At 40.4% G+C, this 58,328-nt stretch overlaps 6 protein-coding genes across 7 annotated transcripts in view; 3 read left to right on the top strand and 3 right to left on the bottom strand.

Moving 5' to 3' along the window:
• The first annotated feature begins 6,194 nt into the window (after positions 1 to 6,194).
• On the top strand, positions 6,195 to 10,912 carry LOC139465237 (uncharacterized). Of its 2 annotated transcripts, none has more exons than XM_071246910.1 (5): positions 6,195 to 6,452; positions 7,351 to 7,455; positions 8,221 to 8,341; positions 10,081 to 10,163; positions 10,618 to 10,912. In XM_071246910.1, exons 1-5 carry the CDS (start codon positions 6,263 to 6,265, stop codon positions 10,806 to 10,808), a joined length of 690 nt encoding a protein of 229 aa, XP_071103011.1. In that variant the 5' UTR covers positions 6,195 to 6,262; the 3' UTR covers positions 10,809 to 10,912. The 2 variants fall into 2 exon arrangements, with proteins under 2 accessions (XP_071103011.1, XP_071103012.1); XM_071246911.1 differs by having other exon boundaries at positions 6,196 to 6,452; positions 8,224 to 8,341.
• A 3,674-nt stretch (positions 10,913 to 14,586) lies between these two features.
• LOC139465236 (uncharacterized) lies at positions 14,587 to 19,257 on the top strand. The gene is made up of 3 exons (XM_071246909.1): positions 14,587 to 14,835; positions 16,274 to 16,395; positions 17,895 to 19,257. The coding sequence occupies exons 1-3, from the start codon at positions 14,777 to 14,779 to the stop codon at positions 18,635 to 18,637; spliced, it is 924 nt and encodes a 307-aa protein (XP_071103010.1). The 5' UTR covers positions 14,587 to 14,776; the 3' UTR covers positions 18,638 to 19,257.
• A 2,103-nt stretch (positions 19,258 to 21,360) lies between these two features.
• On the top strand, positions 21,361 to 23,276 carry LOC139465235 (uncharacterized). Its single transcript, XM_071246908.1, has 3 exons — positions 21,361 to 21,431; positions 21,847 to 21,965; positions 22,440 to 23,276. The coding sequence occupies exons 1-3, from the start codon at positions 21,403 to 21,405 to the stop codon at positions 23,180 to 23,182; spliced, it is 891 nt and encodes a 296-aa protein (XP_071103009.1). The 5' UTR covers positions 21,361 to 21,402; the 3' UTR covers positions 23,183 to 23,276.
• Positions 23,277 to 24,740: 1,464 nt separating this feature from the next.
• LOC139465234 (uncharacterized) lies at positions 24,741 to 28,250 on the bottom strand. The gene is made up of 3 exons (XM_071246906.1): positions 28,020 to 28,250; positions 26,767 to 26,879; positions 24,741 to 25,697 (listed from the first exon to the last, which is right to left on the bottom strand). Exons 1-3 carry the CDS (start codon positions 28,181 to 28,183, stop codon positions 24,955 to 24,957), a joined length of 1,020 nt encoding a protein of 339 aa, XP_071103007.1. The 5' UTR covers positions 28,184 to 28,250; the 3' UTR covers positions 24,741 to 24,954.
• A 2,557-nt stretch (positions 28,251 to 30,807) lies between these two features.
• Positions 30,808 to 34,966, bottom strand: LOC139465752 (uncharacterized). The gene is made up of 3 exons (XM_071247607.1): positions 34,701 to 34,966; positions 33,603 to 33,712; positions 30,808 to 31,608 (listed from the first exon to the last, which is right to left on the bottom strand). The coding sequence occupies exons 1-3, from the start codon at positions 34,859 to 34,861 to the stop codon at positions 30,863 to 30,865; spliced, it is 1,017 nt and encodes a 338-aa protein (XP_071103708.1). The 5' UTR covers positions 34,862 to 34,966; the 3' UTR covers positions 30,808 to 30,862.
• A 7,359-nt stretch (positions 34,967 to 42,325) lies between these two features.
• The window catches only part of LOC139465753 (protocadherin Fat 4-like), a 19,261-nt gene continuing 3,258 nt past the window's right edge, over positions 42,326 to 58,328 (bottom strand). The window contains exons 2-23 of the mRNA XM_071247608.1: positions 58,107 to 58,328; positions 57,920 to 57,988; positions 56,540 to 57,792; positions 56,240 to 56,347; positions 55,502 to 55,624; positions 53,694 to 55,142; positions 53,112 to 53,298; positions 52,656 to 52,744; positions 52,371 to 52,508; positions 50,996 to 51,107; positions 50,338 to 50,643; positions 49,813 to 49,958; positions 49,105 to 49,270; positions 48,607 to 48,830; positions 47,728 to 47,889; positions 46,425 to 46,551; positions 45,567 to 45,691; positions 44,949 to 45,073; positions 44,327 to 44,494; positions 44,012 to 44,168; positions 43,310 to 43,353; positions 42,326 to 43,033 (exon numbers count right to left, since the gene is read on the bottom strand). The exon at positions 58,107 to 58,328 is cut by the window's right edge and continues 492 nt beyond it. Of these exons, the coding sequence (XP_071103709.1) occupies positions 42,967 to 43,033; positions 43,310 to 43,353; positions 44,012 to 44,168; positions 44,327 to 44,494; positions 44,949 to 45,073; positions 45,567 to 45,691; positions 46,425 to 46,551; positions 47,728 to 47,889; positions 48,607 to 48,830; positions 49,105 to 49,270; positions 49,813 to 49,958; positions 50,338 to 50,643; positions 50,996 to 51,107; positions 52,371 to 52,508; positions 52,656 to 52,744; positions 53,112 to 53,298; positions 53,694 to 55,142; positions 55,502 to 55,624; positions 56,240 to 56,347; positions 56,540 to 57,792; positions 57,920 to 57,988; positions 58,107 to 58,328 (5,567 nt within the window). The 3' untranslated portion in view covers positions 42,326 to 42,966. The remainder of the gene's footprint in view (positions 43,034 to 43,309; positions 43,354 to 44,011; positions 44,169 to 44,326; positions 44,495 to 44,948; positions 45,074 to 45,566; positions 45,692 to 46,424; positions 46,552 to 47,727; positions 47,890 to 48,606; positions 48,831 to 49,104; positions 49,271 to 49,812; positions 49,959 to 50,337; positions 50,644 to 50,995; positions 51,108 to 52,370; positions 52,509 to 52,655; positions 52,745 to 53,111; positions 53,299 to 53,693; positions 55,143 to 55,501; positions 55,625 to 56,239; positions 56,348 to 56,539; positions 57,793 to 57,919; positions 57,989 to 58,106) is intronic.

The following is a 58,328-nucleotide window of genomic DNA, read 5'->3' as shown; positions in this document are numbered from 1 at the left end:
CAACGTCTTATATTTAATTGTGAACCAAAACTACAATAAGTTATTTAATTTCCATAGTGATGCTTAAATATGTATTTGGTACATACTTATACGTCAGGTTATACAAAAAAAATCTGCAAGAGAAGCAAGGAGACTATACCAAATTACCTGAAGTTCAAGAGGTCCTTGTGAGGCTGGGCGTCTCTCTCTCACTCAATGGAGATTCAGCTGATGAGGTGAATGTAGATGTATCAAGACTGACGAACAAACAATTTAAACTTTGGCCCATTTTGTCTTTACAAAGACGTTTCACGAATGAATTTGTTGAACCCGCCGGGACCCTGCGCTCTGCGTCACCAGGAGTATCTGGATAAGGAGCAGCACCTCCTGGGGTCCTCTGAACCACTGTGTGAGACTGACGGGACGTTCAAGGCCAAGCAGGGCAGAGGATCGGGGTAGGTGCACGCATTACATCCTCGATTGTCCAGGGTATTATACGTCTTCCTTGGTCTAGTGGATTGAGCGTCTGTCAGGAGAGTGGAAGGTCGGTGGTTCGATGCCTGGTCGCTACATACCAAAATATGTTAAAGGACTGGTCGGTTAGGAGTCGGTATAATGTGTCTCAGTGGGGATTCCATGTTAATCTGCGGAGTTTTATCTCTCTGGGATAGCACTATTAAAACAGAATTAGTCCGGACCAGTAGACCAAGCCACACACACAAATACGAGTGCATGCACGTTGCTATATAAGTGTGCAATAATCTTGAAGGCAACGTTAAAACCCCATTTCACCTCACCTCACCTCACCTCAAATATATCCTGATAAATAACCTGCACCCATGTCACCGTTACCATAGTTTCGTTTGGAAGTGACGTCACCTCTCTAACTTTCGACAGAATGTATCACGCATATGAGTTTTAAATGATTGGACAACCGTTTTAGCGTCAAACAGGCTTAAAAAGAACGACGACATAAAATATTGGATTATCAAGTATTACCACGTAATGACTGAGGCAGTGTTTTTACGACGCCCGGGCAATTCGTTGTTCAGAGTTGCGTCCCTTAGGAGTGATAGGAACCTATTACCGTGCGTTCGAAATCAGGATTCTTCCTAAATATATACTGAACCAAATTAAAAACTTCACAATCCTAAAATTTAACATTTTGACCAGTTATCATTGTGGGTCCTTTTTGTGTATTTAAACAGTAATGGCCACGTATTGTCTTCAGATAACACCCACATCGATCAAAATCATGTTCACAGCACTATAGTGGCAAAAGTGTTTTTTCACGTGCAACTGGTCACGTGGCCATAATATATCATGTGTTTTCAGTCAGAAAAACACAAGAAAACAAAAGTCTTTACGGCCATTTGTCATGCCACGCCTTTCAAATGTACAACGTGAACGTGCCATCGGCATGTTGCAAACGGGAACGTCCGTAGCTGAAGTCGCAAGGACGATGGGTTGTAGTCGACGGACTGTTTATGATTTACAGACGCGTCTACAGCAAACGGGTACCACCGCTAATCGCCCTCGGCCAGGTCGACCACGTGTGACGTCACATGCAGAGATCGTCAGATTGTCTTACGTCACCTCCGTAACCGATTTTTGACGGCTACATCAACCAGAAATGAACTGTTTAGGGGTAGACTGAGTGCGCAAACTGTTCGAAAAGGTCTGAGAACTGCACACCTTCAAGCACGACGGCCATACCGCAGGCCGATTCTTACACAATTACACAGACGTCAACGTCAATTGTGGGCACAGCGACACTTACGATGGACTGAGAGGAATTGGAATCAAGTCGTCTCCAGTGATGAATCCCGATTTAATCTTCGATTTGCTGACGGTAGGGCGAGGGCGTGGAGGCGCCGTCATGAACGTTACACCCAGTGTTGTGCACAGGAAGTTGACAGATTTCGAGGCGGAAGTGTCATGGTATGGGTTGCTTTCTGTGGCAATGCACGTTCCAGGCTTCTTGTCATCCGTGGCAACCTCAACGCTGCTGCTTACCGCGACCAGGTACTGGCACCAGAACTTCTGCCTTTTATGGCAGCACATGGACCCGGTTTGATCTTCCAACACGACAATGCCAGACCCCACACAGCAATTTTGACAAGGAAATTCCTTCAGAATGCAGGAGTCAACGTCATGGACTGGCCATCAAGGTCTCCCGACCACAATCCCATCGAACACGTCTGGGATGCTCTTGGCAGAAGTCTGCGCACTCTCCAGAACCAACCACAGAATTTGCAAGAACTTGGCGCCATTTTGCAGCAACAATGGCGTCTTCTTCCCAATCATGTGTTCACACGCATCACAAGGTCCATGCGGAGGCGTTGTGCGGCAGTTGTCAACGCACATGGTGGCCATACACGCTACTGAACTTGTGTGCTAGCAGATTCTCGTGCTTGGGACTGGGATTTAAACTGTTGATGTTATACCGTAGGTGCTTGGAACAAACTATGGTTACCACCGTTAATTAAAATCCTTCTTTGGACATTAATGATTAAAAATGACCTTCTTTGATACATTTGTCCGTTGTATATCATTTATGTAATTACTATTAAAATTGTGAAGTTTTAAATTTGACTCAGTATATTTATGGATTTGTTGTCAAGATACCAAAGCTCGTGGGCGCCACCGGTAATCTGCGTGCACCTGCTCGCACCTGGTATGGTCACTATTTGATAGCGATTTATAAACACATGCTTGAGATATGGACAAGGGATTTTTTCGGATTATTGTAGGAGTTTGGTAATCCTGTTACACCTACGCCACTTCCTCACAAATCAATGTGACACGCCGTGATATAACTTAATACTTTTCAAAGTGACGTTAAACCAAACTCACTCACCAACTAGTGTTACATTGCTGTGCTACATAAATACACTTCGTTTGGACCCCACGATAGAAAATGGGTCCCCGGTAACCGATGCTGGTCGTTAGTGGATCGGGTGGTCAGGGTCGGTGACTTGGTTTGTTGAGTGTCATCATGCGCCGACAGCGTGGTACGTTGTTCATATCAACCACAAGTACATATATGTCTCGTCCAGACACGACTTTTTAAATGCCGCCGTGATATATTTTGACCGTCAGCGGCATAAAATAAAACTCACTATTTTACATACCTGGTTTCTGCAGATGCTACTGTGCTGACACTGACGGTAACGACCTCGGCTACTTCACCAACTACGCCGCTGGCGCAGACAACATGGACTGCAGTAAGTAAACAGATACATTTTTATTATAAGCATCTTTGTTCAGCTGTTTTATAGTCAAATGGGAGGGGTGAATTAACGTATCGGTAGTTTCTCAGTGAGAAATTGATTGGCTGAGACGTTACGTCGGCACTACACCAGAAATGGGCTTTACACATTGTACACATGTGGGGAAGAGAACCCGGGCCTTCGCTTTGACTAGCGAACGCTTAACCACTAGGCTACCCCACCGGCCCTGATTGGCTGAGGGGTTACGACGGCGCTACTTGTCATTCATTCACAAATCTACCACCAGTCACACGATCACTAGGCTTTTGGACCTGACACAAAAACACACTCGTTCTGGGTTCAAAATAAGATATTAAAAACTGATTCTTGAGCTAAGATTAGTTATTAAGCACTTTTGGATATTCATTTTTATTTAAGAATATTTTTACAAACAAGAAAGAAGGTTTCCGTATTAAGTCCAGGCTAAGAAGGTTTCACTATATGATATGAACTGAAAATAGACTTATTTAGAATTTGATGTTGACCGTTGTTTTTGTTGACCGTTGTTTTTATTGACTACTTTTTTAAGCGTGTGCTCGGGATAAAGCCGCCTACCTGAAGACCGGCCTCATCGGCAAACTCTTCTCCTGCGACAGCAAAGGCAGCTACAACAAGAAACAGTGCACGGGCTCTGTCTACTTCTGCGCCGACATCAACGGCAAGATGATGAGAGTGAGTGAGTGAGTGAGTTGGGATTAACGCCGCTTTTAACAGTGTTCAAGTTATATCGTGGCGTGTCAGCGTAATGTGGGAGGAAAGCCCGAAGTGATGCAAGTCCCAAACATTTACCACTTCGGTGAAACCCTCGAGCACGGTTATGGTGCTGACTAACCTAGAAACATAATCGGGGCGAGCCGGGATTCGAACCCACAATCATAGGTTGTGCCCAAGGGACGCAACTCTGCACAACTCTCGGCGCCTTAGACGACTGGGCCACCTGTGCCCCCAAAGATGATGAGAAAGAAATGTCCGATCATTGTGTGTTCTTCCTGAAATTTTGATCGACTCTTTCCTAAAGCATTTCGAATTTCGATTTGATAATCAAGATCTATATAGTAAAAAATTGTAATATTGTCTTACTTCGTGCATCAAATCAAAAACATGAACAAGTTTGGTGGTACAAAAGCTTTTCAAATGCTGCAACAGACCGACAGTCGCCATGTTGTTTACGTACGGGTTGTCGATTTCGTTTCGATATGGACTATGCACAGTCTCGTTTTTCAACCAATGATATAACTCAGAATTTCAAACCTATTCTGCAAGGGTGGAAACTGGGCTTTTATGTATTGGAGAAAACACGCTCACGAGGTTTTGGTAGACAGAGCATGCCCTGGGGAGAGGGAAAAACCAAGGGGGCGAATATAAAGAAAACATTTGTCATTTGATTTTACATTTCATTACATGTTACAATCATCTGAACGGAAGTTGTATTAATAAAATACCAAGGACATTATATAAAATCCCTGGGATATTATATAATATCACTGGGATATTATATAATATCACTGGGAAATTATATAAAATCCCAGGGACATTACAACGTCCCTGTTTATGAGATTTAGCCCGACTGGAAAGTAAAACCCCACAATAGGTCTTAATGCCTGTAGAAAGAAGTCTCTTACTTAATAGAGATCCCAATGAATAGGTTGATAAGGTCAGTTAATTCCCTTGCCTCCCTTGCCTCCAGAAGGAGACAGAGCGACATGCCCTAAAACTCACTTAACAATGTCAATATCGGGTGTAGCCACCATTTGCGTTGATAAAAGCGAAGCAGCGACGACGCATTTAGGTGAGCGAGTGAGTGAGGCGACTATGTTTGTCGTAAGAGGCGACAAACGTAATCGGGTGGTCAGGCTCGCTGACCTGGTTGAAGCATGTCATCGCTCCTAATAGCGTGGTCGATGCTCATGATATCAATCACTGGATTATTTGGTCCAGGGTCGATTATTTAAAGACCGCCGCCATGTAGCTGGAACATTGCTGAGTGCGGCGTAAAACAACAAACCAACCAACCAGTCGGTTTCCATCTTCCTCCTCGCTGACATTGCTTTATCCAAACTTTCCTCCTTGATAAATCGGCCTCTTGCTTGGATGAGCTATTAGATGAATTTTCACGCTAATGTCATCCAAAGGGTGGACTGATTGACCCATAAGGCTAAGAAAGCTGAAATTTGTTTGATTCCTAGTGCCTATATTAAAAGATGCAAGTTTGCTCAAGGCATCCTGATAGACTTTCAACCTCGGTTCTGTAGACGATGTCGCTAAAATAGGTGTTTCTTCTTTTTCCTTCATGTGCGGAAACCAGCCATAGATGCGTGTCACCATAATTAGGGCATAGTGTTGTAAATTCGTCGAAGTAAATAATTCACTTAAGAGTGTGTGTGTTCTCCAGGGTTCCCCAAAGAGGTACAATTGTGATGTCCCACTCCATGATACTGCTGAAAGCGACGTAAAAACTCTCTCACTCACTCACTTACATTTGTTTAAAAACAAAATGGCTGCGCTGAGCTAAGACGATCTAATAGATAATAATAAAACGGGTTTTACTTCGCCAAGTACATCAACTCGCTTGAGCACCTTGATGAAAAACATGAAAATATTTGCAAAATAACTCTGGACGTCCATTTGACGGTACACAAGCTCAGCAAATCCTGCAATCGACCGATATCTGCATGTCAGTCGCCTTGTTGTTCATGAACCGGATGTCGATGTCGTTATGCGATTTTGATTGGACTACGAAGACTCGTTAGTCCAGCCAAAATGCAACGTCATATTTCCAGCATAGTTCGGCAAGGATGGAAACTGCACTTTCATAGTCAGTTAACTCCCTTGCCTCGGGAAGAATGTGTACCTTCGGGCTAATCAAGATAATAAATGCACTTCCGTCGCCATGTCACGTGACTGATCATTGCCAGACAAATGTTTATCAGTCACCATTTTCACGCGGCCTGTATTGAAAAGGTAATAAAAGGCACGCACCTTCTGTTTCGCAGTTCGTCTGAAATTCCACAATGAAACTGCTGGTTGTGTTTTCTGTATTCGTTGCTAGTGCCCTGGGCCAGAATGGCCTCCCCCTGACCCCCGTCTGTTCCCCCACAACGTGTATGGTGGTGCTGTGCATGTCTGCCCAAGGATGCGACGGGCGTATAGAGCCACATGGCGGCTTCTGTGGCTGTTGTCCGATCTGTGTCAAGCAACTCTGTAAGTAATGTGTAAATGTTTTTTTCCTTTTCTGACAATCCGGACACGGTAGGCCCCTGGTGTGTGGCGCCAGTTCTCGCTGTATAGAGTTTCGCTTCTTGACTGCTTGAATCTGCTAGTCATGGATTAGACGCCACGTTCTCCAGATTAAACTCACTCACTCACTCACTCAAAATACTTTACATTCCCATACTTCCTTGTTTTCCCATCAGTGCCACAATGTATAAGTGCTACCCTCCTGAAAGTATAATTTTGGCCAAACACTTCTTTAGAGCGGTAAAAGAGTGCAGTAAACTACGGTTATAACGAACTAAAAGGGACCACTAATTTTAGTTCGTTATAACCGTAGTTCGTTATACGCATATATACAACCCATTTTCAGCAAATGGGCGGGACCAAAACAAACAGTTCGTAATGTCCGTCAGTTCTTTATATGCGTGTTATAAACGTAGTTTACTGTAGTTCTACATGTTCGTAACAGAGTTAAATATTGCGAGTAATTTAAGATAAAACAAATACTATTTCCTTAGGCAGTTTATAAAATCTTTAATTGCAGTGTCCCAGTTGTCCCGGGCATCGCAATTCGTTCTACAAAGTTACGTCCCCATGTGTGGCAATAACTTGTGATCGTGGGTTCGAATCTCGGGTCGCCCTGATTGTTTCAAGGTTTGTCAGCATCTCTACCTGCTCGTGGGTTCCACCAAAGAAGTAAACGTCTGAGACCTGCATCAGTTTGGGCTTTCCTCCCACATTAAGCTGACACGACGTGATATAACTAAGATACAGATCAAGATGGTGTTTAACCCAACTCACGCACTCACTCACTCAGTCACTCACTCACCTCCTCTCATTTGCTCACTGCACTGTTCTCTAACCTGTCATGTCTTTCCGCCGGAAGCTGCCGGCGACTCGTGTGACGCCAGCGCCAGTGATGTGGAGTGTGGCAAGGGTCTTCACTGTGATACTTCTTCTCATACCTGTGTCAAAAACACAAGAAGCACAGGTAACTTAAACCATTTGATTTATGTCTACTCATTTCTACATCTTAACCTTTTGAAATAACTTGGACAGTAGATGATTAAGCACCCGAGAACGTCCTTAACACTATTCAACTGATTGAATGACGTTTTTTTAATTCACGTTGCCCCTGGAAAATTAATTATAATTGGGGTTTTATTTCAATAATTGTTTGATCTTACTATTCTCTTGTAAATTAGAATCAATCTAAAAGTACAAAGTCTCTCAAGGATATAGTTAATGGAAAATATTATTTTTAGTATTTCTTGAAATATGATTTCATTATGTTTCTCGAGCTACAGTAGCATATTGATTTGAAAGCCTGTTAAATTTAAATTGTCGTTATATTTCAATATTGGTCATGTTATGTTAGTGGGTACATAGCAATACTATGTCCTTTAATCAAAACACAGTTGTAAGAATAGCAAGGAGAATATACTGTAGGACAAAAGAGAGAAAGTTTAAACCCATGTTTGATGTTGAAATGAAACAAACAAGAAGTGGTTATTGGATGATTTATGCGGGTATCACAGTTGTGGTTTTGGATCTCAAGTTTGCAGTTTTCGGCGACTGTTTTCAATCTAGTGACGTTTTGATAACGTGTGTAATGGTTTATTCAAATCCAATTTCCAACTGTATACTTTCCTTTGCCCGTCAGTGTATGTCAAGTGGGTGATGGTTGATTATGAGAGACAGTATAAAGACTAATACACCAACAACTGACAAGTTCTTCCATCTTTCCTTGCCCTAGCAGGGCCCTGTGCTCTGCGTCACCAGGAGTTCCTTGCTCAGGATCAGATTAGACCCGGAGATATTGATCTACAGTGTGAGACTGACGGGACATTCAAGCCTAAACAGTGCATGATAACTAGGTAGGTTCAGCGTGACATCCTCGATTGTCCAGGGCATTATATCCCAACTTTCTAGCTACCGTAGAGTCGTTTGAAAGTGACGTCGTTATCTAAATCTCACTCAATATCTTACAATCTCTCAATCACTAACCCCAGCAAGGATTCCTCGCTCATAATAGAAATTACTGGCTGGACCCAGGCTCCATTATTTATAGGCCGCCCTCATATAGTTGGAATAGAATGCGGCGTTAAACAAAAGAAGAAAAAAACAAACAAAATGCTCTCCGTTACCACAGAATGTTTCTCTCACGTGAATTTGAAATATTTTTAAAAAATGTAACAGCGTCAAACGAGCTTAAAACTAACATCTTCCTTTTCATAACAGAATCTGATATCGTACAATGGGATTTTAAAAACGAAGCATTTTTTCCTCAGATTTTACAAAAATAAAATAAATATTTCGCTGGCCATTAGGGATGTCCTAAAAGAATTGCTGTTGAAAAAGATATATTTCCCTTCTGTGAAAAAGAAAAGTGTATTTTTAAGAACTGACCGAAACATATCCTATCTTCAAACCAAATTCCAGATCAGGATATAATCTGATACACTCTGTGAACCACATTCTTGTTGACACATGCCGTGATATGATTTAAAATGGCTTCTCGTCCTCACTCATTCATTTCTTGATACATATTCAACAAGAAAATATTTGATGTGATACATCAACACTGTGACAAACTCTTTGTTTGTCAAATTTTATTTGCAATAAAATAATTTCCCAAAATATTTAATCAAAATATTTAAAATTATATTTCGAAATTTGTAAAAGAAAACTCTCGCTCTTGAATCTGCGTACCAAATACGATTTTGTGCGTTCCGCGTACCACACTGCGAAGTCCTTATAGCCCTCTTATAAACCTATTCATTGGGATCCCTTTTAAGTATGAGATTTCTTTCTACAGGCATTAAAACCTATTGTGAGGTTTTACTTTCCAGTCAGGTTAAATCTCATAAACAGGGACGTTGTAATGTCCCTGGGATTTTATAGGATATCCAAGTCATATTTGCTATAATATCCCAGGAATTTTATGTAATGTCCTGGATATTTTATTAATGTAACTTCTGTTCAGATTGTAACATGTAACGAAATGTAAAATCAAATGACAAATGTTTTCTTTATATTACGGAGGATCGAACTCGCATCCTTCATATTTTTAGCCCAGTGAGTGTACCACGAGGCTACAGAGGTGTTGATCAGCCTAAGGGTTTTTAGAATGTCCTTTTCAAGATCCATACGAGAGTAACAGATATTTTACGCGCGTTTCCTAATGTTCATTGAAAGTATGTTCGAAACATAAAAATGTTGATCAATGTTGTTTTAAGTTTCTTTTTTCGGTTTATAAGTAGGGAAAAACACTTTCCCTCGGTTTTGGTAGACAGCAGAATTTTAGAATACCCTCACTATTTTGGCACGGTGTTGGCGAGTTGTCTTCCGAAGCTCACTTTAATAAGTGAATTGTGTTTTATTTGTTTTACTATGTATAGTCTTGTTAGTCCAGGTAAAATAAAACTCCTTGATTCCATCCAAGGGTGGAAAATGGATTTTTATGTTCACTTAAATCCTTTGCCTCGGGAAGATGTGAATATTTACGCCAGACATAAATTTAACATAATGTTCAAAGCAGTGTTAAATCAAGTCAGAAATGACTTGGCCACTGAATATCATCATGCCCCATCACTTTCTTAAATACCTGTTTCAGATGGTGCTTCTGTGTTGACCAAGACGGTAACGACCTCGGCTACTACACCAAATCCGTCGCGGACGCAGGCAACATGGACTGCAGTAAGTATTTGACAACGTGGTTTAGCTGTTCTATATTCACCGTGCTAATAATAAATATCAGGCCTTAACTTTTAAATTGAAACGGCATGGTAACCACGCTGTAATATTGCTGCCTGCGACGTAAAATAACTCTCACCAGATCAATGGAGGTCATCCGTCAATTCGGCCATCATATTTTCTTTTTACATTAAAGTATGGAATATCTAGTAAAACCCGTTGATCCGTTCCCGTATTGAATCGACTGAGTTACCAAATGTCCGGATTAACGAGTCATGAGTAACGCGGAATGTTCCCATGTAAGTGTTGCCTTCACTTCTCGTCCAAAATCTGAGGTTTCAGGTTTAACGGGACCACAAGGTGTCACTGTATCATATGAAATACAAATAGAAATGTTCGGAGTTAATGTTGACCGTTGTTTTTGTTGACCGTTGTTTTTATTGACTACTTTTTTAAGCGTGTGCTCGGGATAAAGCCGCCTACCTGAAGACCGGCCTCATCGGCAAACTCTTCTTCTGCGACAGCAAAGGCAGCTACAACAAGAAACAGTGCACGGGCTCTGTCTGCTTCTGCGCCGACAACAACGGCAAGATGCTGACTAACGGCCAAACTGTCAACATCGGTGAAATGGACAAGCTCCAGTGTTAGGTGTCGGATACTGCCTTGTGCGGAGCATGTGACCCACGTTTCTTGTATTCACGGTGTGACATTGGTCTCATATATACGAGGAATAAATCGCATAGAATAATTCACTGATGTTCGTCTATGGGGTTGTATACACGAAAATTTACGATGTTGTCATTACCAGCTCCACATCCCCTTCGTCATCATTCATCACCACTCGCCCCTTTCCGTAACCTGCACGAAGACTCGTCCCCCTATCGATGAATGTTATGCGCGAAAATACGACAAACCACATCAGAATGCGCGTATGATTTCAAGATCTGCGTCAAAGAATCCCTCAGAATATATAATTTTTGATTTTACATATGTCTTGCATCTAAACATATACCCAAGACACAGTTAAATGTGTTCAATCATACTGTATAATTCCGCAAATCCCGATGTGTTTTAAATTACATTTGAAATATATATGATATATGGGGAAATATATATGAACCATTACGCAACGAGTTGACAATTGTTTTAGGTATGCCCGTTTGCGCTAAGACGGAACCCGGTCGCAAAAATGGCCATGAGAGGGGCACGAGTCGCTATTCGGCTTGTACCGGAATAACACGAGTTGGTCACGGGGGGGGGGGAGGTGGGGTAGCCTGGTGGTTAAAACGTTCGCTCGTCACGCAGAAGTCCCGTGTTCTATTCCCCAAATGGGTACAAAGTGTGAAAGCCTTTTCTGGTGTCCCACGCCGTGATATTGCGTGAAGATTGCTAAAAGCGGCGTAAAACCATACTCGCCCACTAACTGAAATTGCTCATTTTCGGGGTGCTTCATTAGGTTCATAAGAATGCGGGATGGACAGGGAGTCGAAACGCACTTAAAATACATAGAAGACAATAGGATGTGTCCGACAGGTGGCGGATAGGCTTGACTGTTCCGCCACGAATTATGCAAATGGCTTCCGCACTAGGTATGCACCCGTCAGTTGGAAACGTATATCGTCCTCAATCACACCCGCAGATGGGGCAAGCACAGCTGTATGTTGACAACACGGCACACACAACTAGGCATTTATAGCAGGTGATATGTCCCATGTCTTCATTCTATTTCCTGGTCAGGGAATCAGCATTAACTCTTGGCACCAAGGCTTGCATCGGTCAAGCACTGGAGAGTACTTCCTGGTCAGTAGGTCTGGAGATTATATCCTATATATGGTAATAATTTAACACTTTGAACAAAGGGTGACAGTGGTCAAGCACTCCACATCTAAGAAAACGTACAACTTTATTGTTAACAGCGTCTTGTTTATTGCATGTAGCGACGTTTCATGTAGGTTCTTATACCGTCATCAAGCATCTGTATTGTTTGTTTGTTGTTTAACGCCGCACTCAGCAATATTCCAGCTATATGACGGCGGTCTGTAAATAATCGAGTCTGGACCAGACAATGCGCGCAGTGACTGACTGCATCCACCGTCCAAGTGCCCAGCATCCTATCCTGTTGGTGCTGGGGTCTTCATTATAAAAGAAAATCGAGCATCGATCCACGCAATTGGGATACGATGACATGCATCAACCAAGTCAGCGAGCCTGACTACCCGATCCCATTAGTCGCCTCTTACAAGCATAGTCGCCTTTTACAGCAAGCATGGGTTGCTGAAGACTTATTCTACCCCGGATCTCCAGGGTTATCAAGCATCTATTATCCACATCTGGAGATCATAACCTGGTCAATAGTTCGAGGTACACGGGGTGTGAACAAGGGGAAGACAACTCTGGAGATGAAGCTGGGGACTATAAGTGACCAGGCAACAGACCTTGGAGTGTTTAGACCTGATTCCAATCAGATGTGTTATCTAAACGGTTGTTGTGAGGTGTGGTGAAATGGGGCTTAACGTTGTATCCAAGATTATTGCGCTTGTACTACCCCGGATTGATGCCGACTTATAGTGCTAGACCACTGAGATACCATGTCGCAGTTTAAGATGGATACCCCACTCAGACACAATTTTCTGACTCCGGGCCGACCAGTCCTTGTTTTAGCCCCTTAACGCCGAGCGCCAGGCAGGGTAACAACAAATACCATCCTTAACGTCTTTTGGATTTAACCCCGGACCTTCCGCTCTCCGGGGGACGCTCTACCACTAGACCACGGAGGCTGTCAAACAGTTGTGGACCCGCAGACGAACTTGTATTGTGTATGCCGAATACGTCACTAATAACAACAAACCCGAAGTGTGATACATACCAACTTCAGATGTATCCCATAATTGTATTTTTGTGTTGTAATCTTAGCTTCACAGTGTAAACTAGTGTTCAGTGGCTTGCATTCTCACTCAAATTTAGTTAATAGATCCTTCTTAACAGCTATAAACCTTTCCAGCTTGTTTTCCTGTCCACACAAGGACTGCTTCTAGTGTCAGGATACTGTTTTTGATGCTGCCTACATGTACATGTTGTTTTGGCCATAAGAATGATATGAATTAAGAGTAAACTAGGAATATGGCAAAATAATATTTCCATTTTCGTCAGATTATGTTTACAGGTAAAGTTAGTTAATTTTTCAATTTTCAACCAAAATTCATTTTTTATAGAAAATTTACATTCCCAGTATACGTGAAGTAAACTCACAGATACAGGTCGCTATATGGCTAAAATAATGCCGATGCGACGTTAAATTCTATCCTCAAATAGAGCAAGCGCCATTTCAATTAACTTCCGGCAGTTAGCCACTTATGATTGGTGTGTTTTACTCCAGTATCCCATTCCGCAATCTCCCCTATTTCAGTGCAGACTCGGTAACAGGTGGTCCATTCATCTATGGGAAATTAACCTATGGTCACGGGTTCGAGTTCCCGTTTACCATCATTAGGTTCCAGATCGGGGGTAGAATAGGTCTTCAGCAACCCATGCTTGCCGTAACAGGCGACTGTGCTTGTGGTAAGAGGCCACTAACGGGATCGGGTGGTCAGGTTCGCTGACTTGGTTGATGCATGTTGTATCATGATGTCAATCACTGGATTGTCTGTTTCTGATTGGCGCGGTCCACTGCGGTGTTAAACTACAAATAAACAAACAAACAAACATTAGGTTCCAAGGATTGTCAGCAACATACCTGTGCTCTTGGGTTTCACCACAGCGGTAAACGTCTTCGGAATTTTCAACGACATGATGAAGACACGCCGTGATACAACTGGAATACTGTAACAGTTTAAAGCAGCGTTAAACTAAACTTGCTCACGAGCAATGTACATGTAGGTTTCTGGGTGGGTATATATGTATCTATGTATGTATCTTTGCGTTTCTGCGTGGTTTATTTTGCAAATTAGTGTTTACATTTTTTTCTGTCTGCTTGCTTCTTGTGTCATTGTTTGTTTATTCGTGTATAGTATGTTGTAGAAATCACAGCTGATGCATGAGATGGAACGAACTGGTGTCAATTGTTTTTACTTCGATCTTAATTTTTCTAATTATTTCTTATGCTAGAGAGCTGGATATCATCATGCAGTATTTCAAATATTAACATCCGTTGTGAAAAAAAAGAAAAAAAAAGAAAGAAAAAGTATCATATAAATATAATGTTGAACTACCACAAGCCAATGATTCGAACCCTAGCTACAAGATTCTTGACCGGATAAAGCTCTCTGATAGCTCTAATCAGGATTACCTCCCTTGTGATTGCGGTCACCAAGCTCCTTCCCAGCGCGTGTGACACCTTCGTTACACTCTCGGTATAGAGAGCTCCGGGAGCGTACTATCGCTGTGAGGAGCTTGTGCGGTCATATGTCTAAACATTCTGAATAAGCAGAGTGATTCAGCGATATTAGAAGCAGTGATCACTGTCGGCCACAACGCAGCTGACGTAAGATTACATCAGTTTATCAAGTCTGTCCGGCGCTTCGACAGGTGTATGTCGTAGTCTCTCTCAAACCAGTAAACCTTCGATCGTACGATAGTCACGTGATCGCTTCCATATCGTCTGCAAAACACACAGGATCATGGCAGATCAGGGGTCGGAGTCCAAAGCGCCAGATAGGAACAGTGACATCAAACCCAGGTATGGCTGGACACACGATACCCGTTTTACCTGTTTAACGTTCTGTCCTACCTCACAATTGAGTAGAATGTCGTATTTCAGTACTCTTCATCGGGAGGGGGGACTGACCCCCCTGACCCCCTGGCTACGGCACTGATGTGGAAAGGGATCTGTGCCAAAATTTCATCAAACTAATCGCTGCACTTGTCCGTTTTGTGTCCCCCCGAGACACCCAGAGCAGTGCCTTCGAAGTTCTATTGTCGTAATGCCATCGAACTGAATCGCAGATTTGATTTCTATAATATTCGCTTGTATTTCTTCTTCTCGTCGAGCATGCGTGTACTCTAAACAAGGACACGGTACATATAGGATAAACATGGCTAAATAGAACGTGTAATTGAGTAAGGAATGCGACAATACAATGTGTATACCTTTGCATCATTTCTAAACGAATTGAAGTAGAAGTCTAGGTGTTCAATAACAAGAAGAGAAATTTTGAAAATTATTTATGAAATGTTGACTAACGAATGAGTGAGTATAATTTTAGGCCGCTTTTAGTAATATTCCACCAATCTCACGACTGGGACACCAGAAATGCACTTCACACATTGTACCAATGTTGGGAATCAAACCCGCGCCTTCTGCGTGACGAGCGAACGCTTAACCAGGCTACCCCACCGCCCCTGTTGCATAACGACTGTTTGCATGAAGGAAAATACAATATGGCATTATGAAGAGCTTTTTGTAAATTTGGCACAGATTCGGTCCTTACTCGATAAGTGTTGTCTTTTTTCCCTAAATTTAACACACGAAACAACATTTACTTTAATTCTCTTATTTATGCATTTCAAAAGCCAGCTTAGCTCTAAGGCCTCAGCCGCAGATGTTGTACACAACACGAACTCCTGCATATATGGTATATATGCAAAATCGTAACTGGCGGTAACGCTCTGCAGTAGATCTAGTTGTCGGATAGTAAAATCAGAGAATAAACATATGGCTACGATTCCGGAGCCGACTCCCGTATAACCTGTCCCATTTTAAGAGGGCACCTGTGACTGAGGGTTGCCTCCCTTACCTGTACAAGGATCTCCTGGTGGCGAATTCGAATCCAAGATTAGCCTTTATTTCGATCGTTTATCAGTCAGCACCAGTGCTTCATTAAACAACAAACACAATTTTGTGATGCCAGGACCCTATATCATGGTCGCTATATGCCTGAAATAATGCCAATGCGACGTTACATTTTAACTCAACTCACTCACCCCTATATCAGGGCTCGATTGCCAGATTCTAACTTGAATTGATCCTTGGTTTGTAAAGCACGTGGCCAGAGCTGGTGGGTCGAGATTTTCGTTACTGATATTGATGACAAAATGTCAAAGGCGCATTAAACACAACTCATTGATTCACTCACCTTACTCACATCTACTAACCTGTATTTACACTGTGTTTCCAGACCCTTCCGGGCCAAGTACCAGCATCTGGTTGACATGGGATATAGTTTAACAGTAAACCAGGAAGAATCTCTTGCAGTGGTGGAGGCCCCTGGACCTTCTTATGAGTCATTTGACGTCTATGGTAAAAAATATATTAAATGAAAGCAATACATTGATAAATAGATTATGATATATAGATTTGTCACTTCAGGACACCTTTTGTAACTGAAAGAAGCTGGAATTTGTTGGGTTTTGTTACGGCTTGTCCAGAGAAAACAAATTCATCTTCCTAATCCCGAGACAAAATCATCTTTTCCAGCTCTTCTTGGAACAAGAGATTCCCGAAATAACAAATTACTTGTTCTTCGGATTTTGTCCCCAAAGTGACGAGATACAAATGGCATCATTTGCTGCTGTTTCAACCCGTTTCAATCCCCCACATAGGTACATATTGTGAGGCCCGTTTCTGGTGTCCCGCTGATATTGCAAGAATATTGCTGAAGGCGGCGTAAATCCATACCCACGCGAGGTTTTATGGTGCTAGCTCACTGAGATATCATGCAGCAGTTTAACAGTGATACTCCACTCAGATACAGCATACTGACTAACGGGCGACCAGTAATGCTGAGCGAAAGGCAGGGTAACAAGTACCATCTTCAAACGTTGTTTAATATGACGCAGACGGGGATCGACCTTCTACTCTCTTGGCGGACGATCTTTCGAGTAGACAACGGAGACCGTCTATTCTGAGAGGGCTGAAATGATGTCCCTTGTGGCAATGTCAGGATAGAATGTAGTACCAATGCTTGTCGTAAGACTCGACCAAACGGAAGCATGGATTGCTACAGTATCATTCGTCACAACTATCTCCTTTCCGTAACCTGCAAGAAGACTCATCCCCCCCTATCAATGAATGTTATGTGCGAAAATAAGACAAACCAATCTTCAAGCACTTCGATCAAAGAATCCCTCAGGAATAATTTTTGATTTTATACATGTTTTGCATCTAAACATATACCCATGTTTCAGGTAAATGTGTTCAATCATACTGTATAGATACCGTAAGTCCCGATGTGTTTTAAATAGCATCTGGAAATATACGTGAATCATTACGTAACAATTCTTTTGAGTTGACAATTCTTTTAACTATGCCCGTTTGCGCTTAGACAGAACCCAGTCCCAAAATGGCCAAGAGAGGGACACGAGTCAATATACGGCTTGTCTCGGTCACGAATGCTACTAACGGAATGAGAAGTGTTCTATTGTGTGTCATCCTACGAATTACATATTTACTCCCTGACGTAATTACCAACAGGCCGCTGTGATGTTGCTTAAATGATGCTCGTAAGACAAATCTCTTCACAGTGAAGGCGACTATGCTTGCCATGAGAGGCGACTAACGGGATCGGGTGGTCAGGTTCGCTGACTTGGTTGATGCATGTCATCGATCCCATTTGCGTGGATCGATGCTTATGATATTAATCACTGGATTGTCTGGTTCAGACTCAATTATTTACAGACCTGCCGTCATATAGCTGGAATATTGCTGAGTGAAGCATTCAACAACAAACAAACCAGCCAACCAACCATTACAATGAAAACATTTAACACATATTTGATTATGATGTTTTGTCTTTGTAGGAAACTGTAAGATTTGGAGCATCATGAGACTCATGGGCGCCTGCAGGTACTTTGCCTATCATTATCCCTTAGATAAGACAGGACACTCTTTCATGGACTATGGCTCAATGACAGATGGCATGTTCACATTCATGGCGTCCTCTGAGTTTGAAGTTGAAAAGTCCATGTATGATACTCAAGTTTCAAAATGGCCGCTCAAGGTCAACGTACAGCTCGGGTACATCGGGAAGTCTTCCACCAACTCCGTCAGCAGTTTAGTTGTACCTTCTTCGGGTGAGATATTGGTAAGAAATATCAACCAGATCGTTGCCATTGACAAGGAAACACGCAAACCGACGCCATTCCCGTCATGGTGGAAGGAGAAACATGGCGAGAAAGCGGTCAGAAAGGAACCACTGATTATACAGAAGCTATCCAAGCCTGACAACGCACACACCTACACCTTGCGTGTGTCGTGGAGCGAAACGGACATGTACAATCACGTCAACTGGGCGTCCTATGTGGTGTACTCCATTGATGCCCTCCATCACGGGATAAAGGAGGGCAAGTTGAAAGGCATGGACAAGGAGGTGGTCAAGAAAGGAATACAGAGGATGCGGATGGCTTACTTTGGTGAATGTGTCGAAGGAGACCAGTTGACGGTTTACTTCTGGGAGGTTGAAGACCAGCCTAGAACTGTATATTTTGACATATTAAAGGATGGAGTTTCCGTCTATCAAAATACATTAACTTACCACCAGTAGGAAAAGTATTTGTTAATCCATCACCCTGTTTAGAAGCAGACTCGTCAAGATCAACACTTCATTATAAAGAATGTACACAGCATACCATGGGCGGCAGTAAATAATGATTGCATCCGATGAATGAAAACCTATTCAACCAGAGAGGCATTTTAATCTTTTATACCCAAATTTGCTTAATGTTTCTAGGTTTGTCAGCACTATGCTAGTGCAAGTGGGTATCACCAAAGCTGTAAACGTCTGTGCAACATCACAACCTTCATTTAGCTGACACGCCCTGGTATAACTGAAATACTGTTCCAAGCGGCGTTATAAAACTTCCTCACTAATATTCAAAAGAACATTAACTTAATTTATTCAACCTCAATTAAAGCAGTTTCCTTTCTGTTCTCAATGCCCCTGTTCATATGACCTGACCGTCTTTTTAAGTGAGTTCAAATCTAACGTTGTATCGTCAGTATTTCAGCCATATAGGGCGACGAGCCGTTTATTTAATGTTTGACTGGACAATAGCCATATTTGAAAGGCTGAGGTTCTTAAATACCATTTAATTATTTATTGATGAAAGAGTCGAGATATGAAATCATACTATCCATTTGAAATTATATGTTTTTACTCATGTTGCCAACTATTTATTTTGATTCAATAAAGTGAAAATTATGTAATAATGCATTTTGACTTTGTCCATGTAGAAGCATTCAACTGAAGGAATTACTGTTTTACTTGGTATGTTCTGTTGGGAAAGGAGTCGCTTATAGTGATATGCCTCATTAGTATCGCTATGCACAGCGTCCTTGTTACAAACAACAAGATATACCATAGTACAGGGGAATGGGTGCGTCCCATCATTTGACACTTGGGGTGAAAATTAGGTTTGTGTATGAAAACAATATTTTTGTCTCAGTTGTTCAACAACACAAATGATAGCTGGACATGCTGATTGTGGTGACCAATGTGTTGAAAGTAATAAAAAATAATTTGAACACCACCTTTCTGAAACTGGCCGACAAATTCTACCTGATGGCTACCGCTAAACAAAGGCTTCATATACTTATAATGCAATGTGGCAGCAGAGGTTGAATATCTAAGACTTACGATTGTAACGAATACCTGACTCCATATCATAGAGACTACCCTACAAAGTATTACTTTTCCTTGTTTTAAAACGTAAATATGCTCTAATTATATTATATTGTGTGGGGTCAAATGCCGAAACTCGTGAAAATCCAGGGGTAGAACAGATCCCTCGCATAAGTAAATAAAACCGGATGGTCAAGCTCTGTCACATGCCTTAATATGTTTCATAACTTAAATCGTACTCTACAAAAGTATTTATTTTGTCCCCTTATACAAGTACATTTTGTCATGTTTTGTACATGTTGTACGAGGCATCTTAATGAATCTGAGCCCCGTGAAGGTCCGGGTTAGAATGAGTCTTCGGTAACCAATGCTAGCCGTAAAAGGCGACTATGCTTGTAAGATGCGACTAACCGGATCGGGTGGTCAGGCTCGCTGACTTGGTTGATGCTTGTCATAGTAACCCAATTACGTGGATCGATGCTCATGATATCGATCACTGGATTGTCTGGTCCAGATTTGATATTTACAGACCGCCGTCATATAGCTGGAATATTAAACAACAAACAAACAATAACGCTGGATGTTTACGTCGTGCATATTTATCCGCATGTTACCCCGACGGTTACCGTTCTTATCCGTTGGCATTATCCTGCCGAGCAACCTACTTATTATATGATAAAGAATGTTATAAATACAATGTTTATTCCTAATACACATATTTTTCCCCCAAAACACACGAGCGTTATAACCTCCATTATATTAGAGGACAGTAGAGACTTTGACGTGTTGAACTTAAAATCAAAGAATTAGAAATTGACCTTGCAATTTAGAATTGATGTTTAAACATTGTGGCCTAAAAGGATGAAAGCGGACATTGGAAAAAAATTGTAAATTTATATGAAGGTAAATGTTTCGCGTTTTGCATTTGTACAAAATCTACTTACAGTCGGGTGTTCACGTCGAGTATACAATCACTACACCGCCCTATAGTCAGCTCTACAACAAGCCAATGACGTCAAATATAACGCGATATACTTAATTCATAATAAACACTCACGTGGTGTTCATGTCATATTTTATCAAATGAAAACGTCGCCCAATATGTTCCACAACGTTTCATATTGACTATTACAATTATATCCTAAATGTTAATTAATAACGTGTTTGTCGAACAATGATATTTGTAACATCTGTTGAGAACGTTAGCGTTTCCCTTTCTCTACCTGCCTGTCGTTCATCTACTATCTGTACAAACCAGCCGATGCCGCGGTTCCCTCGGAATATAATTCTGAAATCGGTATGTTATTTTTCTCTATGGCAATATAACATCATGTCGGGACTACCCATACCCTTCAGTTGGATATTAGTGTCTTTAACCGATTTATTCGTACGGTAAGGACATTGTTGGAAGACAAGGGTTGGTGGACCTTAAAAAACGAAAAGTTGTAGGTTGGAAAGGTAGGCTCCACGGTCTGTTGTCCCTTTTATAGCGAGACGTTGTAGGTTGTGACACTGTCTCCGTGTATTTGGTAATGCTTAATGTTAGAATGATTTACTTCATAATAATTGAGTTTGTCATCAGTGGTGGACTTGACTCAGGTACGACTGTCAATTTACCCGAGCACGGTTCCCCTTTAAACATTATAGACGAACAGTGCAGCTGAGGAAGTCATCAGCTGACGACCAACATGGAAAGAAGGAACAGCGTGGAAGCCAGGTAAGAGCAAGAAGGGCTATGAGACAATTGACCGTTTACTTCTCATCATTCAACCTCGAAAGATTTAACACGGGCTATTCCGAACGCCTGTTACGGGCTTTACGACTGAATCCAAACAGTCTGGACCATCTACTAGCCAATCCACCTTTAGTTCAGTTTTCAGTTTTGAGTCGAGAATTTTGCGAAATGTGTTTCGAGGTGTAGTCGACAGTTTGAAACTAGTGCCGTAAAGCACAAGAACGCTGCCTTCTGATTGGCTAACGTTGACTCGTGTCAGTCATTGCATTGGTCGGTCAAAGTTTGCATTAAATGACCTCTCAATTTAATGTCCCCTGATTTCAAATAAAAAGATGTTGGTTACCACGTGCACATTGCATGTAATTTAATATGCCTACACTCTTTTTTTTAAATACAGACTGTTTGCCCCATTCCGTCACCTAGAGAGAATGGGATACAGGTTAAGACTTTGGGAGGACGAGGCGCTTGCTGTTGTAGACGTTCCGGGTCCATCTGACGACGCCTTTGACGTCGACGGTAATACGATTGATTAAGTAATAATAATAATAATATGATGATGATGATATTGTGCATCAAATCCTCATATTTAATCCGCAACATTGTTACCCCAATCAATGGATCAGTGCTCTCAGTCTTCATTCTCAGCTCCCTGGGGAGTATACAACCCGTCCTGCCTGTAGTGGAAGTAATGGCGTTTGGCCTTGGTCCACACACACACACACACACACACACACACACACACACACACACAATACATTTACTGAAGGGCCATATATGCGCATATTTGAGGGTTGTCTGGACAATTATAAGGGATAGGCAGGAACAGTTGACATTGGTCTAAACATGGTGGCACGTGGTGTTATGTTCATGTGCAACTGGCTTTATCTTACTTGAATCTGGAAGAGGAACATAAACACCAGATTACAGTATCAAAAGTATTGAGTTCTAGTTTATGTGGTTTATCTGATGATATTATTTTTTCCATTTCAGGAAACTGCCATGTGTGGAGTATTGTAAAGGTAGTAGGTGCAGCTATGCATTTTGCACACAATTGTCCTCTTGACGAAAGGGGGCGCTCCTTCTTGGACTACGGAAAACTAACCGATGGATTGTACACGTTTATGGCTTCCTCATCCTTTGACTTTGCGAGATCCATGTATGATCCCGATGTGTCAAAATGGCCGCTCAAGGTCAATGTACAGCTCGGGTACATCGGGAAGTCTTCTACCAATTTCGTCAGTAATGTAGTTGTACCATCATCGGGTGAGATATTGGTGAGAAACATCAACCAGTTGGTTGCCATCGACAAGGAAACGCGCAAACCGACGCCATTCCCGTCATGGTGGAAGGAGAAACATGGCGAGAAAGCGGTCAGAAAGGAACCACTGATTATACAGAAGCTCTCCAAGCCTGACAACGCACACACATACACCTTGCGTGTGTCGTGGAGCGAAACGGACATGTACAATCACGTCAACTGGGCGTCCTATGTGGTGTACTCCATTGATGCCCTCCATCATGGGATAAAGGAGGGCAAGTTGAAAGGCATGGACAAGGAGGTGGTCAAGAAAGGAATACAGAGGATGCGGATGGCTTACTTTGGTGAATGTGTCGAAGGAGACCAGTTGACAGTTTACTTCTGGGAGGTGGAAGACCAACCTAGAACTGTATATTTTGACATAGAAAAGTTTGGAGTATCCGTCTTTCAAAATACATTAACATACCATCAGTAGGAGTGTTTGCCGAAAAAACATTGACATAGCTCCAGTGGGAGAAATCATTGTAAGTGCATAGACATGTGAATGGGATGTGGAGAACTAAATGTATGGGACTTTAGTTCTGCAATTTGTCACAAGATTTATATGTGTAACATATGAATGTTTATAAAATAAATGAGAGAGTGAGTATGGTTTTTTGGCCGCTTTTAGCAATATCCCAGCAAAATCACGGCGGGGGACACCAGAAAGTGGCTTCACACATTGTATCCATGTGGGAAATCGAACCCGGACCTTCGGCGTGACGAGCGAACGCTTTAACCGCTAGCCTACCCCACCGCCCTAATATGATAGATGAGAACGTGCACCTGTTCATGATATTTAATAAAAGGTATATTGGTTGGTTGATATCAGGTAATGGATATTTGTTCAGGTATTGTGGTGTCGTTATTGACATGTGTTATCATTAATTTTGCACTAATGGTTTCTCGAAATGGACGTCGGTCATTTAATTGGATATTTGGATGTGGGGGTGTCTCACCTCATTCATGATCTCTTATCTGACAACAATATGTATGCAAACATCATTACATGCTGCATAAAACATATATGCAATATCAATTATTCTTTGTCATAGTTTCGGTTAAAGTAAATGTGCTTGTAGGGCAAGGCGAAATTGGGTTTTAAATCGCATTCAAAATTGTTGCAGTAATATAGCAGCGTGCATGCACGTGTGCGTGTGACTGCTTGTACTAGTCCGAAGTTTGACGGTTTTATAGTGCTAGCACGGAGATACCATGCCGCAGTTTACGGATACCACCACAGATACACAATATACTGACTCCGAGCCGAAATCCTTGTTTTATTCCCTGAGGAACCGACCATTCGATACTCGGGGTTGGGGGTGAGGGGTATTTTTTATCAAGATTAGATATTTTTCAGCGACAGCTACAAAATGAGACATTATTTTCTGTAAAACTATGAGCCTGAAGCATTATTATTTCTTTCAAAAACTTTCGGGACGATGTATGTTTTTCGATAAAATCCCAGGACCCACCAGAATATCCAATGGTTGGTTCCTTAATGCCAGGCAGGGTAACATGTACCAGTTTGTAACCTCTTTTGGTTTGACCACGGAGGCGGTCAAATGTGCTGATTCTTACACATCACCGTCGTATAGATGTACAGCTAAAGGTGGAACAGGCTAGTGGGGGGGGGGGGGGGGGGGGGGGATTAATTGAAGGGTTAGTTCAGCTTTCTGGCTTTTCCCTTCTGCGTGTAGTTTTTATTGATATCCCTTCGTTTGACAGTTCCCACTGTACTTCATAGCAAAATATTCGTTGGCATTCTGGTTTAGTATAGGTCGGTGGTCAGGACCAATGACTTGGTTGATCGCGTGTCATCGAACCCCGACAGCGAGTGTCGTTTCTCAAAATATCAATCACTGGATTGTCTGGTCCAAGCTCCAATTTACAGGCCATCACCATATATCTGGAATATTGCCGAGTGTAAGGTTAAACAACAAACAACCTAAAAAAAGACTTCTGTATTGATGTTATAATAAACTGTCTGAGATTCCAAAAAGTGTTACCTTTGTTGAAGCTTTGGTCTATCTGGATTAAAGGAGCTGCCAATCATGATATTTGTAACCAATACTTAATCTGATGCTCTTTAACGTTGTTGACCCCAGCTTTGAAATTTAGAAACGTTTCTGGATCAGACTGTACCCTTATCAAACCTAGTCTATTGACAGCTGACACTTCGAGATTTAAAATCGGAATGTAGAATCCTCAATCGTGATAAACAAACGTGCTTTGGAATATAGTCTGGCCCAATTTCTGAATATCGAAATGTACAGTTCTGTCATCCTGGTCCGACGCCCACACCCCAATAGTAAGCTCATCGTTCTCTAAACTTTCTCCCATGTAAGTGTTCCTCATGGACTTGATACCACGCTTTACAACGTCCTTGGTCAGGGCTCCCAAACAACCTTTCTCTATAGCATAATGCAAAGCGTTGATGCAGAAGTACGCATAGTATGCGTAGTTGGTATGATTGTGATTATCAGTGTGCATCCAAGCAACCTTGACATTGTACTGCACAGCGCCACCTGGCCGTTCAATTTTTGGAACTATCAGTGGATGTTTCAAAATGGCGGATCCGCCATGTTTCTCCCGCCACCAATCCGGAAGTGGTTTGGGTCGTCTTCTTGTTTTATCCATGCCAACAAGATGGTTGATGTTTCTGAAGATCGTCTGTCCGGTTGATGGAACAATGATGGAACCTACTGAACTGAAGGATGACTTGCCAACATACCCGAGCTGATATAAAACATCTAAGGGGTTCTTGGGTACAGATATGTCATACAACTCCCTTTCTGTAACGAACTCGGATGATGCTGCAAACCCCAGTCTGTCCGAGGTGAGTTCAGAGTAGTCGAATACCGTCCTTCCAGACACATCCAGGGGACAATGAGAGGCAAATATTCTTGCTATGGTGACAAATCGCATCAGGCTCGGCATTGAGGGATTTCCTGCATAAGAGAAGTCTTGTTAATACATTTTAGTCGAGCCAAGTGTGTCCACTTGCCTATATCAAAGCCTAGTTTCTACCCTTGCATATCAAGCCCACTTGTTTTGGCTCTTGTAAATAAACGTAAACGCGATATCCCATCATATCGCTGTGCTCAGGTCGTATGGCTTCACAAACATGGCGACAACCATAGATGACGACCTTTTCGATCAGATAACGAAAACATTCGCGATTTCACCACGAACAGACAAACAAAGGATGTTGATTTTCTGAAACGTTCTCTGATTGGACTATCGGTATATGCTCGGTCCAATCATAATTAGCACTGAAAACTGAAAAGTGGGCTTGATGTGGCTAGGGTGGAAACGAGACTTTGATAATTAGTGGACGCTCTTTCCTCGGAAAGATGTCATGAAAAGAAATGAACATAAGAAACCTTTATACGACCACAAACAAAACTAATTAGGCGTCCATACACCATGGGTGAAAGGAATTTTAAAGACGCTTAAAAGCTTTGAACAGTATTTAGGTTATATTGCGGCATTTCTTTGTAACTTTGTAAAATCCAAGAGCACTGACAAACAGAGAATCATTATCAGGCTGTATCATGTCTGATTCGTAAATCCTGTCGCACGCACGCACTCAAACTCTAATAGCTCTTTTGCTTAAAGTGAGGTCAAAGGGAGTTCAACCTTGCGTTCAAGAATATTTCACTTATACAGTAACGTGCATGTTTCTACTAGTTCTGACTAATGCTGGTTTTATAGCGCTAGTCCACTGAGATACAATGTCGCAGTTTAACATAGGCACACCTCTCACACACATCATACTGACTCCGAGCCGACCGGTCCTTGAGAGCGCCAGGCAGGGTAACAACAAGTACCATCTTTCAAAGAATTTTGGTATAACGCGGTCGGGGATCGAACCACCGACCTCCGCTCTCCAGGCAGACACTCTATCCACTGCACGAGGGAGGATGTAGGTTGGTTATGGACTCACTTTGTTGAATCACAAACATTAATCTAATACTAGAAAAATACTAATACATGCGACACAAACACTTTATTTACCATCTCTGTCCATGGATTCAAGTGAAAAGCCTGGAGTGTGTACGACTGACCGGGTCTCCGTCTTGTCCACTGTCTGACTGTACCCCATATTCGTCATGCTGGCCAAGAAGCGGCTGTAATGATTGAGTGAATTGTGTTTTACGCCACAGTCGGACCAACTATATCATGATGACCTGTACATAATCGAGTCTGGGCCTTGCAACAAGTAGGTGATAGCATGAAGATTGAAAGAGTATGGTCTTACGCCGCTTTTAGCAATATTCCGACAGCATCACGTCGGAAACGGGCTTTACACATTGTAACCACATGGGGAATCGAACTCGGCGTGATGCGCGACCGCTTTAACCGCTAGGCTATCCCACCGCCCCGCATGAAGAATGATCCAGGCTGCCAGGTCATTGAAATCATCATTAATTTTCTAATTAGCACTGGATGATTGATATCTTGTTTACCTGAATTCTAAAGGTTTGGTGCAGGTTATACTCAGGGCTATAGCTGACTTCCGTTATGTTGAGAGAATGTCTTTGGTTTAACGCCGCTTTCAACAGTTTTTCAGGGTTTTTTAGTGTGGAGGCCAAGGACCTTGGGTATGATACTTACAAAATCTTGAATCATAACCAGGAATTATTAGGGATTCGAGTTGCATAATATTAGAGACATAAATTCAATACAATAATACATAATAAAATTTCATTTCTAAAAATCTGAAAATATACATAGGATATGTAAGGTAGAAAATAAATGGATAATCTTGTCAAGTATTTACAACAATGTAAACAACATCAAAGATTGTATTAATCGGTATTGCAGCAATTTGGCAGATTAGGTCTCATTACGCCAAACGCAATTTCGCGATCATGTGACCGACCTCTCGTCCCATGGAAAAGCCGTATATCGTGTAAACTTCAAATTAAAAAATTATTGCCAGATAAAAATAAGACCTTAGCCCAAAAACATACCATTCGACATTTGAGAGAATTAATTAAAGGTACCCTTCCAAGTTCTCCATACAACATGTATAAAGCCGTACTTTTCTTAATGGGAAGTAATTTTCAACCCCAACGTTCTGCCAAACCCGAAGGAATTAACATTTAATGGAGCTTCACGGACATACGGAAACTAAGGGGGGTAACTCTAATCTCCAGTGCTTGCAACCAGTTGACCTAAACAAAGGGGCACCGACAAACTCCAGTTTTACCACTGTTAATAACAAACCAAGAAACGTGTACTCTTTTCCTGAACGAACAACTAACCTGGACATAAGTCCTGAAATGACACGATCACTCTGTTCCGGTGACTTGTATGTACTCCAATGTCGCCTCAGATACGAACACGGTTGATAAAGAACAGAACATCTGAAAAGCGTCGGCAGTGGAAGGAGCCGATAGATGCCGGCTGTGGTGTGAGTGGGAAACATCACAATAACTTCTCCTGATCAAGGTTTAATCAGTCAAACTATTTGTCGTGGCTTGTCAGCGCAACTACTTCCCTGTGTTCTACACGGACATGGTCAGGGAAATGATGCGCTACCTTTGACTGGTTTCCTGTCTTGGTGCACGGATCGAGTGAGTCGGCGAAGCACCCGTCCAAGTTTTGTGTGTTTGTTGTTTAACGCCGCACTCGGCAATATTCCAGGAATATGTAAATGTTTAAGTTATTAATTAATAACACGACACCAAGGCCTATACGAAAAAGTTGCCGATAACTACTGAATTCCTGAGGGCGGTACTCATCAAGCATTATCAAATCGAATTAGTTTTATTTATTTATTCAATAATGAATAAATGCATTTTATAATGTGTGAGAATGGTTTTACGTCGCTTATAGCAATATTCCACAAATATCAAGGCGGGGGACACCAGAAATTGGCTAACATATTGTACCCATGTCGGGAATCGAACCCGGGTCTTCAGCGTGACGAGCGACCGCTTCAACCACTGGGCTACCCGACCGCCTCAAATGCATTTTTAAAAATATGATTAACATGGTATTAATGGTATATATGTATTCACATATGCGTCAGGGAAAATTGAATGTCGATTGTTGATATAAATACTTTAGAGTGAGTGAGTGAGTATTGATTAACGCCGCTATTAGCAATATTCCAGCAATATCACGGCGGGGGACACCAGAAATGGGCTTCAGACATTGTACCCATGTCTGGAATCGAACCCGGGTCTTCGGCGTGACGATCGAACGCTTTAACCACTAGGCTAATGCTACTAACTTTGATGGGGCGGTCGGGTAGCCTAGTGGTTAAAGCGTTCGATCGTCACGCCGAAGACCCGGGTTCGATTCCAGACATGGGTACAATGTCTGAAGCCCATTTCTGGTGTCCCCCGCCGTGATATTGCTGGAATATTGCTAAAAGCGGCGTAAAACCATACTCACTTACTCACTCACTAATTTTGTTGAAGATATTGCATCTCATTTTTTTATGTTCGGCGTGTTATTTTTGAACTTTCTTGTCGCTTTACATGCATTGAAGGGAAATAGTGCAATGGCAGTTTGTCGAACAATAAACATACTTGTTGACCTCTCGTATCGTGTCACGATTCGAAAAGGGAGTTAACTCTTACTGGTTTACACTTACGCGACACACTAATATATTTTAACGTTACAACTTTCAAGTCCACTATTTGTGGTACCCCTAGCGGTATGTGAACACTGAGTGATAAACTGAAATATGGTCGTTTTTCAAAGATCTTGAATTCTCTTATTACACCCGTAGCTTAACCGTAGTGTTTATATTAACTCGATATTAGTTGAAAATTTTATGTACGCTTTTAAATTATTTTCTGAAACATGATTTTGTAACAGAAACTGGTCAAAATAGCACACAATTAAAATATGTATGATCAAACCTACTTGCGAGTATTATCACAATTATTATCTTTTATATGTGCTTCTATATGTGGATATTCCTTTGTTTAATCTTCACTTTAATAATAAACTTAATGATGTATGTAAAACATGTAAATTATACAAAGCACAATAAAATCATCCTTCTTTTGAACCTGTCCACTTTCAATTTCCCGCGGCGGCATGTCAACAGTTAGGTTAAAAAGACACCGTCACGACAGTCGTCGGACGAACAGGCCAATATGTAGTTAACATATTATAATCTTTGGTACCCTTATCAAAGGGTAATGTGTCAAGAAAGCATTATCAGGAACACGGTTGTGAACTTTAGCACAATAGTGCCGAAGTCTAATCAATACTTATACGAATCTGCCAATTTCAGAAACTTAAAATGTGACACAAACAGTATGTTACTATAAACAACTCTTTCACTATACTCCCGAAAAATCTTGAATAATATAATTATGCTTCGGACTGTTCAAAATAATATCACACACACGCACGCTCACACACACACACACACACACACACACACACACACACAGGGTTGGTTGGTTCGTTGGTTTGTCGTTTAACGCCGCACTCGGCAATATTCCAGCTATATGACGACGGTATGTAAATAATTGAGTCTGGACCAGACAATCCAGTGATTAATATCATGACTTGAGCATCGATCTACGCAAATGGGATACGAGGACATGCATCAACCAAGTCATCGAGCCTAACCATCCGATCCCGTTAGTCGCCTCTTACGGCAAGCATAGTCGCCATAGTCTTACAAAAGACCTATTCTGTACACGGGTCCGTAGATATTGAGATATAGAGGATAGATAAGACGTTACTGTATTGTTGAAACAGTAATACTGCATTTCAACCTGATTTGACAACAACATTTCATTTTGTCGTTAACCTTTACTGGAGAAAAACATAACGATAAATTATTTTGACTGCGCCATGACATCCCTAGCCTGACTTTCTTTGTGGATTGGTCAACAAACGTTGTGACCTTGACCTTTCTCTCAGTCGCCCAATACAGGGTGGTGAATGTGTTTGTTTTATACTTCATCAAATTACATTTCTGGTAATAAACTGAATAATAACTCGCTTCATATTTGACATCAAGTTTATGTCCTGAGAAAAGTAATATTTAATTTGCCCGAGACATACATCTATTTCCATCAATACAAATTATCACTCATGGCAAATAGGATCACCCAAACACCAAAAACATCATTCAGTCATCATGATATACAAACGTGCTTTGGAATATTGACTGGCCCAATTTCTGAATATCGAAATGTACAGTTCTGTCATCTTGGTCTGACGACCAAACCTCAATAGTAAGCTCTTCGTTCTCTAAACTCTCTCCTATGTAAGTGTTCCTCATGGACTTGATACCACGCTTTACAACGTCCTTGGTCAGGGCTCCCAAACAACCTTTCTCTATAGCATAATGCAAAGCGTCGATGCAGAAGTCAACATAGGTGGTGTAGTTAGTATGATTGTAATTGTCAGTGTGCGTCCAAGCAACCTTGACTTTGTATTGAACAGCGTCAGTGGGTCTTTGCAGTCTTGGAACTATCAGAGGATCCTTAAAGATGGCGGATCCGCCATGTTTCTCCCGCCACCAATCCGGAAGTGGTTTGGGTCGTCTGCTTGTTTTATCCATTCCAACAAGATGATTGGTGTTTCTGAGGATCGTCTGTCCGGTTGAAGGAACAACGATGGATGCTACAGTACTGAGGGATGACTTGCCAACATACCCGAGTTGATACAAAACATCTAAGGGACTCTTGGGTACAGATGTATCATACATTGCCTTTTCTGATATCACCTCTGACGAAGCCACGAATGTCAGTCTGTCGGAGGTGAGTTGTGCGTAGTCAAACATCGTCCTTCCAGTCTCATCAAGAGGAACGTGGGTGGCAAATATTCTTGCTGTTGTTGCAAATCTCATAAGACTCGGCATTGAGGGGTTTCCTGCAAAACAAAGTTTCCGTCTTAACCTATTCATTAAAAAGAAAGTAAAGCCAGCATAGGAACTTTGAAGATTTTAATACTTTAGGACACACTTAATCATAATTTCTTCACCAAAATTAAATTTTACGAAAAACGGAAATAGCGTAAACCGGAGGGTTAAAACGACAGGCATTATCGTCCCCCAAACGAAAAATTCCGCCACTTTGGGGATTCCCTTTAGTGGGGTTAAACCGTGTACCCGGTCTTTGACGCGCTGCGCAATGTCAACAATCATGACGATCTGGCTTCTGCTTCGGTGAGTGAGTATGATTTTACGCCGCTGGTAGAATTACTCCAGCAATATCACGGCGGGGGACACCAGAAATGGGCTTCACACATTGCACTAATGTGGGGACTCGAACCCGGGTCTTTGGTGAGACTAGCGAAGGCTTAAACCACCAGGCTACCCCACAGCCCCCTTCTGCTTCGGATTCTATAATACATTACGGGTCTCATTGTTGTTCTTTTTGAAGGATTAGCAGAAATAGCAGAACCAGTACACGTATAATCACAAGATAGATGAACTAGGCAAACATATCAGCCAATGAAAACAGTTGTTACGCTGCACCGGTAGCTTTAGGCCACCCCCTGATGCCGATTTATAGTGCTAGCCCACTGAGATACCATGCCGCAGTTTAACATGAATACCCCACTCAGACACAGTATACTGACTCCGAGCTGTCCAGTCCTTGTTTTAGCCCCTTAATGCCGAAAGCCAGACAGGGTAACAACAAGTACAGCTCTTAACGTCCTTTGGTATGACACATCTTCCCGAGGCAAAGGAGTTAACTGACTATAAAAGTCCAGTTTCCACCCTTGCCGAACTAGGCTGGTAATATGGAGTTACGTTTTGTCTGGGCTAACGAGTCTATGCATAGTCCAATCAAAATCGAAATCCGGTTCGTAAACTGTCGTGCAGATTTCGATCGATTGCAGGTTTTGCAAAGCATGTGCATCGCCAATTCGTTGTCAGCAGATATTTTCCAAATCCTTTCATGTTTTTAATCAAGGTGTTCACGTGATTTGATGCATTTCGCGATGTAAGACCCGTTTTATCACAATACAGATCTTGATTATCGATCAGATCGTCCTGACTGGGCACCACCTTTTTGTGTGAAGCAAACGCAAGTGATACGAGAGGTGGAATCTGATTGGTCCATGGGAGAGGCTAAGAAGGGACATAATTGGTAATAGCCATTGGGGGCGCAACGGTCGAGCCCAGTAATTCAATCCTAGTTCGGCAAGGGTGGAAACTGGACTTTTAAAGTCAGTTAACTCTCTTGCCTCGGGAAGATGGGTATGACACGGCCGGGATCGAACCCCGGACCTTCCGCTCCCCGGTCCCCACTAGACCACGGAGGCGATCACCTTCATGTTGGAAATCGAGGTCACGAAGACCTAAGACATATCGCATCAGCTTCCTGATGATATTGAAACCAAGGATCATAATTGGAACGAATATGGCATTGGACACTACAAGCAAATCCTGGCACAGCTAAACGTTACAACTCTATTCAACGAAATACAGCACCTTAGACCAGTGGACAAATAATTCATCCTCGGCCAAATATGGAGTTTTGCTGAGATCGCTTTGTGAAATGGATTCCTGACCAGAATGATAGACATCAGATGGCCCTGAATGGGTAGAGTTTTGGGTTGGCTGTTATATCCTTGAGGATTTAAACCAGGCTTCCTTACCTTAATAATACTTGGTTCAAAATATGTCTATGTTCACCCAGAACAGAGTGGGTACCCAATAGGAATAGATGGTAAACAAGGTGGATTGTATACTCCTCGGGGAGCTGAGAATGAACATCGAGTGCACACTGATCCACTGACCTGGGTAATAATTGTCTGTGGACTATAAACATGATATCCAGCATGTACGCCATACAAACAGACTTTTATTATTATGACGAACAGGAATTTAAAAAAATAATTTTAAAAACCATTACCATCTCTGTCTATGGATTCATAAGACAACCCCGGCGTGTGTATCACTGACTCCTCCTCCGTCTCGGCAACTGTCAGGCGGTATACATCCTTCAGGTAAGCCAGGTAGCGTCTATAACAGGATTCAAGTCACACTGTTAAAAATGAATTAAAAAAATAGTGAGTTTGGTTTTTACGCTTTTTGCCGTGTTTCAGTTAGTTCAAGGCGTGTCAGCTTGATGGGGAGGAAAGCCCACGGTTTGATTGTTTGTTTATTTATTTCTTGTTTAACGCCGCACTCGGCAATATTCCAGCTATATGACGGCGGTCTGTAAATAGTCGAGTCTGGACCAGACAATCCAGTGATTGACATGATGAGCATCGATCTACGCAGTTGGGATACGATGACATGCATCAACCCATTCAGCGAGCTTGACAACCCGATCCCGTTAGTCGCTCCTTACAAGCGTGGTTTGCTAAAGACCAAATCTAACCCAGAACTTCACGGGTCGAAACCATCGGTAACCCAATTCCGTTTCATATACGTTTTCAAGGCCTAAAGGCCTGCTAGCTGGAGTGTGCTTCTGACAGACCAAGGATCAGTACTATGGCGAATGTGGGATTCGAACCGACAACCGGCGGATCATGACACAACCACGGAACGCAATTCCGCACAGCGAAAATGACACAATATTAAGAAAAAAGATATGCTATGAGCATATCAGATTATAACTTTGTGGCTAAATAAGTCACGTCAATTATCTATTGAAAGCCATGATCTAGTGACCCACTTTGGCCTGAACAGTTGGGTTATTTGGTTTATCGGGAGTAGACCACTCCAGTTGTATTTAATTTATCAAAACTGAATACCGGCCAAGGTTGTAAGATACCAGACTTAATTAATCATTCACGGGAAACGCATTGTTGAATCAAGTCCGGGTCAATGGGTTAAACAATAGGTAAACAGTAAAATACATGGAGAAAGATAGCAATATATAACACGAAGCAATCACAGGGAGGTAACTCTCATTTCGACTGATTTCGACCTTTGACCAGTTTATTAATCACAACACAAGCTTTCCACAGGCCTGTGAAGCCTTCCTATGTCTGTATTTACTTACCTCGTAATTGGCCCGGGAGTGAAACTATTCTTTTCTGACGATTCTCCTGCGCTGAAGTGTCGCCCTATACTCGGACAGTGTAGATCTAGCTTGCCATAACCACATCTCAAAATCCTCTGCAGAGCGTGTCGGCGGACAGACGATGTTCGAGTTGAAAACATTCCGGTCAATAACTTGAGAGAATCCGCAGTGTGAGTAATCAACACGTGCGTGTGATTATAAACACCCTAAACCCAAAGTCTCCCTTGGGGTGAAAGAAAAGCTGAAGGGGTGGTAAACGTATATATACGGTTGTGAAAGCGACTCGCTCAAACAACCTGACACAACAAGGGAGGTAACTCTTGATTGTTGATATAATCCCTCGTGATATTAATTATTATTCTTATTCATTATTTTCCCCTCGTGATGTATCCAATTATCAAAAAAAAACTTATGACCTGTATAATAACCTTTAACGTTTATGTTTGGTCTAGGCTGATTATAACACCTAGAATTTATTGTCGGAGAATTAGCTCGAGATCGCACACCTTTAAACAACCAAGAGAAGCATCTATTAGTGGTCGTTATACGGTATATCACATCAGTCACTCACATATAACAATAAAACTTAAGCAAAAGCACAATCAGAGGCAATTAAAGTACTCCGACAAATATGAATTAAGAGTTACAATATAAACCATACTGACAATGAATCATTCAAAAAGTGCATTTTAAAACAATGAAACGAAGACAATTTTACATTTGGTTGAAAATAAATACACCGTGATATAGCGCATTTGAGACAATATATTGTTAATAGATAAGACAGTTCAGTAAGACACGTGCTACATGTGTTTCCAGTTACTAAAATAATCTTACATGGTCTTTGAAATTTATGAAGAACGGAATGATAGGCTTTACTTTGATACAACACTACAGAGTACACATTGAACCGAATGATAAGAATACACAAATATTAATATATCATTTCAATCTGTTAGTTGAATAATATGTCCACATCTTTTATATCAAAACTACAGTTAATTATCAGAAAACATATGCAGAACGGCATGTCATTGGATGGGTACAATGTATACATAAATAGAGCTTAACAATACTGAACATGTCGCAATGAATGAGCAGCTGATCAAAACAAGTATTGTGTGCGCTCACGCGTTTTGGGTGAACAGTATAGTTAAATCGCTTAATAAGTACATTGTTTATACATTAATTACACCAAGGGTAGTTTGAATCATTTGAAATGAGTGAGTGAGTGAGTATGGTTTTTACGCCGCTTTTAGCAATATTCCAGCAATATCATGGCGGGGGTCACCAGAAATGGGCTTCACACATTGTACCCATGTCGGGAATCGAACCCGTGTCTTCGGCGTGACGAGCGATCGCTTTAACCACTTGGCTACACGACCGCCCCCATTTGAAATGAACGCACAGTCTTCATTTTAAGGTACATTCATTTACATACACTTTGATTGCAAACATGCAATACAATATAAAATTGACAACACACAAACAAGAGCGACTTCGCTTCCACGAGGCTGATTATATGTTATTTATACAGTAATATTAATATACACCATATCGTTAGATTATTTGTAGTGCTACAAGATCTAAGCTAACTATAATAATAACTTCAGTGGTATACTTAATCAATGCCTATGTTTAAAATGATTATATTCAATCAACAAACAACATGGAAAGCAATAGAAAACAGGAAAATAGGAATATAGTTTAAGGACATACAATATATATCAAGTGAACATGTCTTACCTTAAAATAGCCCAGAGAAGCATCTGTTAGTGGCCAGTCTTTATTCGGTGTTTCTCATCAGTGAGGTACCCCCGACTGACTGACTGACTGACTGACTGATATAGGAGATTTTACGTGCGCTTTCCGACTGTAGCGTATTTCGCACACGGTCCTGGCCGGGCCATTTAGTGTATTCCGAAAAGGGTGAAAGCGGTGTGTGCAACCCAAGAGGGGGCTTTTAGGGGTTGCTTATATTGAATTTTTGGAATTTTTAAATTTGGAATAAATGCCGAAGTGGGTGGAGGAGGGAACTGAGGGAGCCGGGTGAGGTGGGTGTTTGTATGTTTATTGGATTTTTAGAGGGACCCCCTAAAAAGGCCGTTACTTATACCACTGATGCTCATAGATGTCATGATATGGTCCCATGTTCAATTATCGTTTATTTAATGTTGCTCCACAATACTTACACAATGTATCTGAATTTATAGATCACCTGGTAGTTTTGAAAGACATGAGTATGCAGAATTGACAAAAAATACAAGTTGTCTCGGAGGGGCGTGCTATCATAGAGTAATGTTTACTTCCCTCGCCGGACATGGAGTATTAACGATTACCACATAACGCTTGTCAAGTAAAACATGGGAATGAAGGCAGGCGTATATCACCACTGACAGATATAGACTTCGGAAGAACATGCACGTGTTTTCACGCTTCACATCTATACTTATCAACTAAAACTTGAGAATGAAGGCCGGCGTATATCAACACCGACGGATGAGACTTTTATTACACAAATTATTGAGTAATATACACAAAATATGTTGTTTAGGCCTATTTTAATAAGTCAAAATTATTTATACAATGTTAGGAAAGGAATCGTCTAATATCCCGTCACCGCCTCTGTGGTCTATTGGTAGAGCGTCGGCCCGGAGAGCGGAAGGTCCGGGGTTCGATCCCCAGCCGCGTCATATCAAAAGACGTTAAAATATGGTACTTGTTGTTACCCTGTCTGGCGCTCGGCATTAAGGGGCCAAAACAAGGACTGGTCGGCTCGAGGTCACTATACTGTGTCTGAGTGGGGTATTCATGTTAAACTGCGGCATGGTATCTCAGTGTGCTAGCACTATAAATCTACTACTACACACATACACGTGCCTGCACGTCGCTATATAAGTGCAATAATCTTGGACGTGACGTTAAACCCTATTTCACCTCACCTCACCTTATATCCCGTCAAATTATCAAACCTCTTATATGTATCATACTGTCTTTACACAATGAAGTTCAGACACAGATACTATAAGCACAGATCAGATCGAGCACAAATCACGAAAGCGAATTTTAATGGGATTTTTTCACAACATACGAATACCCTGACGAAGACTGTTTAAATGCCTCTTTCGGTCGCTACGGTCGTGATTACTATGATTTTAATATTATTCGATTTCATTAGAAGAGATAATTATCGATATCATAAAATAGTAAGTAATCACTGATTCGATGGTTAAATATCAGTCTATGATATCTTAAAATGTATTTGTGATATCAATGTATTTTATGATGAAAAAAAATGAATTTGTGGTATCTGAAATAATCTATCGAAATCTAAACCAAATCGAACAATTCATTTTTTGATATCAGAAACTCGATTTATTTCTATTCAAACAAACATCCCTTGAAATGATATGGTGTCAATATGTGATTTTTTATATATATGATATCAATAAAAGAAAAATTGAGATAAAAAAAAGAGAGGGACCGCCGCTGTGGAGTAATGAAAAGAGGCATTGTCTAAAAGTCGGCCCGGGCCGGACCATGACGGGCCAAAGTGTTATTGGCTAATTACTTCATTATCGGCGATCATACCTACATATAATTGATGCAATATACATACATGACATTAATGAACAATCACCAAACAAAAAAAGTGCACCATAATTTAGTAATTCGGAGTAAAACGCTTGAAAACCAGAAAGTTGAGCTGTGTGTAAGCGTCGCTGATCTAGGTAACATGTAAAAGAGCAATCGTTAAACGAAATAAGATTTGAAACTCATCAAATACTTCTAGCTATCGTGATACAAATTTCCACCTGTCGGCATAGCGTTTATATTTATAGGAACGTACTATATCTAAGTAAATACCAATTTATAATGTCAATGTTCATCGTACTTAAAGTTAAAGTAGATCTCTTCTCCCTATACTCTCAACAGTCACACAAGTGTTCGATCCGACTTGGCCCGGGCTGTCAAAATCAACTTTAAACTCACATATGTATCATCATATGGATTCACATCTATAAACTAGTATAATATCTACCAAAATACCACTTTATAGTGTCTCAGATCGCTGAGAAAACAAGGGGCTCAAAGTGAAGCCCGTTTCCCTCTACATTCTCAACACAGTCTCTATCAGAAGTGTTTGGCTTGTGTTGGGTCCGACTTGGCCCGGGCGGTCAAAATCGGGGACATGTCATACTACCTGTATTCCTATTTGCCCATTCCTAATAATAATAAATTCTGTTCTGTTCAAACAAACTGTTCTGTATTAGACAAGTAAGCATGTCATGTCCACTGATAACAATAGACATCAAGATATTTGAGTATATCTAATAATCCTGAACATCCGGAAACCACATTTTGCCTGGATGGTTTGGGAAGATTTGTATGTACCATTGACAATGGACAAAAAGTAGAAGGAATGTTTATTTTCTGGCACAACATCTGAAGCACCTCACCAGTAGAGAGTGTTACCAATATTTTCTCTCTCCCGAACCTCTTGTACCCATATTTACTACTACTCTCCGAAAGGCAGATTGAAACTTTTGTGCAGCTAGATTCAGGAAGTTCACAGCGAGTACATAATGTTGTCTTTAATCTGTCAGCGACAGCCCTCTCCCGGCTTAAATATAGAGCTTGAGAAACGTTATTGAAGGGTGTTTATAGATTTAATGCTTTCAGTTCTTTCAAAAAGGTCTATTGAAATATAACATATAGTCATGTTATAAACAACTTAAGTCTAGACATGAATGACGGTTTAGCTTTCATGATACGCTTAGCTAAGCGACGCAAGACTGTTTCGATAAGGACGGGAGCGATCCCCGCCACAGAATTAAAACGGCCGTTGATACTGAGGTATTTATGTCTGTACGTTACCGTCACAAAAAACTGCAACCAGTTGTTTATCCAGCGTAACGGCACTTTGCCATAGCCTCAACATAGTTTTTTGCTCATTAAAGTATTATTGATGAGGATATGAAGTTCGTGAATTTAGCGTAAAGTTCTACCTGCCACTGTTGTCAATGGTCGAAATGAGAGTACATGTTGGGTAAAGTTAGGCCACTTGGCCAGTAGTGCAAGTTGATATCATCCTTATTTTATTAAACTGGCGTGACCGAAAAGGCATCCCTGATGAAACACTCCAATGTTCTCAAAAGAGCAGTTAATATACAGTGAGCATATACACTCACACAAGAAACATACACACACAAGGGTGTTCACAAGGGTGTTCACAAGGGTGTTATGTCTATCTATTACGACACGAATATGGCAAATCGTCACTCGTCACCACTCGTTCATTTCCTGAACCCAGCAACATACGGTTAAGTTCAACTCACTCACTGTGAACACAATGTTCCAGTTTAAGTTCATCACACACGAGGCGGGGCGGCCGGGTAGCCTAGTGGTTAAAGCGTTAGCTCGTCACGCCGAAGACCCGGGTTCGAATCCTGACATGGGTGCAATGTGTGAAGCCCATTTCTCGTGTCCCCCGCCGTGATATTGCTGGAATATTGCTAAAAGCGGCGTATAACCAAACTCACTCACTCACACGAGGCTTCTCCATGTTCATACTTTAAGCCTTCTTGATATTGTGAGTGGCGTTCTAGAAGTTGGTGCGACATACAGACAATCATACATACATACATACATACATACATACATACATAAACATACATAAACATACATACATACATACATACATACATACATACATACATACATGCATGCATATAAACTTACATACATACATGCATGCATGCATGCATATAAACATACATACATACATACATACATACATACATACATACATACATACATATAAACATACATACATACATACATATGTATGTATGTTTATGTACGTACGTACGTACGTACGTACATACATACATACATACATACATAAACATACATAAACATACATACATACATACATACATACATACATACATACATACATGCATGCATATAAACATACATACATACATGCATGCATGCATGCATATATACATACATATACATACATACATACATACATACATACATACATACATACATACATACATACATACATACATAAACATACATAAACATACATAAACATACATACATACATACATACATACATACATACATAAACATACATACATACATACATACATACATAAACATACATACAATCATACATACATACATACATACATACATACATACATACATACATACATACATATAAACATACATACATACATATGTATGTATGTTTATGTACGTACGTACGTACGTACATACATACATACATACATACATACATACATAAACATACATACATACATACATGCATACATACATACATACATACATACATACATACATACACACATACATACATACATGCATACATAAAAATACATACATACATACATACATACATAAACATACATACATACATACATACATACATACATACATACATACATACATACATACATACATACATAAACATACATACATACATACATACATACATACATACATACATACATACATACATACATAAACATACATACATAAACATACATACATACATACATACATACATACATACATACATACATACATACATACATACATACATAAACATACATACATACATACATACATACATACATACATACATAAACATACATACATACATACATACATACATACATACATACATACATACATACATACATACATACATACATACATAAACATACATACATAAACATACATACATACATACATACATACATACATACATACATAAACATACATACATACATACATACATACATACATACATACATACATACATACATACATACATGCATACATACATGCATACATAAAAATACATACATACATACATACATACATACATACATACATACATACATACATACATACATACATACATACACACATACATACATACATACATACATACATACACACATACATACATACATGCATACATAAAAATACATACATACATACATACATACATACATACATACATACGTGTGCGTATGTTGGGGTTGGGAGGGGACATGCAGTAAACAAGAAGTTGTTAACTATAAAGTTGTATGTTTTCTTATTTACCACTTATTGTTCTGGGATGTTTGTTAGAGACTGTATATTTCTTCACCGGTACTTCAAGAAATACATTCTTTTCTTCGAAAAGAAGAGCCAAAAAGGTTTGTGTTTGCACAATACGTTTTAAAAGACATCCCTCACATTGACGTCTTTTGGAAAACCCAGACTCCCTCCAGAATATCAAATGGTACGCCCCCAATGCTTCAAAACAGGATATTTTTACAAGCTTTCGTATTTTTACAGAGGATGAGGAAAGAGTTTGTCTTCTACCGTATGCTTATTCGACACAAAGTGATTTCTAATGAATATGGAAAGGCATTTGTCACTTTCAGGAAGGGTGATTTTCATATTTGCTTACACCGCAAGTCAACAATATAAATATAATATGTTATTATGATTGACACATAATAATTCTGTTGCTGATAACAAGACAAACGCCCCAATGTTAACAAAAGGATGCAAAACGAAACGGTATATTTTATTCAAACAACATGAACTAAACCTAATACATGTTTCATGGCTTAAACGTTGACATGAGTTACTCTATATACAGTTGACAATGATGCTTGAAACAGTTGAATGTGCAGAGCAATGGAAACATAATCCTTGAGCATAACATCCTTGAGTATCAAACATAAAGAGTCAAACAGCTGAAACGTGTTTATTAGGACAGTTGTATTCAAACTGCTACGAGAAACAGTTCCAGTCCTGAGGAGACGATGACTCAATACGTCGATTATTATCACAGGCGTCTCGACTAAGAAGTTGTTATATACATGATTATGAAACTACTAGTAAAAGGCATGCAATTATTACAAAGCATTAAAACGTATCAACATTGTTATATGAAATACAAATAACTGGTGTATATTAAAATATACTCAATATTCCTTTTGTTTATGAGACATAGTGTTTCTCATATGAAAAACCGGTTATTGTTTAGGAATGATCTAATTAACAGTATTATCACTGTTTTGGCACGTGTAGCTCGTTCATAAATTTTTAATGTTTTAAATGTTTATGTTTAAAACAGCCAATAACCGCACTTCTTGCGAATGATTATATTTCCATCCCCGTAACCGAGAGTAGATGAAGGCGTTTTTCATATCCTACTGGCGCCTTCATCAATATAGTCAGGAAGAGGCTCTGTGGGAGGTGTGCATGGAGGCCTGGAACATGGTTAACATATTAAATTTCAACTAATTTGATAAATAGATCATAATATTAAACTACTATAGAAGATCAAGACATTATCAAAAAATGATATTTCAAAACTTGGTCATTAAACCAAAACCAGTACTTTAAAATATAAGTCACAATAGAAGTGGTTTCATTCCAACACTCATAATGTTAAATCAAATATTGATGACATTATGTTCTACTTGATGTATTCATATTTTGTTGAGAAATATCAACGGCCAAATGTGTATTCATATTTAGTTTACCTTGGACCTGTAGACACATATGCTGGGTTTGGAACACCGGATGACTGCAAAGACGAGAGAGTTTACATTTAGACAGCTGTTAGTCATTATTACCAGCTCATTGTATAAGAATACTGTAATGTAAATACTGCATACAGAAAAAATACTTAGTTTTCATAATCAGTTAGGTGTACATGTGTGTACCATACATAAAATCAGTTATGTTGTCAACAATTGTCATGATTGTATTTCAGATACTTAATAAATCCAAATGAAAACACCTCACAGAAAGATTGTGGTCAAATAGAAAAGGGGAAGTAACTCTTCACTGTCATGCAGACAGGTACCTTCATTTTGGTGAGGAGTGAGAGAGTGAGTAAAGTTTTACGCCGCTTTTTAGCAATATTCCAACAATATCACGACGGTGGACACCAGAAATGGGCTTCACACATTGTACCCATATCGGGAATCGAACCCGGGTCTTCGGCGTGACGAGCTAACGCTTTAACCACTAGGCTACCCGACCGCCGCTTTTGATGAAGAGGCTTATGTGAGTTAAAGTGAATGTTTTGTAACAGTCAGTGATCTATTGTCTGATGTTGTTCCGAGAAGATAGTTCTACACGCAGTTCAGCAGTCTGAATGATATTTTCAGTCCCACATGATCACAACTGCCCGACAGCTTATAAAATGGTGTGTCAAAAATGATATGCTATAGACTTACGAAATCTCTGTCTTTGAGTTTGTTGTATGATGTTTCGTCATCTTTGCCACCCGCAGCTAATGAATCGTATCCAGCTTGTTCTGATGATTTTGCTGTTTTACCATGAGCGGTGTTGATATTTTCCCGATATTGTGTTCTTCGTCTAACAGTCCTCCACCTAAACGAAACAATGTTTGAAAAAGTAATTGGAAACTGAAACTCCAAAACTCGCATTTACCTTTAAGGACATAATGAAATTACACGGGAGATTTTGTTATTAATGTTAATGAGTCTCATCCTCGATTTTTGAAAGACTGGAGTCATGTGAGTACTTACTTGTATATAGCAAATACTGCAGCAATGCTCATCACTGCTAGTAGGGCTGCCAAAGCTATGAATAACCCAAGGAATAATACTCTCTGTTGTTGTAGCTGTGAATATGCGTTTTCAGCTACACATGTTGTTTGTGTATATCCCTGTAGGGTTATCGTAACTGTACACGATCTGAAACAAATATCACAAATCATTCGACCGCTGCCTCAAGAAATGCATTGTTGTACTGCAAAGAGAAGCCACACAATGACTCAGGACTGGACCACATAGTTTGGACATTGCTTGTAACAGGCATACCAAACCATTGATCTACTGCCTTTGTTTCTGCACGGTATGTGTTGCCAATAAATCATGCCATTGGCTTCAAACATATACGGGGCGGTCGGGTAGCCAAGTGGTTAAAGCGTTCGCTCGTCACGCCGAAGACCCGGGTTCGATTCCCGACATGGGTACCATGTGTTAAGCCCATTTCTGGCGTCCCCCGCCGTGATATTGCTGGAATATTGCTTAAAGCGGCGTAAAACCTCACTCACTCACTCAAACATATACTCTATCAGTATCAGTATCAGCTTTATCAACATCAGCCTAAATCAAAAGTGGTTATGCCAGTAGGATAAAAACTTACCCAGTCTTCGGATGAGGACTTTCGTCGGTGGCGATTATTACTAATTGTATCACTTCGGGCACTGTGTCGTCAAATTTAATGTGAACCGATATTTTCCCAGTCTGGCTGTCGATCTTGAGATTGCCCTGAAGAATAATGTCCAACTCAAGCATGTACATATAGTCACATACAACGTCAGTAAAGAAGATGATAACATAAGGAGAAACAGAATCTGTGGCAACTGGGACCAGGATAAATAGTAACTGGAATGCAGGGGAAATAAAGGCGTCCAGTTTAAACTGACATAAGACTATCTACAAGAACCTTTTTAAACTATGACTAATGGGGAAACACTATACATTCACATAGATAAGGATAAGAATTTATGGATGAACAACTTCTTTATTAAATTAAGAGCGACGTTTCGGTTTGATAACGGTGTTAGAACCTACACCGAAACGTCGCTCTTAATTGTAATAAAGAAGTTCTTCATCCATAAATTATTGTCCTTACTTAGTACTCCAACTTCTAAATGCCTATCAAAGAAGTTATTCACACAGATGTAGGAGGTCATTAGATCCGGGGTGATGGAATAATGTCACATGACTTCAAGACAAGTGAATAGTTTTAATTGCGCACCCTATCATTTCTTGCTTGTATGGCGTATGTAACATTGTGGCCGTCGGCGTCTGTTGCCCGGAAGTCGGTAATCTTAACTTCTGTACCAGTTTCAGAGGAAAACGCCAATGACGCTTCATAAGCAGCTGAAACATTTGAATACGTATTCGTTAATTTATACAACACTGATTTATGTCAGTATTAATTATTGTACCAGATTCAGATTTAAACCCCAATATGAATCAGTAAGCCTCCGAAACATATGAAAACATATTCGTCACATTGAGGTAAAACATAACCAAACAATGATAAAAAGTCAAAAGTCTTCTGTAATTAAAATCAAGTGTAACACTCATTTATCAAAAAAAAACGTACGTCTCTAAAACGCCTGAATTATCAGTACAAATCCATCGAAGTGCATTTTTCAAATGAAACGACGTTGCTTAATTATATAAGGTTCAACATATTCGATTTGTCATCATACAGGCAAACTTCCTGTAAAATGTAATGTCATGACTAGAGTGAGTGAGTGAGTTGGGGTTAACGCCACTTTTAACAGTATTCCAGTTATATCGCGGCGTGTTAGCTTAATGTGGGAGGAAAGCCCCAAGTGATGCAGGTCTCCGACGTTTACCACTTCGGTGAAACCCATGAGCACGGGTATGGTGCTGACAAACCTAGAAACATAATCGGAGCGACCCGGGATTCGAACCCACAATCATAGGTTTCTGGCGTGTCGAAGGGACGCAACTCTGCACAGCGAATCGCGGCGCCTTAGACGACTGGGCCACCCGCGCCCCTTCATGACTAGAGTATATCGTGTGCAAGATAACGGTGTCAGAATCTGAGGTATGTTCCACTGGTTTCAAACCAGTTTACCTTTTTCAAATTCGGGAGCATATTCATTATAATCGTCTGGTCGCACTTCTATGGAGGCCGTTGTTGCAGTTATTGCCGATATATTTTTTGATCCGTGAAAGTTGCCCTCTGTTACACTGACTATCATCTGGTAAAGAGACAGTATATATTGCCTTGAGGATAAGCAAATTGAAGCCGATACACTTGTTGTATATACTACTTGATGCTGATGGTAATGTAGCCAAAACAAATTGAATCTAGGTTCTTTAGAATATTTTCATATTTCTTTGGTAAGGTTACATAAACAATTATATCTCTCGTCACGTTTTGAAAACAAAAAGGGAAAGTAGATCGAATATAATTTTAATTTTAACTCACTCCGACCAAAATTTATCATTGTTCTAAATAAAAGGAATTTCACATTTCTGTTATCATAGGAAATCTCTACCAAACTTAGAGTACCATTGCGACTTATCATATGCATGCCGATTAACTTGTTGTGTTTATTACTTTAGCTAATGGTTATGAGCCACAAATAATTAAGCCTGTTTTTTTTTTAATACAGTCAAACACCGTTTTGTCGAACTTTGACGTGTCGAACTTACGGTTGTATCGAAGTAAAGCTTGGACTGCGTATTCCTTTTTTATTTATCATTTTCGGTTGTGTCGAACCTCAGATAATTCGAAGTGTAGGTCCCTTCAACTTCGACACGATGGTGTGTGACTCTATTTCATAAACCTTTGGTATTGCCACATAAACAATAATATTTCTCGTCACATTTTGACAACAAAATGCGTAGGTATGTCATATTTTAATATGTGTTTACGAATCACTATCAAAATGAGATACCAGGTGTTCTCAAAAAAGTAAACTCAAAAAAGAAAAGTACTTTGTTGTAAAATCACCAACTACATAACTAGCTTCAAAACAAATTGTATCTTTAGATCTAGGGTCGGAACGACGTTTTTAGAATTTGTTTTTATGTTGCCTGATGAATTTATTATAACCAACCTAGTGACCATGTTTCTGTACTGAAATACCTTTTGCCAAAATAGTGTTTCGGCCATAATAACATATTTCCTCGCGTTTGTATATATTGCCAAAATCATATTCGTCAGTCTTTGGAAACAATCAATTTAAGAACATGAATCAAAATAATAATATGCAATTACATTATGTCGCATAATATTGGTTACTTTGTGTCGTAACCCTCAATATCTGTCTAAATGAACTACATGCATGATCTATTGAACTGAACTTAGGGCAACATATTGATTACCGCACATAGTGCAATAACGGTCCTTATCCAAAATCTCTGCTTACATCAACCGCTGTGTAGTTCAGCAGAGAAGCCCTCACTACCAGAGTTCCATTACGCAGCAGTTCGATTCCCTCAACAGTAGTGACCTTTGTGTATATGGGGTGACTGAGTTCATCAGCGTCTACCGACATCACTCTCCCGATCACATGCCCAACTGGAGCACTCTGAAATGTGAATATTTAAACATACTTTGATATCCCTTTACGTTTATTGCTTGAATTGTTTATTCTTGTATTTACTTACGATAACATTTACCTCAGTTGGTAATATACTCAATTATAGACAAACGAAGCAGCAGAAAAAGTGTAAAAAGTAAAACGAATTCAAGGGACATAACTTTGCAGGGTATCTCTCATCCAATTATGGTGGCGTTAAATGGCTTCTCCATAGGACATTGATAGGACATATAATATTATAATCCGACATAGACTGATGCAGTCCTTTATTCATATGTTACCTCCTTACCCAGTAATATATTATTCTTGGACGTTGACAGACAAGTTGAGCGACTGATAACTACCTTCAGAAGAGTACATATATGTATACGTACGACCCAACTACTACTAATACTACTACAACTATCACTACTACTATTGCTACTACTGCTACTACAACTACTTATAATACTCCTAGTACAACTATCACGACAACTACTACTATTTCTACTTCTACTGATCATAAAAATAATCATAATCATAATGATAATAACAATGCTCCTATTATATTATTTTGGAATTATATGTTAGATATTGAATGAGTAATACTATGGTTTCACGTTCGTTTTAACTATATATTACGGCAGGAGACACATATTATAATGATGGTAATGATGGACATGAAGTGAATCAGTCCTGTTGGCTTTGAACCAAATAAATACATACCTGATTTACTATGAAGTTCTGCTGAGTGTTGTTGAAGTAGGGTAAGTTGTCGTTAACATCTTTAACGTTCACTTCAACATCTGTTGTCCTACTAAGAAGGCTGCGTCGGTCTGTCGCCATCACTTTCACATAAAAACGACTGCCTGTTTTTTCACGGTCTATTGGGTCCTTTAGTCTTAAGTCTCCAGTCATACTGTCTATGTAAAAGCTCGAAATATCTGAACCTGAAAATATCCGTTAGAACATAATTAAAATCTAAAACCTATTGCCATTATGAAAGAGGACTGATTTTTTTCTATTTATTTGTATGAATTCAATTTAAAGCCTATAAAATGATGTTTTGAAGAGTATGTATACACTTATGAGGATAGCAACGGGTTAAGTCTAAAACATTATACAGAACACTAGAAAATGTCCAGAAGCGAGGATCTTAAGAATAACAGCATGTAAACTTTGAATACATTTGCACACATGAACAAAGAACAAAGCAAGGTGTACCTATCAAATCATAGGTGCAGTTACACTCTTCTACACTCGCCCTTCGCACATAGGCTCTAATGGAAACCGGTTTATCCTCATCAGGCTTCTCATTCTCCGTCAGCAGGAAGGTGTATGTTTTTTGGAAGAATGGTCGTGGCTGCTCAGTCAGGATGGAAATAGTAATCTGTTGGCAGCAAAACCGTTACAATATATAAAATATAGAATCTCAACCGAGTGTCTTTTGATATCAAATATATCAACGAGCGTTGATATATTTGATATCAAAAGACACGAGGGTGAGATTGTATTTATCATCCAACTTTTTCAATTCGTAGACAGTAATTAGCAGTGTCTTCAGTGTAAAAAGTACTGCTAACAGCTTCAGTAGCAGAGCCATTAGTGATGTCATTTGATTGTGACGTCATGGTAACCAGTAACGTCACAATGGTCTGCAAAGCATTGTGATGTAATTTCATTGCAGCGATATCTATAGTGTAGATATCGCTTGATCTCATCCAAGCGATATCTCCTGTGGGAGCCAGTTTTGGATGATAAATACCAGTCATAATGCGTTTGGTCAAATGCGAGAAGCTGGAAACAATTGTCCTTGTGTGTCTTTCGGTTGCCCCTTATATCAGGCACGTCCCGATGGACTGAAGGGAACATCATGGACAACCGTGTTTTGGTGTGATCTAAATACTACAGTATATATAACAGCTACATTACGTTTGTGATTGCTTCCATGGCAGGGTCTTTTTGTGGTAGATCTGTCGCCCGGATCCTCAGAGTGACCTCATCATCATTGACTTTGTCTAGGGTTGTAGCCACGTATATTCTTCCTGAATTGCGGTCAATCCTGAAGTAGCTTATGTCTAGAAACATGGAGAAATATTATCACTCATGGTAGTGAAATTCGACACACTGATTGCTCAGGTATATATGGTGCTTCGAGATGAAAAGACGTGAATCAACATAAACTTCCATTCCCTGAATATCGTATTAGGTTTGTTTAGAAAATTGTTTTCCTGTTCAAAATTGTTTCCACTCAGCATCCCTATTCACTGGGCTTTGATATGTCATCCTATTTATGCAGTATAAAGACAATAACACTGGAGAGATTATAGATACCCTCTATCACGTCAGGTAACCTCCCCTTCTATGTGTTACTATGATACAATTCATGTATGTTGACACTAATGCAATGCATGTAATATAATAAATAATTTCTAATATTTCATGTACAGAACATACTTGATAAAATATGGTATGTAACAACTCCGTTGCCGTCCATCGTGCCGTCTCTGTCAGTTGCAGTGATGACGTCAGTGACCGGAGTGCTGATGTTAGCGTTTCTTGATACGTTGGCTCGGTACGGCGCCCCCTGAAACACCGGCGGGTTGTCGTTGAAATCCAGGATGGTGACGGACATAGTTGTCGTTCCAGTGAGACGCCCTGTGCAATTGCTGCATCTCTTCATGTCCACCGCAGTCACAATGCATTCATATGTTGAAGCCGTCTCATAGTCGAGGTCGCCGCTCACTTTCACGTCTCCTGACTCTAAAGAAGAGGGATTATACCACACTTAGTTACAAAATATCGAAGATATTATGATGTCAAGTTTATCAAGTGAATTTTACATACCAATCATCTTTTGCCGTTTATTTAACATTACATATGTTGTACAAAAGAGATACATGAATCGGTGACTTAAGTATATTCACTTTTTGATGTGTTGATATGTGTGCACATACAAACAGAGAGTCAGCTAGCTACCCTTGTCAAAGGTCATTTCATTTTACATAGTAGTTGTACTGTGGTGAACCAGTGACAATCACTACCACGATGGCTGAAGGCTATTGACTATAAGGTGTTACACGTTTACTTAAAGTATACGTCAGATTATTCTTACCCACTGACACATTGAACGGACAGACAGTTCCGTTGACCATCACGGTGTTAGGAACATATGCAATTGCACCATGCTGCCCATAGTCTCCGTCAGTCGCACTCACTGTCTCCACCTGAAATTAGAAGCAGTATTATTGCTCAATGTACAAACGATATGCTGCAAATGAAATCAGATACACTAGTGTGTGAGTATGGTAGTGATTAACACTTCTGGAACAACCACTATGATTCTTATCGATCCCAGCCTTATCTCCCTCGAGTGGCACGCTCTGATGTTTCATGAGGTGGTTCTCGTTATTATACTCCTCCTTAATTACTGGTCATACATTCATGTATCATATAATGTGTAGGATTCTCGGAAGGATAAACCCAACGGATATAAATGGTATCCATTTACGGGTAAATATGCAAATCATAAGGTCAGGTGGGTATCACTTTCAGTGATTGCAAACAAACGTGGCGTCAATCGTCAATCGATTCAGAATTGACTGTCGGGCATCAGGACAAATTGTTCGGATACTTGTCATCATTATCAAAATAATAGTCCAAGATACTTACAGCTGTTTCAAAGGGGTGTCACTGAGGTCTTTTAAAGTTTAGACACCATTAAGAGATACAAATTGGGAAGCTGAGCTTGTGGACCTCGGCGGTTTGGGGTTATTTCCCGAATTTAGAAACAGTTGGATTGGCCGAAATATGGCCAAACATTTACTTTGTTTCATTTTGTCGCTGTTTTGGACATCTGACTGCATTTCTGAACGTTAGGATAATGTAGTGACTAAGCAAACCAGACATATTCTAAACAAACGTGATATATTGACAAAGGGAAGTTACTCTAGCGGGCAAACAGATTTGCTGTCACGAAGGGCTTAGACTGACAAAATTATTTTTGTGCTTTAAAAATACCTTGGAAATTTTGTGTTGCCAATTGTCTTTTTGCCTGTGTCGTAGTGACGCCACTGATGCCACGATTGGAACAATATTGCTTGCTGTCGCTTTCCAACTGACTTATCACCTTCCTTGTTTGTGACCTTATAATATATTAATACACACATTCCTGGTTCCGTTCAGGTACCATTTGTGAGAGAAAAGAATATTCTTTTCAATAGAATTCCAGAATGACATTACATGATTAAGAGGTTGTGATGCTTTTGTGATTTGGGATCGTAAATGTTCTGTATTATGAATAGACAATATGTATTTAGCGCAAAGGCTTTGAAATTCAATGTTTATTCAATATATGTGGATATCTACCATACCCACACCCGCGTGATACCTTCGATGTATACAACTGGACACATTGATTGGTTTCAATGTCCCAATCTTAACCGCAGTGTATCCATTAGTTAACTATGTATATTGTTTTATGTACATACCGATGCGGAAATGGCACTATCTTCTTTTACTGTCACTGCATACGTTGTTTGGAATGTCGGGGGATTGTCGTTGATATCCAGGACAAGGATCGTCGCATTTGTTGTTGCAGTTCTCGGAGCATCTGCATTGTCTGCCGCCTTGAAATAAAGCATGGAATGTGAGATGCATATTTCAGTCGCCATAAAATCTATCAAGAAACTGTGAAATAAATTACCAATATTTTGAATACGTTGGTGTTTTGATGTGTAGTCAATCCATAGTATAGTGTTTAGTTTTTGTGTTACCTTGATGATTAAGTTGTATGTGTCGTAAATTTCTCTGTCTAGATCTCCCGAAACAGTGACAGAGCCGGTTCCAGGATTTATCGAGAAATCTGCAAATCGTACAACACATTCAATACTGTAAATACGAAATGAAACATTGAATTGAAAAGGTAAAACGAAAAAGTACAACAAACACAGTAAAGATGAATAAGACAAGTTATATAATAACACCCGAAAATGCTAACACTGAGCATAATAAGTATAAATATTGTTTAAAAAAACTTGAAACCCCGGGAAACAATCCTGATTAATTTGCACAAGGCACTACTTGACCAGAGTTATGTTCACAATTACAATCACATCTTACTGAATTGAAGATATTACTAGCATATTCATGTTAAGACAAACAGCAACCTTTGGCATCAATATCTGCACCTTCCTTGGACGCAGTGTCATCAATAACATTTAACAACTTACGTGTCCGAGGTGTCTGCGATACAATGCTGTACGTTATTTTTCCATTTTCATCTGCATCCGCATCTTTGGCCATGATGCTTCCGACCTCCTTGCCAGGAGAATTTTCCTCAACTTGAAAGACGAGCTGTGCTGAAGATGCCAGAAACACTGGTCCATTGTCATTTACATCCAAAATTTGAACTGTTACCTGAAACAATCACATCAAATCTTTAAAATGTTACAACGGCTCACATACTGTTCTCATGTTGATCCTTAAAAATATAAACGTTTTAGATGTAGCTTCATTACATGTCCAGACCACAGGAAACAATAATACCGCAAAAATGCAAATACTTTCACTCTTAAGTTCTTGTCATTGCTTTATCACTTCTCTGTCTCGTTGTGTGTTCCCTGTGCAATCTATCCCTCCTTCAAAAGATTATTTTCAAGTGCAGTTTCCTGTTCTGTGGAAAATAGAGAATCGGGGGAAAAGTCGAAACCTACATGACGCCAAATAGAAAGTATCGTTTGGAGCGAGACAACTTTTCGAAATTCGTTCTATACGAGCTATAAGTGATTGATCTGGAGGAAACCTGAACTTACAACAGCCACGTCCGAGGCGTTCGTGGCGATATCCCTGACTCGAACGATCATGGTATGATTTGCTGCTGTCTCTCGATCCTGCTTTTCACTGCAAGTCAACGCTCCACTACTTGGATCAATACGGAAATCCCCGGCATGGATTAAGGTATAGCGAACTGACACGCTGGCGTCATGAGCAGCATTTGCTCTTCCGAAAGATGTGTTATATACCTTCTCCTCCTCAATTGAAAACCTAAAGTCTTTAGAACTGAACCGTACAGTTCTATTGCCTTGTATTTTCTTCACATGAACTGATACTGGGACTGTGACACTTAGCGACGGAGAACCTTTATCTGTAGCTGTAACGTCAAAGTTGTATGTTGTGGAAGCAACGGGTTGACTTGCGTCCTCTTTGATGCGTAACACACCCACAGTGTCTCCATCAATGTAGAATTTGTCCGTCTCCCCGCTCATGGAGAGTATAAATAGGCCATTCGTTCCAGAATCATCGTCCGTGACTAGGATAACATCGACAGGGTTGTTGGTTACCCACTCAAACGTTGTTATCTCAGGCTGATAGTCGGTTTTATTGAAACGTGGTCTGTTGTCATTTATATCCTCAACGTTTATCTCAACTTTTACTGTGTCGCTCATGTTGGGAAACCCTGGGTTCTCTGCTTTTATTTCTATCAGATGTTGTTGCATGTTTTCATAGTCGAGGGGAATCTTACATCTGATTGCGCCAGTGGTTTCATTGACCTCAAAGTTGGAACTTGTTGTTGAGAACCTGATGTTGGCATTGCTTCCTTCGTCCTGGTCTGTTGCATTCACTGTTAGGATGCTTCTGTCACATGGACTATTTTCCGTATAAGAACCCTTGTAGTATCTCTTCGTAAATGCAGGCTTTTCATCGTTAACATCACGAATATTGACGATAATATTCAACACGAATTCTAGAGAAGGCGACCCCTGGTCCCTTGCTTCGATGGACAGGTTGAAGACATTCCTGTTTTCTCTGTCAATTGCCTTGATTGTCGATACTTGGCCAGTGCTTTCGTTAACTTTGAAGGAACCAAATCCCCCATCTTTCAATGAGTATGATACCTTTGCATTGAGGCCTACATCCTTGTCTGTGGCTGTTAACGTAGTGATAGTCTTTGGTCCAACGTTTTCATCCACCCAAAATACGGTCGTCCCGTTGTTGAACTGTGGCGCATTGTCGTTGACGTCCATGATTGTGATGTTGAGTGTAGTGGTGCCTGTGTTAGGATTAGATGGATTGTCTGTTCCAGTTAATGTCAGGACTACGTATGGTGTTTCTTCCCTATCAACCGGGGTTCCGCTGGTTTTTATGGTGAATTTGTTGTGATTCAATTTCTCAACAGCAAAATAGGTCTTCTCAGCTGCCGTCAATGCGAAGTTTACAAAACCATTCACTCCAGTGTCTTCGTCGGTAACAGCTATGTCCACCTGCTCAATAGAATATGAACTTCATTACAGGTTGATTCAGGTTCTTAAGGTCATCACCTTATACATGACTTGGCAATACACCACTGCTGCAAGCTAATTATATATAATTAGCAATCTGGCCGAATGAATGCCTTCCAATGTTATCTATATGTTTACATACGTATGTATAGGTATATGTGTATATTTGTATGTTTATAAACAATTCTCTCTCTCTCTCTCTCTCTCTCTCTCTCTCTCTCTCTCTCTCTCTCTCTCTCTCTCTCTCTCTCTCTCTCTCTCTCTCTCTCTCCCTCTCTCTCTCTCTCTCTCTCTCTCTCTCTCTCTCTCGGTCAAATCAAAATCACGATGATCACACTCACCAAACCAACAACCAGGGTTCCTGAAGTGGAGTTTTCTTTTACACTTCCTGTATAAAAAGGTCTAGAGAATTCTGGCGCATTGTCGTTCAAGTCTGTTATATTCGTAATGAGTTGACCAATCGTCTGTGGGATAGAATGTTAAATAATATACTTATATTTTAAGTAAAGGTTAATTTCAAGGAGAAATGTCTTCAGTTTAATCTTCTGTGACTACTTTTAGTTTGAGCGTCCGAAATCAGTTCATTAATTATAAACTTTCACCAAACATACCTACATATGTAAGTATGGGTCATGACTCTTAAGATATATAGTGATGAAATATGTATGTTACCGAACACTAAACACATATCTTTCAGGTAGTATGTACCGGTCGTTGCTGTAAATCCTAACACACATACATTCAGCTTCCTAATATTGCTGGGGGCACGGGTGGCCCAGTCGTCTAAGGCGCCGCGATTCGCTGTGCAGAGTTGCGTCCCTTGGGCACGCCAGAAACCTAGGATTGTGGGTTCCAATCCCGGTTCGCCCCGATTATGTTTCTAGGTTTGTCAGCACCATACCCGTGCTCGTGGGTTTCACCGAAGTGGTAAACCTCTGAGACCTGCATCACTTCGGGCTTTCCTCCCAGATTAAGCTGACACGCCGCGATTTAATTGGAATACTGTTAAAAGCGGCGTTAAACCCAACTCACTCACTCACTCACTCACTCACTCACTCACTCATAATATTGCTACTCACCACAGGGGAGCACTGGTCGACACTATTCATGTAAGCCTGAATGGTGAATGAAGTATATGCCTGGTCGTCGTTCTCTCGGTCTAGGCCAATAGCTGTTGTGACGACCCCCTTGACACATTAGAGAGAGATTATTTTAATATGTATCTTAAACACTGACTCGTCTATACAGATATTACAAGGGCAATAACTCTGTCCATTATAATTGAAGCCACACAAGAATACAGTAACAAATATTTTATCATGCATATATTTTAGTGGACAAGATTGGAGGACAACACTGATACATGCCGTGGTACTTACAGATGTAGGATTAAGGCTGAAGAATCTGTCAGCCTGAGGATTTGCAAATTTGTAACCGGTATGGTTTGACACTGCGACATTGGCAACAAATGCTCCTGGACTGTTTTCACTGACTCTGCCATGGAATGTCTTGTTGAGGTTGACTGCATTAATGGTGTAGGAGATGAGATAGACAGTGATGTTGGCTTCATCAGAGTAGGTTACTCCATCATAAGCCTTGACACGGAGGTGGATCGTGGAAGGGAAACGGCCTCTTGTTAAATCCACTTTTGATGTCAAAACACCATCGTCGTTTATGTTGAAGTCGTCTTTATGTCTACCTTCCAGACTAAATGTTGTCTGCCCAACTGTATCTCTATCAGTAACATCAACAACGCCGACTACACTATTCCCCTTAGATCCAGCAAGCAGAGAAAATTCGTAAACTGCTCTTTCAAATTTTGGGCGTTCGTCATTTTGGTCTTCAATGTTTATGTGGATATCTACTGTAGTTGACTTTGTACTGGACATCGCGACAAGAGCAAGTTTAAAATGTATACTTGTGATACCAGCATCGTAGTCAATTTCTTTTACCAGACTAATTGTCATCAAGTCCTTTGATAATTTTAGTCTATCTGGGAGCGTGTCATTAATAGCGACCTGGAACTTAGAGCTTGTTATAGTATAGCTCAAGATATTGCCCTTCCAATTTTCTCTTAACGTTGTTGTAAAAGTACTCTTGAATAACAAGATGTAAAAGGATGCAATTGTTTCTCTCTGCACTCCCTTTGTCGCCTTGACACTGAATATATATTCTTTAGCTACTGTGTCGTTATTGGTAAATTCAATCAAAAACATATCTTGTCCACAAAGAACCTGCCCCGATGTGGTCACATTGAACATGGCCCTTGCTGTCTGATCTGTGGTCTCCATTTCGAAGTTGCTGTACCCTCCCAAACTACCAATAGTCATCACGTCAGCTATCAGCGTGCCTTTCCTGGTTCCCTCCACCAACATAACTGTGACGTCTTCTGGTGTGAAGGAGGAGGATGTGATCCTGACGGTCACAACCTGCTGCACAGTGAACTCACCGGACGTTGCACGTAACACCACCACAAATGTTTTAGCATTGCTTATTTCCTTGACCAGTGCAACATCAATGCCCCCCGAATTTCTCTTTAGGTCCAGGATTCCCTCATCAGGATATACTTCGCCTTTTATGGAGAAGGTATTTGTGGGGAAGGAACTAAGCCCATCAAACATGATTGATCCCACTGAAAAATATAATAATATCATTCGCCTAAACTCTTTTATTAACGAATGGACCACGACGGTAACGTAACAATTGCATATTTTTAAGTTGTCGGTCAAACACGACGATTGCTTCTAAGGGCGACTTACCAGTTACTGACGTTCTAGATAGATCTGTGGAGAAGTCGTAGTTTGTTGCACTTGATAGAACACTTGGTCCTGAAACACAGAGACTTGAATGAAGATCGTTGACAGTACTATCCATCGTTACCAGGGTCTTAAACGTATTCCTTATTCCATTCTTACAATTATGATGTACACAATAACTCATATTTACCCAATGAGCATTCTGTAGCTGATATCTGCACGTTCTTGTTAACACAGGCACATCTGCGGCTTCCGGCTGACGTCGTAACACACGAGCTGTTGACGGCCACACATCGCGCGTTGGAGCAGTCCTCGTCCAGAGATGCATCTGTCATGGGGCCACACGTTGATGGCGTTGGAGTGGTTGTTGCTAAATGTAAATAGTTCACTACAATATCAGGCGTGGGTATGA

The sequence above is a fragment of the Haliotis cracherodii genome, unplaced genomic scaffold (genome assembly GCF_022045235.1).
Source record: "Haliotis cracherodii isolate W230 unplaced genomic scaffold, xgHalCrac1.p SCAF_18, whole genome shotgun sequence".
In the NCBI taxonomy this organism is placed as follows: Eukaryota; Metazoa; Mollusca; class Gastropoda; order Lepetellida; family Haliotidae; genus Haliotis; species Haliotis cracherodii.
This window is presented reverse-complemented; position numbering and strand designations above follow the sequence as displayed.

Coding starts and splice junctions, on each gene's coding strand:
- LOC139465752 (XM_071247607.1), bottom strand. CDS start 34,861: ATGTTTTCAACTCGAACATCGTCTGTCCGCCGACACGCTCTGCAGAGG. Junction 33,713..34,700: donor ACTCCCGGGCCAATTACGAG/GTAAGTAAATAC, acceptor ATCCTGTTATAG/ACGCTACCTGGCTTACCTGA. Junction 31,609..33,602: donor TGAATCCATAGACAGAGATG/GTAATGGTTTTT, acceptor TTTGTTTTGCAG/GAAACCCCTCAATGCCGAGT.
- LOC139465237 (XM_071246910.1), top strand. CDS start 6,263: ATGAAACTGCTGGTTGTGTTTTCTGTATTCGTTGCTAGTGCCCTGGGC. Junction 6,453..7,350: donor GATCTGTGTCAAGCAACTCT/GTAAGTAATGTG, acceptor TTCCGCCGGAAG/CTGCCGGCGACTCGTGTGAC. Junction 7,456..8,220: donor CAAAAACACAAGAAGCACAG/GTAACTTAAACC, acceptor TCCTTGCCCTAG/CAGGGCCCTGTGCTCTGCGT.
- LOC139465235 (XM_071246908.1), top strand. CDS start 21,403: ATGGAAAGAAGGAACAGCGTGGAAGCCAG. Junction 21,432..21,846: donor AGGAACAGCGTGGAAGCCAG/GTAAGAGCAAGA, acceptor TTTTAAATACAG/ACTGTTTGCCCCATTCCGTC. Junction 21,966..22,439: donor CGACGCCTTTGACGTCGACG/GTAATACGATTG, acceptor TTTCCATTTCAG/GAAACTGCCATGTGTGGAGT.
- LOC139465234 (XM_071246906.1), bottom strand. CDS start 28,183: ATGTTTCCCACTCACACCACAGCCGGCATCTATCGGCTCCTTCCACTG. Junction 26,880..28,019: donor ATTTCAGGACTTATGTCCAG/GTTAGTTGTTCG, acceptor CAATCATTACAG/CCGCTTCTTGGCCAGCATGA. Junction 25,698..26,766: donor TGAATCCATGGACAGAGATG/GTAAATAAAGTG, acceptor TCTCTTATGCAG/GAAATCCCTCAATGCCGAGC.
- LOC139465236 (XM_071246909.1), top strand. CDS start 14,777: ATGGCAGATCAGGGGTCGGAGTCCAAAGCGCCAGATAGGAACAGTGAC. Junction 14,836..16,273: donor AACAGTGACATCAAACCCAG/GTATGGCTGGAC, acceptor CTGTGTTTCCAG/ACCCTTCCGGGCCAAGTACC. Junction 16,396..17,894: donor TGAGTCATTTGACGTCTATG/GTAAAAAATATA, acceptor TTGTCTTTGTAG/GAAACTGTAAGATTTGGAGC.